This window comes from Uloborus diversus, chromosome 9 (genome assembly GCF_026930045.1).
Source record: "Uloborus diversus isolate 005 chromosome 9, Udiv.v.3.1, whole genome shotgun sequence".
Lineage (NCBI taxonomy): Eukaryota > Metazoa > Arthropoda > Arachnida > Araneae > Uloboridae > Uloborus > Uloborus diversus.
The window spans coordinates 75,289,613-75,361,701 of NC_072739.1; the positions used below are offsets into that span (position 1 = coordinate 75,289,613).

Here is a 72,089-nt window from a genome sequence, read left to right on the forward strand (position 1 = left end):
TAATTGCGCACTTTGTGCCATGACCCCCCCCCCCCCCAGGTGGCCACCCCTGTTGCCTGGAGCACCTCATACAGTTCAACTTAGAAAAAGGATTTGCAAAAGATATATACGATTAGAGGTCGCTACTCTGTCGAAGTAAAAATATACGTACCACTCCTTACTGGTCACTACTTCCCTCAATTACACCAGTGCTATAAATTCGTTTCTACTTGTGCATAGTGACCAGAAATGTTTCCCAGTAAAGGATCCTTCCCTATTATCGTATTTGTAGAAAGCTTATGTCTTTAAAGGCTATACATGAAGTACGGTGTATGGAAGTACGTTCACAAAATGACACATAGAATTGTTTTTAATTCTTCAAGAACTTGGAATCAACTAATTACCTTAGGCACATTTTTCCAAAGAAGCTTTTGAACCCTGCTGAGATATATGTCAAGGTGTAAATGCAAATGCATTGTGAAAATTCAAAGCAATAACATTAAATGTCAAAATCACAAATGAGGTTTTAAATTCAAAGCTTTTATTAATGAAATTCATTTGATTTTTCACAATGCTCACAAAAAAATTTTTGGTCCCTTGAAATTATTTGATAACTAAAAATTCCACACACTAAACAGTTAATAAATTTTGAATTAAATAGTGAAATAATAAACTTAATCTAGTAGACTTTTCTTGTTCTTGGACAAAAAAAAAGGACAGTAGCTTATATTAAAGCCTTACTTTAGTAGTGTAGAAAAACTTAACAAATGTCAGCTGAAATACTACCAGCTTCCATTTTAATAAATAATAATTACACAATATGGTGGTTTCACCAATAATACTTGCAATCTTTTCGTTTGGTAAATACAACTTGCATGGTACCACAAATATCAATTTATAATTATAATACTTGAGAAAAAAAAAAGCAAATAAAAACTGTACACAGTAATTGAATACATTAAGTTTTTTCAAGAGAATGACTAGAGATTTTGAATTCTTCAAAAGTTTTCTTTAGTAAGTTTTAAAATGGCAACACATGGCTTGAATAAACATATTGCATTGAAGTATCAATCACTTTGGTGTTAAATTATTTTTCTTTTCTTTATTTACTTGGTAGTTAATTAGATGTTACTTGGTTCAATCCATTTTCACAGGTGTGACATTATTACACTTATATTTGCACTTTAATTCTAAAACTTAAACTTTATTCGAATATAAGGAACCATTATGCATAGTAATATGGAGCAACTTTCTAAAGAAAATGTCTTACTTGAAAAATGATGATTTGCATGTCCTGTGTGTGCGATCGTATGGTTTCAAGCCCACAACATATACGAAACTTTTTTTAAAAAGCTGATATTGCCACTTATGATACATAATAGTCCCCCCCCCCTTCCCCCAAATGTATCACAATTGACAGCTAAAGTTTGAAAGTCCAGAAATGAAGTGCATATATAGGCATAAAAATGTTTGATTTGTGCATAAGAATTGAGCAATTGATATTTTTACTAAAATTTCAAACCTTGACCAATTAATTTCATGATTTGAAAAAATATAAAATAAAACAGATAAATTTAATTCATTGCAGAAGTAGGCAAATAGAAAAAAAAAACTTTAGGAAAACACTACAGACTTTAGTTCAATTCTTAGAACTAATATTTTGTAGGCATATTTTTAACAAAAAGTGCACCACACAAGTAACCAAATTAAACAGAAACCTGAGAAACCCAAGACAAATCGCAAGACTTCCAGCTACACGAAATCAACTTCATTCACTTGGCACCGATCTAAGGCTGCCCTCGGCAGGGCCAGCCAATGGCACGACGGTACTAAGCTCGACTAGCAACAAGCCACTGAAGACTCTAAAAGTGTCCTTTCTTCAAGAAAGTTTAACGATGGCACAGATTAGATAAGCACTTCAACCATTTCTCTGTCACCTGTTGACAAGGAATATCACTTCCAGCCAGCAAGGACAGCAGGTAACAAACCGTCTTGAATACTTAGCTGCACCCCAGCCTTTAGCAAAACTGATACGGACGGCATTTGGGTCGAAAGGCCCATCTTTTAGTAGCGAAGGGTCCAACAACCTTTGGTTATACCTGGCCCTTTCGTAGTCAAAGATTTTCACTGAGTAACCAGGTAATATCTTGTATACAGTTAATTTTGCTGTATTGGGCGGGTCCAGGGTAGGAGAATTCACAAAGACTGGGTGCTCTGAGCGATTGTAAACATAAACCTCCTCGTCTTCTCTGAAGATGGAAATTCCATGTCCGATCTTCGCCCTGGTTTGAGAGACCGAAGAGTTATCTGCGAGGCGTGACCTCGACAGTGTTTCAAGGCACAGTCCATCACCATGAGGTAGATTGGCAAACACATTAATAGTAGGTTGACAGACCGGAAGCAGGCGCCCCACTCTGTTTGACAGTTCCCAGTAAGCTATTTTGCACCAAGGACGAGATTCACTGCAACCTGCAAACAAAAAATAAATTATTAATCAAACATATAAATTGAAAAAATGAAAGTATACAACATTGGGGGGGGGGGATGCAAAATTAAGTTTGTCAATGGAGAAGCATGCATAATATTTGCGTCCCCCCCATCCAAAGGAAGGATGAAAGATTTTTTTTTCTCTTTAGATCAACCATATTATAGTAGCTTGTGGTAAAGCTCTAGATTAACGATCGCCAGTCGCCATTAAAAATGGCTACCAATATGGCTACTATTTCAGTAAAAATGGATACCAAAATATCAAAATTGAATGATTAATTAAAATCCTGAAGACCTCGATACGATACAGAATGTTTTACTTGTGTTAAACCTTTTTTTATCTTTTCTTCTATTGCAGAAAAGGGCTTGAAATTATAAAACATTCCATCAACTCTCAACTCAAGAAACGCAGATTACTTGAAAATTAACAACGAAATATTTGAAATAATTATTTGACAGAGACAAAAAAATATTATTCAAATAAATCTAATGGCAGTTAAAAAAAAATAGTGCTTTCCAAGAAGTCATATCTTAAACTTACAAATGTATCGCACATTAGTTCTGCTCAACATTAAGAAAAACATAAAGGAACTTTAATACATAGCAAAAAAAAAACCGCAACAAGATAATTAAAGAAAATTTTAATAAACCAAATATTTATTTTGTACCTTACCGAATATCATTTTTTTCGTTCACGCACCAATAGAGGGCGCTACGAGTGACAAGCCTACATAGACAGCAAGGGAACACGAGAGATAATCGGTTCTAGTATAGGAAAAATATGTCCAGGTAGGTAGAGAAGCTCTGGGCTCTGCGGCGTCAGTGGCTTTGGGTCAAGGACAGTAACTGGAATAGACAGTGGACTGACTGCAAAAACTGAAGTTTCCTTCCATTGGCGACGCTCAGACTGAACCTCTGTGTACGATTCATATATTTCGTTATTGATTCTCATAATATTCACTAGACGCATGCTTGAGGGTATATTTTCCTTTTTTTTTTTTTTTCACACTCGAACGCCACCTACTCTGCCAGCAAACAGATTTTTTTCAGTTCTTTCACTTTACTTATTGATATTTTTATGGTGTGCAATCAAGAGTGAAATAGTGCGAGCACTACATTTTCGGTACAATGGACGCCGGTTAATTGAATCGACCGCTTTAGTGAATCAAATCGTCAAAAACAGCTTTATTGAATCAGCCGCTTTATGGAATAGAAACTGTTTAGAACAAACTTGGTTCATATAAGCGGCGGCCACTGTATTTAAAAAAGGAAATCAGTGGTTTTTATGGGTATTTTATCAATACAGAATGCGGTATTTCACTTTAAAAAAAGCAAATGAAAAGTTTCAGAAACAAGTCCCGTTACGATACTAAAACAAAATAATTAAAACTGGTCTTTTCATTTTTAATTACGGCCAGGGGCGCAATCAAGGGTTGCGGGGGTCAATCCCTAGGAAACCTTGATTTTTAAGCATATTTCAAATCTAAAGTGGTATTTGAACAGGCAAGTACTGTTGACTCCTCTCCCCCCTCGGAAGTTACATTCTGGCTGTGCTATGAATACAGGCTTAGATATTAAGAGGGCTTAGTATCAGGTTTAGGCATTTCAAGTACAATGGGGATGAGGAGATATTGTTATTTAATACATAATCGGAAAATATTCTTCTATTGACTTCATAGAAACGGATCGTGGGTGTATTTTTTTTTAGTGGTTTATGCTATTCCAACCAAAGCCGTTTTTCAACAGGACGAATGTTCTCGGATAAAGCACCATTTTTCTCCTTAAAATTTGCTATTCTCTACTTGCTGATTTGGATTTGAAGACCATATTTGTAATCACAACTTCCATCGGAAGTTGAATTACAAATGCGATTGAAAAAAATTGCACGAAGTAAAACGGAAACCATACTAACGCCGGATAATAAAATTCAGTGCCTAACTCTTAATGACAATGCATGGATAATAGAAGAAGGCAAAAAAAAAAAAAAAAAAATTACGCCCTCCCTCACTGAACAGCTGCCACAAGTGCTATCTCACATGTTTATTGCTTTGAAAGTAGTTTAATTACAAACAAAAACTTTTCAAATAACAATATTTATTTCAATTTTATGAGTCACTTTAACCAATAAACAAACAATTTTTAATGAGCTAGGAGTGAAAGAGTCGGAAAAGGAAACACTCAGTAAAAACCTCTGTAAACTAAAGTTATAAAAAATAAACTAGCAAATCAACTCGACGCACAAGTCAAAACAACAGAAGCCTGCTCGCGAGATTTTTGAGGACATCGTGTTCTACTTTAGAAGTCAACGGACGAGCAAATCAGTTCATAAATAATTTCGACTTAGCAGCTTTCTTCGCCTTAATAAGCTACAATAAAAGGAGGGGGATGTGCAGCATCCTACAAACTTCCGCTTGCCCTTTAAGGTTAATAAAATAACTTTCCCCACCCAATAAGAACCTTTCTGTTATTCCCCCCTCCCCTAAAAGAAGAACGTCTAACACTTTATTATTTTTCTACATTACACTTCGTTAACTTTTTAACCAATTGGAACTTTTTTTTTAATGAATAAAGAAAAACGTTTATTTGATAGCACGAATGGATTGAATACAGTGAAACCTGTGTTTAACCATACTGTCTATAACGATAACCTGTCCATTACGATACTTTTTTTAGGTCCCAACAGTATCGTTGTAGACAGGTTTTACTGTATAATGTTCAACTGAAATGCGATAAGTTCCAAATTCAAAAATGGCAGAGCAGTAGCAAACATTTAGTTTCATCAAGCAACACCGACAAGCTGCCGTTTTTTTTTTTTTTTCTCTGAAAATGCTGCTGCGAATAAACAATGAAAAAAAAATAAAAAGTTGAATTGAAGAAATAAGGAATTTAATGGATCAGAACCATTCAACCCTTCTAATGCTGTCAAGGTAAGTTGGCAAAGTACAAAAAGAAAAGATTCCTCAAACTTAGAAGATTGAAGATCAAAAGTGTGACTGCTATTTCTTGGGGAGCACTTCGCAATTGTCTACAGCTAATGTCTGGCGACAATGAACCTCCTTCCCCTTCTCGAAAAGTATTGTTACAACAACCCCGACATTTGAGAGGGATACAAAGAGATTACCACCACAGATTAGATGTGAACTTCACTTCATTTACTCTTTTTCTTTCCTTTGAATAGGAGGAATCAAAGAACGGGAGAAAGAGAAATCTTGAATTCTTCTATAGAAAAAACCCAGTTCATAATTAACTATTCTAAAACATTGCAACCAAACCTAAATCAACTCGTATTAGTAATTCTTTTGAGGCAAAAATCTATCAAAAGATACAAACTCGAGAATCGTAGGTACGCTTCAAGAGCCTCAGGGAAGAACGAACTTCCAGGGGGTCGGAGAAAGCGGTCCCTCTTATTTTTTTTCTTTCTACCCCTGCAACATTCTACTAGTCAATTTTAGGTGGAATGCAACAAGAACTCTCCGAGAAGGGGAAAGGTGTAGACAGGGGTAAATGTTAACGGAGAGTGGATGAAAGATAGTTATAAGTACAATCGATCCTCAGATTTAATGAAGAGTATTTGGCAAAAGCAAACGAGTTCCTTTTTAGCCTACTTTCCCAGTAAAAGTCAGAAAAAGAAGAAAAAAGCGTGAATGGCTTAGTGCATCTTAAAAATATCGCAAAAAAAAGTCAAAAATAAATAAAATAATTAAATAAATATTGAAAAATTAAAATTTGGAAAGTAGGGTATTGAGATGGGGAAAAATGTCTGTCGGACTGTCTGTCTGTCTCCCCCTAATAACTTTTGAATGAATAGTCCGATTCGAACAAACTTTTTTTTGTTCGAAAGATCTCGGCAAGGACACCTCATTCCCATATTTCACTTTTTGATTTGAACTATTTTTTGTTCAATTTTGAACAGTTCAAAAAAATTTAACATTAGCGCCTACGGGGAAATTTAAGGCAATTCCGAACTGTGAGGCGAATTCGCTTCAAACAAACTTTGTAGGAAAAAGCTTTTGATGAAAAACTTGTATATAAAACGTCTTTTTGATTTGAACAATTTTCCGTTCAATTTTGAACAGTTCAAATCCCTTAACATTAGCGCCTACGGGGAAACTGAAAGTCAACGTAGATTCCGTACTTGAATTCGGATTTTTTTCAAACAAATTTTGTTGGAAATAGCTCTTGATGCCAAACTCCAGACTTCGACTCCGAGAATTTAGGGGCACTTGACTCCGACTCCTATGCCCGACAATTAATCGGACTCCGACTCCCCGACTTGACTCTGACTTCGTAGCTTTGGCAAAAATTTATACACGGAGGACAAATGACTGACTCCGATTCTTAGATATTCGACTCCGACTCCTTTACCCCAAAATGAGATTGACTCCGACTCCACAGCTATGGTTTTGACTGTGAAATAATTATTGTTGATTTGACTTGTTTTTATTTTTACGCTAAAGTTTTAATTTAGGTATTCAGTTTTCGGCGAATAAACTCGAAGTCATTTATGTTTCTACATAAAGATATGCTCAGACGATTTTTTTTGACAATGAAAATTATTTCTTTAAGTTGAAATTTTATTGTTTTTATTTATTTTGGTAAGTGCATTAATTCATTTAAAAAATTGTTTTTGGCAACAGGGGAAAAAGAAACGATTTTTTTTTTGATATGATGTATTTATTTTACTGAGCTTATTAATTTTAAATATTATTTTTTCGTTTTGAAAGCTGTTAAAGATTTTTTTAATGTAAAAAAGTGTATTAGCTGCTTTGTTTAAAAGTTGCTTTTTTTTTTTTTTTTTGAGCAATCACGATTGCTTATTGTTCTCACTTGACCGTTTTTGGCGTCCGTGCCTTTTTCAGATTGGACCAGGCCTGCAGCACCACCGTCCACCGGCGGCGGCGCGGCTGGTCCTTTTCTCCGCACGCACCCCACCTCTTAGCCGTGAGCACTGTCCCCCGAAATCCACTTTTGCTGGGCGGTGGCGTCCATGTCCCACACACACGAACGCCTACACACACACACGAACTCCTACACACACACACACACGAACTCCTACACACACACACACACACGAACACCTACACGCACGTACACAACACTCACTCACACACATGCATACACATACACTTACGCACCCAAGCACCCACACACATGCGCCTACACAAACACACACGCTCGTGATTGCGAAAAACATAATTTGAATTCAAGATGCCAAAAATTCAAATTAATTTTTTAATTTTTTTAGATGAGTGAGGAATATATTTTATTCCTAGAAATCAGCTTAAAGTATTTTAAAAATATGTTTGAAAAATTTGCGATTTTAGCTATTTTTGAGATTATTGATCAGGAACTAGAAAGTAGTATGGGTATACAGGAAAGTAGGCTCGTCTAGTTCCAGACAGAACTTCTTGTTTTAACTGTTATTCGAAAGAACAGATTTATTTATTGAAAGTGAAACATGTTTCTCCCCTTATTTTTTCTCAATAAAAAGTGTCCAAGGAATGCTATTGTAGGCAGCAGCGTAACTAGGGGTTGGAAGGAGTGGCTCTCGCCAGGGGCGCAGCAGCCAGGGAGGCGGCATTTCGAATGATTAAAAAAAAATTAAGAGATTTTTTTGATCACAGAATTTGAAAAATGCTTTAAAAAAATTAAAAAACCTCGCAAGAAAAAGAGCTAGAGAAACAGAGCTATTATTATTTTCAAAATGTTCCAAAATAATAATAATAATAATTATATATATATATATATATATATATATATATATATATATATATATATATATATATATATATATATATATATATATTTCGAGGTCATAATGACCTCCGGTGACTTTTAATGTGGGCGACCTTGGGGGAAGGGGTGCAATTTCTTAAGTTTGCCAGGGGCGATAGACCCCATGTTTACGCTACTGATTGTAGCAGAACAAAACTTTTCTAAAAGTATAAGTTCCATTAATTTCTGAAATATTCTGTAGATCGAACTGGATGTTTTCATGACATGACTTATTATATTCAAGTGCGCGCCTTATAGTCAAAGTAACTAAGCTATTTTTTTCCTAACCGATCCCTGTTTATTCTGCGAATTTTGAATAAAATTACGGTTTATTTAATTTATAAGACATAGTACTTTTCGATACACTGTTACATGATTCTTAAGATGAAGTGCAGGTTTTAAACCAGTAGCGAAATATGCTAAAAAAGAAAATAGAATGTAGATAGAAAGAAAATAGAAAGGCAATAAAAGCTTTCAGGAACAAAAGACAGCCGGACTGATAAATAATAATAAAGACGTTAAAAAGATGGGAGTCATAAAACTGACGGCCTGGTAGCCTTCCACGAGTTCAAACAAACACGAAATGGCGCCAAGTGAAATTCTTCGGTCGTTCTTCACTCATATTCGGGGTCGCAATATCTTTGCGACGAGAAGTTACGAGTTCCCGAAAATAAATGCCGCCAAACGTTGAAAATAAAACGAAAGAAAAAGAGAAGATCCATCAACAAAAAGTCGCCAGTGGGGCGACAGCTTCACGACTTGCAAAAATCAAGGACCATTGCGCAATTCACCAAGCTGCTAAAAGAGCTTTCTAAAAGTTTGACTTCGTTTTCTAGCCCACTTAGGAAGAAGCCTTAACTCCGATTTTACAATTAGAAAAGATTGTGTTTTACTTGTCACTATTATGAGGTCACTAGAAATGCAAAAATCTCTCTAGTCCCTCCTATAAAAAAAAGATCCTGTAAGTATGCTTCATAATAAATAAGGATTAACGGTATTCAAAACTATTTTTTCTAATCGAAAGTCAAACTAGACGAAATGGTGATTTCGAACGAATGGGGAAGATTGGAACTTCGTAAACCTAATTTCCCTTTTTCCTGCAGTTTTTGCACTAGAAATCTAAACAGCAAATATGGAACAATAAAAATTTCTTGCATCACAGGAAATAAATTATAGAACTGTAAAAATGCCCTTTTACAATAATACAAAATACTAGCTGAGCCGTGCTAAGCATTCGCGCTTGATAGTGACAATTTTGAGAAATAATATACATATGATTACGATGAACAATATCACAGGGATGCTAAAATTCTAAAGTGATACTTAATGATTTTCCATAAATCAATCAACAATACAAAACAAACGTTAAAAATAATTTCAAATGTAGATAAGTAGAATATTTCAATGTAGTGATGTTTGTGCGACTTTTAAAATAATTTTTTCGAATATCATTTTTGGTAGAAATGACGTGGAGGGGGAAAGTAAGACTTCTTTTTAGGGCTAAAGTTTTTTAGACAAAACTTTTCCATTTGGAGTACTTGCAGTTAAGTTTTATTCAATAATGCTAGTGTTTAATGGGATTGTTTCCTTCAGTCAAAAAAACTACTTTTAGTCACTGAAATTGATAGAATAAGCAAAAAATAAAAATAATAATATGGACCCAGAAAATTATTTCATATTCCCAACAGTTATTTTTTAATGTCCGATTTTTCAAACAAGGCGTGGTCTTTTTGATGTCACAAATGATGCTTTGGCGTATTTGTCTAACGTGTTTCCACGTTATGATAATCAAGAAGCTAATTAAATATTGTGCTACGCTTGCTATCAACCATATCGTTGCCAGTACACGTGAGTAAAGATGCGAATTAATTATTTTGGACCGTGAATGGCAACACTGAATGGCATTTCATCATTTGTGATGTCATCGGCAGAAGCGTTAAACGAGGAAAGAGCACCGAATTAAGTAATTTTTAAAAAATATTAAAACTTAGTCAAATTATATATTTTAAAGCAAGCTCTTTTAGAAAAAAATACTTTTAAATTTTTAGAAACGACCCCATTCTACACCTGTAGTAATTCGCTCATTAAAAACACATTGAAAGTTCCAACTTCTGGGTAGTAAAATTATTTTTCTAACAAAGATAAATTACGTCGTGTAAAGTCTTATGAATTCAATATTTCTGCCTTACAATAGCATTATTGCCATGTAAAAAAAAATAATACATTTACGAAGCGCGCCATTAAAAAAAATCACTTTCATCAAAACTATTTCTTTGATAAATTACGCTCTCGGCCTCCATTGAGAAGAAACGACTTATTTGGCGAAAACTTTCGGTGACAGTCTGCCAACCACTAAAACAGTACCGACTCCAGAGTGTCTAGGCTCCAGCAGAACGGGCGCCACCTCACCCCGCCCACCGAACTGTCTATCGCTCGCACCATCCCTTCGAAGCATTGTTTCTATTGCCGGCTCCAAACGATTCATAGATATGGAATGCGAGAAGAGAGTCACAACAATGGGTGTTTGAAAGTATGTCGCAATGCATTTGGGCTGGGATATTTTGCAATTAGAAAACGCGATTGATCGCAAACGATGATTAATAAAGTCCCTTACGACGTGAGATCTTTCTCCTAAAAATGAGAACACCTCTTTGACGGACACGCAATGTGAAAAGTCTCAGGCTGCAGGGTTTTAAATATTTAAGCTCATGTTAGCATTCGAGCTGAAAAACCCTGGGACAACTATTAGAAATGCGTTCGCAACTTTCCCTTGTCCAATTTTAATTTATTTATTTTATGTTTTTTTTTATATTGTTGTTATTTTTTATTTTTATATTATTGTTTTATTTTATTTTTAATATTTTTTTCCATTTTATTGTTATTATTAATTTTTATTTTATTGTTATTTATTTTTATTTTATCGTTATTGTCCATTTTTATCTTGTTAATTTTTACTTCCTTTTACAAAAAAGGAAGTATTGTATTCGCGAAAAAAATTTCACTCAAAAATCGCCCTTAATTTCCATTTTGCTCACCCCCAAATGAATGTTGAGTTTTTTTTTCGATTCGACCACATGCGGAAAAGTGCCTAAGAATGTATAGACACGCGAAATATCCATTTTGACCATCACCGAGGTAATTACAACGACTTTTCTCGTGACGTCTGTATGTATGTGCGTATGTGTGTATGTGCGTATGTATCTCGCATAACTCAAAAATGGTATGTCCTAGAAAGTTGAAATTTGGTACATAGACTCGTAGTGGGGTCTAGTTGTGCACCTCCCCTTTTGGTTGCTTTCGGATGTTCCTAAGGGGGTCTTTTGCACCTTTTTGGGGGGAAATCATTGTTAATTTCGATGTAAACTCAAGTGGCGTTATAATTTGTCGGACACTTGGCGATATATCGCCAGTCTTTTGGTCGCCAAGTTTTGTCGCCAACTTGGCGACAAATTTGGCGGAGTTTTTTTTTTTGGTTTCAATTTGGCCATTGTTGGTGATATTTAGAGAATAAATATTGAATCACATTAAAATAGCGAATAATGGGGAAATGACATTAAATTGGAGTAAAAGGAAGTCATGTGATGCACACATCAGCTCGTTATATTACTATTTTATCAACTTTTATTATAATACTATTTTATTCATTTTTATTATTATTTTATTTTTTACAGGAAGGAAAAGAGATTTAATGATTGATAAATAAACAAATTTAACTAATAAAAAAACCCAAATTATTATGGTGTAAAATTTAAATTAAATTTTAATTTAACACCAATATGAAATTATTGGAAAAAAAAAAAAGTCATATTTCAGCAAGTGTTGTTTGACGATCAGTGCGCGACTTTAGAGGTGGCAGGGGGAGACCAAGCAAGGGCCCTTGCCTCAGGCGGCCAATTCGGAGAGGGCGCTGGATATAAGTTGGAAATTTATCCACTTTTTGTCCCCGTTCGGAAAAATCGACGATTCGGCAAATTTGGAAACAGTAGTGCAGTTTTTAACGACGCCTAATGTATCTTCGCAATAAATGAAGCTACGCGTGCATATTCGTTTTTATCATTCGCTAATATTCGGAGTTTCTTTCAGTAAATTGAGACTTTCTCCCTTTCAAAAACGTTCGGGACGCCCCTGTTAACAACACATTTTTCGGTTGAAACGAAAGCATTTTTAATGACAATATATTTATGCAATACAGTGTGAAGACATATGAGGCAGTGAGAAGCAAAGGGATGTAAGTGGCAAAATTTAAAAAAATGGAGCTAACCAGTACAAAAGCACCCATATAGGGGGGCAAGGGGAGGGGCTCAAGCCCCCCTCCCTAGAAATTAAAACTTCCTTGCTTTTAGTACTTTTTTCTTTGCAAAAATGTAAAAGCATTTCTTTTTCTTTTCCAGCCATTAATGAATAATTAATTAAAAATTTCAAACTTTAATAACTCTAATCTGTACTGAAATTAGTTTCTATGGGGAAAATATTCTGCTACCAATGAAAACCTACCTAGGACGTTATCTTTAAACGCGTTTTATTCAAAACTTGAAAATGTCCACTTATCCCTTTGCTTCTCATTGCCTCATATAACAAGTGTGGGGGGGGGGGGGGGGCGTTGATTATGTTGAGAGAAAAAAAAAGACATCATGCACTGCCCTAAACGTTTTTTCGTGAACAATTCATACAAATGCATGCAACGGGTTTTGGAGGTATATCGACGATACATTACAGTGTTAGCCATATTCTGAAAAGAAATCAGTACATTAAATCCAACACGCTGAGCTGGATACTTCAAAAAAAAAAAAACTCATGCACCCTAAAATCACTCCTAGAAATTAAAGTCTATATGAACATTAAATTCCATGCATCGTGGAGGGTTGACCATAGGTATTCTGAGTCACGTGTTTTATTACGAAAGACAAGGCAACCCGCATTCCGGACATAGCGCGTTCCCCCATCAACTGCACCATTATTCTGCCCTTAGGGCTTTGTTCTCTGCCGCGGAATCATTCCTTCTTGTATACCGCTAACTGCCCTTAAAAAGCAGCTCTTTTCCCTCCATTTTTCTTTCTGCTTTTTTAGCTGACAAACCACTTTTAATGACGATTGCCGAGTGGTCGTTACTTCTTCAGTGGTTCACATGGAACTCTTTATTTTCTGCTAATATTTTTTCATGTAACACGATAATAATTTCAGGGTCAGCTGCCCGGAAATATGGTTGTCAACCTAACTTGGATATTACAATAAAATAGCATGGAACCTCAATAATTATCTCAAAGATTAAAGTGTTGCTATATACGTACGGTGACCACTTTTTTTTCAACTCAAAAAAAGAAGACATTTACAAATTTGACGTTTCTGCACGTGTATACTTTGAAAAAAGGAAGAAATAAAAGCGCCCCCCCCCCCCCTCCCGTCTTTTCTTTTAATTCATGAAAAACACAAACCGAATTGATGTAATTTTTTTAATGCTTAAGTTTGCTTCGCATTTAGTGCTGATTTTAAATAAGAATGAATACCTTGGCAAATTTTAATAACACCCTATATATATATATATATATATATATATATATATATATATATATATATATATATATATATATATATATATATATATATATATATATATATATATATATAGATATATATATATATATATATATACAGTAAAACCTGTAAAGTTGACCACCTTTGTAAGTTGACCACCTGTCTATGTTGACCGCTTTTGTCTGGAACGGAATTAGTCCTATCTTATATAATGAAGGAAAACCTCTGTAACTTGACCACCTCTCTATCTTGACCACTAATGAACACCAAATTTGGTTTGGAGTATTGTAAAAAACCCTTTGTAAGTTGACCACTTGGTTTATTTTTTAAAATTTTATTTAGCAAATTATTTTATTATTATTATTATTATAGCTTTCCAAGAATATTTTTGATGTCAGACTAGCATTTTACCAACTAAATGAAACAGCAGCATAACTAAACCTCCTTTTGAGTTTGAGTAGATCATCATGAGGTTATAAATGTATATGAGAAAAAAATAAAGCGAAAAATTTGTAATTTTTGATTAGCTATGAATTTTTAGGAACTATTAATATCAAATGAGTAACTTTTCATAAACAATAAGACTTTTTTTTTTTTTTGGATCAATTTATTGAAATTTTAATTTTGCATGACACGTTATGTGTCTTTCTGGGAAAATAATCTCTAAAAATATTTAAATAACATTTTAAATTATTGTTTCAAAGTAATGCTAAACAATGAAAGTGAGTTGAACAGAAAGAATAAGTGTCAATTAGTCAAAAAATGAATACATGGTGCAAGAAATGACAAGAAAAAAAAAATCATTACCCCCTTATAAGTTGACCCACCTGTCTAAGTTGACCACCAAAGTACTGCACCGCAAGTGGTCAACTTACACAGGTTTCACTGTATATATTTTTTACAAATCAACATTGCTTTAGGAACTGCAATTTACAACTGTGCATTATCATCGCTGGTAAACAAATCAGTCATAATGGAAAACCTTTCTGTGAGCGCATAGACCCGGAGAAACATAAAATACATTGAATAATTATGCATGATTTAATTCATCTGATTGAAAATGTTCCAACAGTTCCATTAAGAGACTTTTGTTTGAATCATTCAGTGTTCTGTTTAACCTCTTCAGAAAAAGGAATATTTCAGTATGTGGGGAGACAACGGGACGGGACATTTAATCGCCTTTTTTTTTCGAAAATTTGAATGAAAAAAAAAAAAAAAAGCAAAATTTGAAACTGCATAAAAAGGAACGAAGCAACTTATAACAGAGTACTCGAGTACCCATGGACACGAGGGGGGGGGGGGGGGGGGAATTCCATCCGGTTAACACATATCGCCAATCCTAATATGATAGATAGTTTCTGTACAGGTAACGTCAGTTATGCCCCCCCCCCCCATTTAATTCTTGTTATACACATGCGACACGCATGTACATATCACAATCATATCTGGGGTGAATTGGTGCCATAAACTCCTATGTCAGAAAACCTTACTGGTTGCTTCCTTGGGTAATACCTTTTTGCTTGAAATTTCCATATTTTCAGTGCCTTCGGCGTCAAAGAGAAATCATTAAACAATAGCCAGCCTGTAGTTCCTGGAACAGAGCATTCCAACGAACTAAGGTAAGAAGCTCCTCCCTTTGCTACTCCCTCCTCTCTAGTGGTTTTTCCTCCATTCCAAGTCGAATCGCAGGTAGGGGGGCTGACTGTGTGCTTCAATCGATTTTTCCGCCGCGAAAAGGTGTTTTCCCGACTCGCAGCAACAGTGGATGGGTCGATTAGATTGCAAGACTTTTTTTTTTATTTGTTCGGTTTCCCTGGTGTAGGTAGCACATGGCGACGAGCTTCCGCCTGTTCCACTGCCACCTTAACAGGTCGTCAACCCGACTTTTATCTTAAGAAGTTCGATATAATATGGAAATTTTAAGCAAGAAATTGAAAATAAAAATCAGGAAAGAACTAAGAAATCAGGGGACCAGGGGCCCCCCTGAACTCAAATTTTAGGGTGGACGGAAATTCTCAATTTCCCCAACGGAACTCCGAATTTCGCCGAACGATGGTAGTTCTGTCAAATAAAACTCCAAATTTTGCCGAATCGTCAGGCAGAATTGGCTCGCTGAAGAAAGAAATTTTTGAGTGTGAGCTCCCTCCCCCCTCTCTGACGCCCCTGAAACAGTCGAATTTCATTTTTCGGTTAACAATTTCTGATGAGGGTCGATAATATACAGACATACAACGCTAAAACTGAAACAGAAATGAAATACATGTGCTTTTCAAAAATGCTTTGGTTTTATCAGGACTTATAGTAAGACGGATTTGGTTATTTAAAGTATGAACATAAGTTCTGAAATCTATATTTTAGAGTTCCCATACTTTTTTTAACCAGTTGGATGGGACCGTGATGATATTTATGATTTTTTGATTCAGACCAGAAACCGAGCAATCCCTGGTTCAGCACCCGCCAGAGGTATCGTTTAACTAGGAAGACTTTGTGACCACGAGCATATTTACGTCCTCCCAGTCTCCATTAATGAAGACGGTGGATCTTCGACCAGGCTAGGATCGAACCCGAGGTCCTCCAATCACTAGTCCGATGCCTTACCGATCAGACCACCACGGTCCAGCATGTAAGTTCTGCATGTCTCCCTCCACTCCATGAGAAGACAATATTCTAAGAGGATTTATTTACATTTGCCGTTAATTTCTTGCAAGTTAAAATAAAACGCTGTTAGCAATCAATTTACTAAACACTTTATGTGGCCTGCAAACGTATCCAGCAAATTTAAATAAAAGTTCATCAAAAAGTAATAATAATCAGAAAAAAGGAAATTTTTCTTTGAAGAATGAAGCCTTCATTTAAATCGATGAAGAAATAAATCACCGATTGGTCAAGATAAACCACAAACAAAAAAAATCTTCAAAAAAAAAAAAAAAAAACTCTCCAAAGTAAATTTATAACTTCCTGGCAAAAAGGTTGGCCACTAAACTCGGCGAATGCCAAATATTCGGCTTCCCAGAAGTCGAGTTACAAATATAAAAAAAATTTGCATGAGTTGTTGGCATCGCTAGAGAGGTTGCCAACATTCGGCATCAACAGCAGAGATGTTTTCTTTGTTCCCGCCAACCCGTGAGATACATCTTTCTTTTTCATCAAAGATTTAGAGGTATGAGCAAGTGCTGCTGATAAGAGGACAATGGATTAGCTGTTTCATCCAGGTTTTTCTTTCTGTTTTTCCACTAGGAGCTTCCCAATGAGCCCGAGAGACACGGAAAGGAGATTATGGTGTTGCTAGAATTATGCATATTCGCGAGTTGGAAAGAAGGCTAGGGCTTATAACGACTTAAGTTTGAAGTTTAGATGGCACCAACATTGCCAGATTTGACAAAGGATACTACTGCTTCAGGACACAGATTTCGAAAGAGCAGTACACGCATATCTTGAGCTTTTCGAAGCACAAATAGTTAAGTCCATTAATGGCTTAAGCTTTTTGACTGTTGTGAGCAATAAAGTTTCTCAAAATCAAAGTTACGGATTTACACCATTCTGGCTCCAAAAGGCAAAATGAAGATTGTCAAAAGCGTTTTATTTTACCCATATAAAAATCCTAATAATTGTCACATAACAGAAAGAAAAAAAAAAGGTTAATAATCTCAATTAGAAACTTGCAAATTCGCCTTAGTTTTTTCAAATATACAGTGAAAATTTTCAGACAAGGTCAGGGCTTAATTTTTGACTAAAGTGTGGGAGCTCTCTAGTCTTCTGATCCCATTATAGTACGTAAAGTGTCAGAATTCCCATCAAAAAAGTAATAATTCACCTAAATTTGAAATGAAGTGCGTGCTCATAACAAATTAATAGAGCAAAGTAAAGAGCACACGGTTTTGAAGGAGCCTAAGATCCCATTCCACATTAAAAATGAGAAAATTGTCACATTGGTGTCTAGTTTTAAAAAAAAAAGTCATGGGGGAAAACGTCTAAGGAACAGTCTAAGGAAAAAGGTGACTCTCCCTCCCCACACGCTGTTACTTTTTCTTTTTCTCCTCCCCATTTTTCACGTACGATTCCGCCTTTCGAAACATTTACAAGGTCTGAAAACACGACGGTTTTGTAGTCAAGATTAACCTGCGGTCGGCTATGTAACCACTTACAGGAAAATCCCCAAGATGGGGGGAAGAAACAATAAAAAGCACCAAGAAGTTTCGCAAAAAAGTTATATTTACATGAGGGTTTTGGAAAAAACGATTTATGGCTGATACAAGTAGCACACGACTCTTCAAAAATATGAAAAACCCACAAGTGGTTTCCCACAGAATCTCTTCGCGTGGCACAAACACGCACAAGAGGCCCGCCCCGCCAAACTTCTTGAATGCTGACCTTGTTTGAAGCGGGCCGTCGCCTCAAGTGGATTGACTCTCTGCCACGACAACCACCCTCTTCTCCACCCCGGTGGCTATTCCCTTCTATCCTCTTCGTGCAGCCACTCGAGAATCGATTCAGAAAAATGCAGCAGTTCCTTGTTATGGCATAAGAGCAGCAAACAAGGATGGCGGCACAGTGAGTTGTACAACAACAGACGGGGAGAAAATACGTATGCCCTCGAATAATGAATAATGTGCAGTTGACGACCACTAATCCGTCATTCAATGTCGGATTAGAAACATCTGACCGAAGGAAAATTCGTCTCATCATCCAATGGGGAACCAGATTTGGGATAGCAGATTTTCCTTTACCTTGTTTCATAAGACAAGGGTTCCCAAAGTGAGTGCCACAAGAATGGGGTTGTTTCCTTCAGTCAGAAGAATAACTTTTAGTCACTGAAATAGAAAGAATAAGCAAAAAAGAACATGCAGCCAGAAAAACTTATTTTCTCAATATATATATTTTTTTAAATGTCCGATTTTGGAAATAAGGTGTTGTCTTTATGACGTCACAAATGATGTACTGCCGAGCTAAATGTTTACGCTTTGCTGTCAACCGTGCTGCCAGGTTATGATAACTTGCGCCGTGCGCTAATGGCATCAGCGAATGGCATTTCATCACTTGTAATGTCATGTGCAGAAGCGTAAAAAATGAATTTTAATCTGCGCACTGATTGAAATAATTGCTAAAAAATATTTAACTTCGTCAAATTGATTAAAGAATACTTAAATCCTACGTCTTTAAGCATGCTCTTTCAGAAAAAAATAAAATTTCGGAAGCAACCCAATTGAAGAGGAGTGCTGTGAAGTGTCCACTGTATAATATATTGTATACGTGCGCATGGGTGTGAAGATGTAATCATATATTGTAAATGAAATGGGGTGTAATGAGAAAATTTACATTTTTCAAAGGGTGCCGCACATCGGAAAAGTTTGGGAACCTCTGATATAAGATGGGAAACTCATGATTTACTAAACCCCTGATTTTTTGATCCAGACCAGGAGCCGAGCTATTACCTCTGGTTTAGGCTCATAATTAGTAATCATTTATTCATAGCATTCAAAATGAACTAACCTTTAAAACACTCAAAAACCGAACCAGGGGTATGTACCCTTCTGAATTCTCGCTACGCTAGCGTAGTGGGGGATAATTCCGGTGTACCGGCTGAATATTTTAAGAAATCTGGCAATCCTATCTATAACCATTGTGTGGCGTGATTTATTTACCTTTTGATTTCTATATTACTTTTTTACAGCATCTTTCAAAGAAAGCGGGGAGGCGGGGTGAGACTCAACAACTCAACACTATTTTGCACTGCTATTAAAGTAAAATAGATAAACAGAGAGGGAAATGTACACAAGTAGCGTTTGTTTACTTAATAACTCAGTTTCATAAATACCGAGGATCAGTACTTAGAGTATTATAACGTTCGTGAATAATTAAACTAAAATTTAAAAAAGAAAAGAGCACACGATTCATACGTCTCGCATTTAAGGGGTCTAAGGACCCTTAACCTTCAAAATTTTCGACTTTCTGGAAAAAATATATGTTATGCACAGTTTAATTCTGAACAATTTGATACCTTATTTTTTACCATACGCCAAAAACTTTTCAAGTTATCGTAAAAATGCGTAAACTTTCCCCATAGAGATTTATGTTATTAGCAGCTGTTTAAGCCTCTTTTTCTCAGGTACCGGTTTCTTTGGTTTTCTTGTTTTGCGTGCATGATATCTCAGAAAGTTTCTTATATATTTCCGTAAAACTTTTTATACATGTTTGTCTGGTATATATTTATGATTTGAACATAAATTTTAACTAAAAATGTAAGGTAATGTTAAAAAATATATATATTTTTGCCCAAAGTTTTGGAAATTTTTGATTATGACTTGTAAAATTTCAAAAAATAAATAAGTAATTTTAAAAAAATTAAACAAATTTAGGTTCAGGCCATAAATATAAACCAGATAAACAAGTATGAAAATTTTTACGGAAATATATCAGAAACTTTCTGAGATATTATGCGCGCAAAACGAGAAAACCGAAGAAACCGGCACCTGAGAAAAAGAGGCTTAAACAGCTGCTGTTAACATTAATCTCTACGGGGAAAGTTTACGCATTTTTACAATAACTCGAAAAGTTTTTGGTGTATGTTAATAAATAAGGTATCAAATTGTTCAGAATTAAAATATGCATAACATATATTTTTTCCAGAAAGTCGAAAATTTTGAAGGTTGAGGGTCCTTAGACCCCTTAAATTATTTCATCTACACTTCCTAAAACCAGAAATGCCCATTTCAACTAACAGCGGCACCTCCCAAAAAGAGATAAAAGCACCAACACCTCCAAAATGTTCATATACGCAATCTGCATCTCCCCCCTCCCCTCCCGTATATGACTGACTTATACAGCGTCGTTGTCATCTTTTGTGAACCGATCATTTCACTTGTTTCTCGCTTATGGGGCATTCCAAGGTATTTTTGACATTTATATAGAGTCCGTAACGTGACCTTTTTTGCCATAACTTTTTAATTTACTGTTTGATTAGCAAAATTTTTTATTTTGATCTTTTCCTACCAACACACCAGCTAATATTAAAATAATTTGCAAATCAAACGGTAAATTAAAAAGTTATGGCAAAAAAAGGTCACGTTACGGACTCTACATAATGTCAAAAATACCGTGGAATGCCTCTTATTCGTCTTCAATTATACGATTCTCATATGAGTTCATAGTTACTGAAACATGCATTAAATTCTTTCAACACCTTCACTTATTTGCAGTGTTCCAGTACACAATCATCCAGCCGAAGAAAGAACGCGACTATAGCCCAAAATATGCAACACTCAAAAAAAAAAAAAAAAAAAAGCAAGGAAGTGAAAAGAGTACCCACCAAAACCGTCTGACGGCGGCGTCTTTGAGAACTCTCTTTTGGCGAAGCGGAAAGGGGAGAGGAAAAAAAAGAAAAAGAAAACTTTAGGCCACTTGAAGAAGTGGATGGGAGAAAATTAAGGAATAATAAATAAAGAAAAAGACAGGGTTGGAGAAATAAATACATAAACAAATAAAAAATCTCTCCACAAAAAAAGAGGGTGACCTCTCGATAGAAAGTTGCTGGGCGTGAGTCGAAGCACGTAGTTAGCGCTTGCCTTCACGCCATTTTCTCTCTTGCTGCTGCTTCCTTGTTCGATCGCGTTTCGAGGTACTTACATGAACACTGGCAAAAATTGGAAAGTTTCGCGTAATAAACTTTTATTTCCGTTTTTTAAAATAACTTTTTGGTGATTGCAAAGGCAAACATTTCCGTCACTACTTATGACTATTAGGTTTGCCAGACGTCCCGGTTTTCAGACAATATCCCGATGTTCCGACCGTTTTACTTCACGTCCCGGAAACTGATAAATTTGACCACAGATGACGGAAAAAGTCCTAAAACAATTAACTGTGAAGGATTATTTAAAATAATAACTTCACTCTGTAAATCAGAGTCAGACTGACCAGACCCCAAAACTGCAATTTTCTGCTTATTACTGCATTGTAGGTATAATCCTAGTTCATATCGAGCCATGCAAATGTAATTCTTTAAAAAAAAAATAAGAAAATCTTATCCTTTGCATGCGCCAGACACACAAATGATTTTCCTTTCTCCTGTCAAGTCGAGATTATGGACTTACGGTTAGTCTAGTTCTGAGGTACAGAGAGATTTGTAACATTGAACTGCAAAATTAATATCGGATTCGCTTGTCAGGGTTTTTACAACAGTAAAAACAAAAAAGCTTTTTTAAAAAAGTCCTGGCCAATGCAAAAAACACGTAAATATTGTTCAAATTTATATTCCTCATTCAAAGTTTTCCTCTTTTCCTACAGTAACTTGTTTACGCTCATAATTAGTAACCATTTATTCACAGCATTGAGAACGAACAACCCTCTAAAAAACCAACCCCTTTTGAATACTTGCTACGCTGGGGGGGGGGGGGGGGGGAGTATGCCACAGCAGGACATAGATATTTTCTTAAAAGTTGGATGTGTAGATAGCAAGGCCGCCAAGGCGGGCCCTTTGTCAAATTGGTCGCTTGGACCCCCCCCCCCCTCCCAGCATAAAACTTGTGAAATATATGCTACTCAAATTCCGAGCAGGGGCTCCCCATGAGATAGGTCCCTAGTTTCTGACTAGGCTGACATTGCCTTTCGAGATCAAGAGTAATCCACCTCAAAAAACATTAAATTAATTTTAAACAACTATTTGTTTGGCTAAATTTGATTAACTTATTATGCTCTGTTTTTATAAAAAGCTTTTACTCATTGGAAAATTATTATCGTTGTCAACTTCGGATTTCATCCCAAAATAAAGGGACAATGGGTATGTTCAAATAGTGCAGCCGGTTAATCCGGGCGCACCGGTTACTGACCAGTAACCAGGAGCGTTCTAAGCACCGGTTAAGCGACTGCATATGAAACCATTCCATGGACACTCGCCGCACTAACCAATGACGTCATCAAACGTCATGAAATCAATCGTTCGGACCTCATGTCTAACAGCACTTGAAAATAATAATAGTAAGAAATAAATAAATAGTCTTGGTATTTTTTACAAAAAAAAAAATATTTTTTTAGTATCGCGCAAAAAACGATATATATATATAGTTACAACTCTGTATTTTCAACAAAAAAATATTTCAATAGGAAACGACTACGCAAACACACATTTTTAGAATATCCAACGTTCACTGCTCCTCCAGATAAACGAGAATAAAACTGAACAATAAATAGCCATAACAAAGACTTCAAACACAAATCCACAACAATCAGGAAAAAAAAGAAGAAAAAACTCAAACTATTTTTAGCATGCGAAAAAGTTCCGAGCTTGGCGAATCGGCTTGGCAGACTTGGCGAGCGAAAAGTTTTGAAAGTGTGACAACCCTAAGGGGCCGGTCCGGCACCGAGAATCCTAAGTGCTCCCTCTCTCCCCCTCATTCACAAGCCTTGTTTACCAGCAAGAACGGCGCCATGAAGCTTCTGAAAGGGATAGTGGGTAGCAGAGAACGCGCTAACTTTTGACACACTTCCTAACGTTCTTCAACTCATAGATTCATTTATTTATTTCTGAGGAATTAATATAGGCGGCAGACACATTTTTTGCTTTTACTTCGTGCCAACAACAGTGAGCGGCTATTCCAAACTAATTTGAGTTATTGTCCTTGATATAAAATTGTCGTTTGAAGTCCCTTTTTTCTGCTGTGGTAAAAAATTTCTTGCACGTATAAATGTAGTTCATTGCTCCGGCAATGAAGTTGTTTCCTTCAATCAAAAGAACTATTTTTAGTTACTGAAATTGATAGAATAAGCCAAAAAAAAAAAAAAAAAAGGACCCAAAAAATATTTTCTCAACAGTTATTTTTTAATTAATTTTTTAAAATGTCCGTTTTTTGCAAACAAGGCGTGGTCTTGATGACGTCACAAATGATGCACTTTGCCGCATCTTTCTACTGCGTTTCCTACGTTATGATAATCAAGAAGGGAATTAAATACGCATTGTGCGCTCCAACCATATCGTTGCCAATACACGTGAGTAAAGATGTGAATTAAATATTTTGCTCTGTGAATGGCAACACTGAATGGCATTTCATCATTTGTGATGTCATCGGCAGAAGCCTAAACAATGAAAGCGCGCCGATTTAAGTAATTTTTTAAGAATATTAAACTTAAACAAATTATTTAAAAAATGGTCAGATCCTGTGTTTTTAAGCATGCTCTTTCAGAATGAAAACACTTTTTAAAATTTTGGAAACGACCCCATTCCATTCATACCTACAACTACGAAACATAACAGAATAAAAGATTACTAAGCTTTTTTACACGGACATCATCCATGCCCCCTCCCCCCTTCGATATAAAATTTGCGAATCGAATGAGAATCTACAAATTTCGTCAAGCAGAATATCCCAACGGGCTGTCTTGGAGAGAGGGGGGATGGGTCTACCACAGGAAAATATAACAAAACAATCCACCGAAGTTGATTAAAAAGAGTGGACTGTTGGGTTACTTACTGACAACTAACCCAACTATTTCTTTTATAATCGGAAATTTTATTTTCTAACTTCTTAACTTCATTCTGTATTTATTTTTACAGAGTCTAGATCTAGAGTGTTACCAGTTAAAAGAGATGGGAGTTTTTTTTTTTTTTTTTTTTTTTTAAGGGGGGGGGGGGGGGTATTTAAACGCCCATTAAATTATTTCTTGACACTGGGAAATAAATACAAAATTTATACACATGTAAGATAACAATTTTCAGATTTATCAATTTTAAGTAGTTTGTTTTTTATTCTATTGTTATTAATTTAAGTCACGGGTTCCCAAATCGGGTGACGTAAGGAGAGGACGCGAAGGGCCCATACGTAGACAAATGTAATAGAATATTTTCACGGAAATTCAGTCTCTAGTTCTTCAAAGGGTGCCGCGAATCTGAAAAGTTTTAGGAGTCGCATGATGCAAATGTTTAAAGAACTTAATACACTATGTCATTGATGACATTTAAAAAATGTGGACTTCGTCGGCTAGTATTGAAAAATAGTAAAAGTGGCTTAGTTTTCTTTAAATTGCTAATTCAATTAGCTTTTTCTTACTTGACGTGGCTGACATTGGCTCTATTATTGACAAAAATAGAAGCAAATCGCATGATCCATTGTGATAGCGAGACAAATTTATAGAAAAAAAAGTTTCTAACTCCAGTAATAAATATTTTTGTCTGGTTTTTTAACACACATTAAAAAAAAGTGCTTAAGTTCATCCCCTCCCCCCTTCCTTTGGATTGGATATTTTATGCTTCTTTTTTTTTTTTTAATGTTTCGATTTTTATTATTATTTTTTTTTTTTTTTCAATACTTGCTAGAGAAAAATTCAATTTTATTTTTATTTATTTATTTTGCATTGGAAAACTTAAGCCTTTTTTCAATGCGTATTAGAGTACTTATTACCTTGGTTCCCCTCCTCCCTCCCTGACTTCATGAATTGTATATTTTAACTGATCTCATTTCATATACAGTAAACTCCCGGTTATCGGCGGTCGGTTTATCCGCGGGTCTTTTCACTTTTTTTTTTTTTTAACAATCATTAAATGTTTTTTAAACTTATGATTGTGTTATTGTTCGTTTTTAGCTTTTACATACGTATATTTTTTGCATTCAATGTTAGTAGATGGAATGTAGCAATGTTTTTAACAAAAATTTAAATGTATGTGTGAATGTTATTCATACTTTTTAGCTATTGTATACAGTAGTATCGTTTTTTAACTATTATTCGGATTATCCGCGGATAATCGGGAGTTTACTGTATATAGGAACACGTCCCCCCCCCCTTTTTTTTAATTACCGTAGAGTAAAACATTAAAATTCATGTCCTGCAAAAATCGCTACCGCCTTCAAATTTAGAAGCAAAAATTCATTCGGCACAACGTAAGACTCACACTACGTAAAATAAAGGAAGAATGATCTATTTAATGTACAATACTACTCAATAACTATTTACGTAGGCACAACTTACAAGTCGAAAGGAAAGAACAGCATATGTGTGGGGAGGGAAGCATTAGGTTGGGCGGGAAAGAAAGTTGAACCCCTTGTTGGGGTCACCTTTAATGATGTTCCTTGAAGAAAAGCTCTCCAGAGAAGTTTTTTTTTTCGTTCCTTCTGTCGCTCGCTCTTTCTTTCGCTCACTTCACACATAGGCGAGTCCATTTCGAAATCGGAGGGAAGAGAAGAGAATGTTTGGAACGGAAAGTAATTTACCTGTCGAAATGGAACGAATCGGGAAGATAACACGGGAAGGCTTTCAACCTGAAGAAAGAGCCTTACTATATTTACCGTGAGTTGTATCGAAAGGTTTTCGTTCTTTTTACGGGTGACTTGACTTGGTACTTAAAATTAAAACTATTTAATGTCATTATACGTGAGTAAGAACAAAGCATATTTTCGTATGTATATTTCTCAGTTCTTTCAGGGGTGGAGGAAATTTTTCTTTTAAGCAAGGGCACTAAAACGAAGAAGTATTTATTGCGAGTCTGTAGTTATACTTGCATCTCAAAAAAAAAAAATTTAAAACATTATAAAAGGTAATCTTTGACAAATGAATTCAATTTTATTGTAACTAAAAAAGAATAAAACTAACAAGCAAAATGCAAAACATTTGAAAAAGAAAATTGTCTGAAACAATCAATAGGGAGTTAGATGCTTTTAGCTTAGGGCTTTTCCACAAATGACGGTCAAGCTGTGAGGGGAGGGGCGTGAAATAGTGAGTTTGTGACAAGGGGGAGAGGGGGAAGGAGTGAGAAGTATGACATAACGCATTTCTTTAATAATAATATGATTATGAAAAATAACCTGCGACAAAGGGAGGAGGGGGTCAGGTGAAGTGTGACACTTAGTGACAAAGGGAGGGGGTGTCAGAAATATGGAAAAAAAGTGTGACATCATTTATGAAAAGCTCCTTACAATGGTTTTCAGTATCCAATCTCGTCACAAAAATAAAGCATGATAAAAAAATTATGTTACGAAACGCAACTGGTGTAAGTAAGCAGCAAAAAAATTCGTCTCTCAAATACCATTGCCAATATCAGTGCTGCAGTTTTGATTGTTTTATCATTGTAAAATTGATGCAAATGTAACTCTTAACGAAATCTTTCATGAACCATTAATTAAAAAATAAATTACAATAAAATGCACGAACATACATAATTAAGTCGTATTCAACGTAATGTAAAACAAATCAAGTTTTAAAATAACAACAACCTGGCGCTATCATGTACGCATCTTATATTTGATTGATTGCTTTTAGAGGAAAAAAAACCCATCAGATTGCAGAGAAAATTTCACCCTGAAGTGACTAATCAGATCAGGATAAAAACCGTCGCAAACAAGGGTCACTTGCAATATATTTGATTAGCTGAAACTATGCTATTCCTCGAATTAGAATTTCTATCTCTACTTGCTGGCAGAAAGTTAAAAAAGATGGCGTAAAGAGATGGCGAATGGCAAATTTTGGACTACATCACCTGTCAAAACTCCCTTCACTCTGGAATGGAACTGAACTTTGATAAAAAGTTCAATAGAATATACCAAGTTTTATAAAAAGTTTCCGTACCATTTACAATAAATATTCGTGTTTCTCCGTTTTAAAATGTTATGTTGTTGCCAGAACCTATCCAAAGATCTTCATACAATTTTTTACTGTATTTACAGTATACCCGAACAAACCATGCGCAAATAAAGCCTGCGGGGGAAAGGTGTTAACAAGATGCAAAAAAAAACAAAAAAAAAAAAAAAAACCGTCCGCGCATATCTTTATATAAAAACATAAATGACTTCGAGTTTATTCGCCGAAAACTGAATACCTAAATTAAAACTTTAGCGTAAAATAAAAACAAGTCAGATCAACAACAATTATTTCACAGTCAAAAACATAGCTGCGGAGTCGGAGTCGAATATCTAAGAATCGGAGTCAATAAATTTTTGCCAAAGTTCCGAAGTCAGAGTCGAAGTCCGATTAATTGTCGGGCATAGGGGTCGGAGTCGGGGTCAAGTGCCCCTAAATTCTCGGAGTCGAAGTCTGGAGTTTGGCATCAAGAGCTATTTCGAACAAAATTTGTTTGAAAAAAATCCGCCTTCAACTACGGAATCTACATTGACTTTCAGTGTCCCCGTAGGCGCTAATGTTAAAGGATTTGAACTGTTCAAAATTGAACGGAAAATTGTTCAAATCAAAAAGATATTTTATATACAAGTTTTTCATCAAAAGCTTTTTCCTACAAAGTTTGTTTGAAGCAAATTCGCCTCACAGTTCGGAATTGCCTTGAATTTCCCCGTAGGCGCTAATGTTAAGTTTTTTTGAACTGTTCAAAATTGAACAAAAAAATAGTTCAAATCAAAAAGTGAAATATGGGAATGAGGTGTCCTCGCCGAGATCTTTCGAACAAAAAAAAGTTTGTTTGAATCGGACTATTCATTCAACAGTTATTAGGGGGAGACAGACAGACAAGACAGTCCGACAGACATTTTTCCCCATCTCAATACCCTACTTTCCAATTTTTAATTTTTCAATATTTATTTAATTATTTTATCTATTTTTGATTTTTTTTTGTTTTTTTTGCGATATTTTTAAGATGCATTAAGCCTTCTTTCATGCTTTTTTCTTCTTTTTCTGACTTTTACTGGGAAAGTAGGTTAAAAAAAGAAAGAAAATAAGTAATACGATTTTTCGCAAGCCAAAAAGAAAATGAGATGCGAAAAAATTTATCGTTTGAAAAAAAGAAATAAATTTAAAGAAAAAAAGGAAAGTAATACGATGAGAAAAAATTGTGACCTAGAAAATAAAAAAAAATACAATCAAATTTTAAAAATCCAAGTGCAATTGATTAATGATTACGTGACTCGCTATCTGTCAACGGTATAACAACATCAACGGACCTAAAGTCCACTCACCTACTCGCCACATAAAGCAATAGATCACTTAACTCGTTATCCTCCAACCCCAACCCGAAAACAATAGAATGAGAAATCTTAAGCCCCGGTAAAGTGAAATCAAAAACCAATCTTAAACGATTGCCCAAAGAGGGGGGAGAGGGCGTCCTATTTATGTTAAATAACACAGCATTTGTGTATTTTCCGCATCCTATAAAGAGCATTACGGGTTCGAACAGTACCTATACTCCTATGCTTTTGGGAAAATTAAGGCTATAGGGCAGAAACATGAGCAGAGATAGCAAAATATAATGCTTCAAAAGTTCTGCTGAAAGGGCCGTACAACAAGGGAAGGGGGGGGGGGGACAAACGGACCTATAGCCCAGACGTGAGAGTGTCGTGGATATCATAACTTTATAAAATGTTTTTATAAGGTGTTAACGCATTAAAAATATGAATAATAGATTCATGTATTGTCTTTTAAATGATGCGGGCTGAATTTAGCTGAAAGTGGCACCACACTGATTTGAAATTTTCTCCCTCTTTCCTTCCTTAAAAAAAACCAAACCTTTTCTGAAAACCGTACTAAATCCTCTGAATGGAGTGCTAAGAAATTTAAAAATCTACTTTTGTTGTCAACAACTTTTCTGGGGGGAGGGGGCAGTACATTCGCCCCGGGTACAGTACAACATGCAAATAGAAAATGAACGTATTTAAAAGCCAATGTCGGAACTTCAATTTACATAAAAACCCTCTGTGCATCATTTACTAAACGCAGCGAACAACATGAACAACAACAAGTTTCCATAGACGAACAACCGAGATAGACTTTCCAGAACAATTATAATAAACCCAAAAGAAAGTAGAGGTAGTCCGGTCCTGTTGCGAATGCAACCGCACATAAATCAGCCGCGTCCAAGGATTCTGTTTTCGCGGAGCGCTTCTCTTTAAAAGCACCGCGCGTCATTTCACATATTACAGTTGCCCCGTGGGGGTGCCCCCGCTGATTGGAGAGCCATGATCAGCGGAGAGAGAGGAAAATGAACTTTACCTCCACGTGCACCGCTTCTTCTTCGCGCTATTGCGTAATCTGTCGATTCCGCTTGCCGGCTTCGCATACACTTCGAGTAACTTTGAACCACTTCATTTTTTATTGTTATTAATTTTATTTTCTTAGCGGGGTTTTCAAACATGCAGTTAAAAAAAATGTCGGACTCAAAAGTGCACTACTATTTATAAAATCATTTATTTCACATCATATTTCTCGCATGGTTTAAACTTAAGGTATCCAACTGTGTTCGAAGACATTTTTTGAAAAATAACTTGGACAGTTTTTTAAATCTTATTTTTTTACTACATATGTTTCAAAACTATGAAGAAAATTTAAAAACAAGCTTTCAAAATATTATTATTTTTTAAATAGACAAATTAGAAGAAAAATAGCGAAAATACGTATCTTACGCTAACAGCTATGGACGAAATTTGGTTCTAATCACACATAAATCCTTGTAGTAATACATTTGTATGACATTAACGTGTGTTTTACTCTAAAAGTTCCTATACTGGTATTTTTTCGTAAACAAACACCTCTGTTAAAACTTATCCGCATTAAAATAGTACTTAATTTTGAAATTCAGCTAAGCTTTTAGAGGAAAACATCAATCATATTACATAGAACTATCTCGGAAAATTTCACATTAATACTCGAATAACTTTTTGAAATATCATTGTTACAGTAGACAGCTTTCTTCAAAAATATCGTCCTTCAGAAAACGCGTTTAAATGCAACTTCTTGTCTGGATTTCAGTGTACGAGTCTAATAATACAGCTATAGCTCCAGTTGTAATCCCCCCCCCCCCCCTAGATTTAAAACTAAGACAGTTTTATAAAGCTAATGAATCAGATTAGAAAACGAAATCATAAAAACAATTACCAATATTTCATTGAAAATGTCGATTTTAACGCAGTCGGCAGGGGTGCCCATCTCCCCCCCCCCCAAGTTCAATGGCGCAAATCCCCCCCCCCCTAATTTTTCTCAATCCTCTTCCCCTTTTTTTACTTTTATCTCTTTTCTTATTTATTTTTTAAAAATATTTTTATTTATTTATTTTTTTGAAATATTATTTATTTATTTGTTTTTAATTACTATTTTATTAGAAAAGTTCTGTGCTACACCAATGATAAACACACACACAAACTAAATAAATAAAAAATAAAATGTAAATAGAATAAAATAAATAATTGAAATTTAAAATTAGTTAATAAATAAATAAAAATAAACAAATTAAAAAAAATTGAAAACTGCCCTTCTGACTGTCAGTAATACAAATTCGGCCAAGGGGATACGCTTCCAACCCCCGAATACGCACATTATATGGGCTGTGAATAGTCACTTCTTGATATAGAATGTTAGAATAATCATAATACAACACATAATGGGGTCGTTTCCAAAATTTTAAAAGTATATATTTTTTTCGCGAAAGAGCATGCTTAAAAACATAGGATCTGGCCATTTTTTAAATAATTTGACTGAGTTGAATGTTTTTGAAACATTACTTTAATCGATGCGCTTTCATTGTTTACGCTTCTGCCGATGACATCACAAATGATAAAATGCCATTCATTGTTGCCGTTCACAGATCACAATATTTAATTTGCATCTTTACTCACGTGTACTGGGAACGTTATGTTTGACGGCAAGCGTAGAGCCCAAAATTTAATTCGCTTCTTGATTATCATAACGTAGAAATGCGGAAAACAGATGCGAAAAGAAAATCATTTGTCACGTCATAAACACCACGCCTCGTTTGAAAAATCGGACATTTAAAAAAATTAATTAAAAAATAACTGTTGGGAAAATGAAAGAATTTTCTGGGTCCATGTTTTTTTTTCTTTTTCTTTGCTCATTCTATCAATTTCAGTGACTAAAAGTAGCACTTTTGTCTGAAGGAAACAACCCCATTTTTTAAATGTTTGTATTAAGTTTCATAAAAAGTTCAATGTAAAAGGTATTTCAGCTGTGCGTTGCGTGAGCTTTGAGCTAAAACCGAATTTTTAACGTGGTGGGGGGGGGGGGATAATAATAAATAAAGAATATATTAGTCCTCTTGGTTTAAAAATGTTAAAGAAAATTGCGGTATTATTTTCTTTGTACAGGTAATAGTCCCTAATCAGCCAAATCAATTCAGCAGATGCTCACACATCAGGGGTTCATTGCTCCCCCTCCAGTTTGAAAACAAATTGTTCATTATTTCTATAATTACTAAGGAGAAATGTGTGGCAGCTCCTGTTATTTTTTACTGTCTCAGCACTTTTTCTTTGACATCCATATTTTTCTTTTGTATCATTGAGATTTTTCTATATTGTTTAGCATCATACTTATAACCAAATTTAAACAGCATACACTAAAAAAAATCTAGAGGACAAAAAAAGCATCATCGCGACCAAGGTAAATCGCCGTATCGAACAACGTCAAACTGACGGTTTAACTATATAATTCGACAATAAATTCGCCAGCACTAAAATAGAAAGATCAAAACAAGCATACACCCCTCCTCCCATAAAAATAAACAAGCACTCCACAGTTGAAAACACAATTTCGTTTTGGAGGAGTCGCTTTTGAAGTCTCCGAAACGACAGAGAAGAAAATGGCAATAAATAATGCCTACGAGAAAACGAGGGGCAAACGCACAGGGAGGGGCCAACTTTCAAGAACAAAATCAAAGGTGGAGGGAGAACCCCACCTTCGATGGAGAAGGGATAGGTCACATATTGCAGCACACACACACACACACACACACACAGCACACTAGAAGTGTGGCCTTGGAATATTTTTCCTTCCATTATTTTCAGAAATGATAAAATTTAAGGAGAGTTTCCACCTCATTTGAATAATTTGACTGACTGATCCGCGCATTTGGGGGGACCCGTCGCAATGCATTTTTAGACCCCCTTAGTAAAACTATCATTTTTTCATGTGACGTTTTGTATTCGCAGTGGCGTCAGTACGGGGTGCGGTCCGCCCCGGATGTCACCCAGCTGGGGGGGGGGGGGGGTAACACCCTAAAGTAGAATTGCAAATTTTTGAAAATTATGACTAAAATGCATTTTTAAGGCTACAAATTTGAAAGTTTTCCAGGGGGTAAACCCCCGGACCTCCCACTGTTATCTATTTTTTGTACATTAGCCTAATTAAAATTTCGTTATAACACAAATTAGTTTCTGAATTGCATGAATTTCTTATTTACCTATGTATATTTTTTTTTCTTTTGCGTTTGTGAGTGTGGGAGGGGACATCACAAATTACGGCCCCGGGTTTCACCCATGCTAGGTACGCCACTGCTTTAGAGGACAATGTCGTGGGCCCGCCGTGGTAAACCTGCCGCTGCATTAAAGTCTGCAATTACTGAAAATAATGAAATAAAACTAAACAAAAGTTAGCAATATTGTTACATTCTTCTGAATGAATGAAAAGGATCGATTATGGGATTTGTTTCAATTTCATCGAATTGGAGCCTTCTTTTGGAAACAACCTGTTTCTTTTGTATAGAGTTAAATTTTTACGAAAGGAAATGCAAGAGCTCAAATGCTGTAGTTGAGAAGAGTGGAGGGGAGGTCTTCGTCTTCCACCCGAACTATTTGGTTTTTTTTATTTCAAAAATAGTGTAAATGTAATGTAACTTGGTTTCAAACCACCTTTTCTTTTTTCGAGTCACATGAAAAAAGGTTTCCGCAAATATGTTTTTCCAACTACAGCAATGTCTATAGTCTTCGATTTTACGCGTAAATAGTCTGAATTACATCTAAGATATAAAAATCACATCAAACAAACTCCCTTGAGCACCCTGTACTTATAAATTACATATCAACAGGAGGAGCATATTCAAAAAAAAAAAGGTTGGAAACTTTGTTTTTTTGCCCAATGTTTCCATTTTACAAAAAAGTCAGTAAAATTATGGGTTTGAGGCCAGCAAGACCACACTGACCTACATTCGGAAATCAGCACTATCCTGCCGGCCCCCCAAGCAGATGTTTCTGTCATCCGCAGTTATTTCGGCAGCGTGCACGGAGAGAAAAGTAGAGGGTAGAAAATTGCAGTACTGGGGGAAAACCCCTCGCGCGTTTTCGCTATTTTGGAACTACATACCAACACTCATCGCCCAAAGAGATGAAGAAGTTGTCCGCCAAAAACATTGAAGTTTTTGAACACGGGAAGAATCGCAGAACGAAGAAAAGTTTGTTTTTAGAGTTGAATAAACTGGGTAAGTTCTCAATGGACTAAAATAAAAGGGACCCCTCATTATTGAAAACAAACAATATTTTGATCCAAAACACATCGTCATTTCGAATTTTTCCAGAAAGGCAGAAGAGGGGGGGGGGGGAAGGGCAAAAAGAGATACTCAATGCAAATTTTATCGGAAATCAACAAAAATCACGCCCACTTATATGTACAAACATAATTTTCCCAAAGCCGGGGGGGGGGGGGAGGTAACTGACCCTCCTAAATCATGGGCCTGTAATGACATTTATTACGAAAGGATTTTCAAATAAAAATAAATAAAACAAGAACTTACTAGAAATATGTGTAGAAAACCTAGTCTCTTGTGATATTTCATCGCTTTCTGTAAACTCTGTAAATAAGTTTTAAAATTAGTGTGTTTTGAATTAATCGACAATTTAATGCAATGAACAGAGGATATTTTAACCATATAATAAAAGAGAAAGCGAATGATATCAAGAGCTCTTAAAGTAAGTGCATAAAAAATCGCGAACCTATAGTAATTAATAAACAAATGTCAAAAAATGAAGTAACAACAATACTATGATAAAGCAAAAACCAAAAAGAAAGGTTGGTACTTATTTTCAAAATACTCATAACAGCAATTAGTTTAAAGGAAGTTTGTTTCTGTAGACGTTTCATAGTTTGTGTTTAGACATTCTAAAATTATTAATTGGGGAATTAAAACTTTAAATTATTTAAAAAAAACTCCTACCAGTAGAATAGGTGAAATGTAAATAAAGTTGTGCAGCGAGGGGTTCAACTCCCCCCCCCCCCCAAGCCTTTGGTTTCAACACACACCTTAATCCAAAAGTTAGGGGTGCCCCTGCTACAAGGAAATCTTAATTTGGTTCCTCCGAATTAACTATAAACAGGCACGGCGCGACTGTGAATGCATGGACTCTTAAGACCCCCCCCCCCCTCCCCGACCTCCCGGAAGGTAAATTCTGGTTGTATTAGTAAATAAAACACATTATTAAAAAGAAGTAAGAGGTGTATATCACTGACTTAGGAATGAGTCAATAAAAAATTTAACGAGTATAAAACAACTATGTATTTAGCCTGGTTTGGCATATTAATTACTATTGAAATTAGGTTAAATAAAAAACATTTTCTCACCTTTTTAAAATAGTACTCTAAATTTACTGTATTGACTATATATATATATATATATATATATATATATATATATATATATATATATATATATATATATATATATATATATATATGCCAGTCTCTAGTTTCAAACATTTTTCATGAACTAGTTATGACTATAAATCGGACAGGATAAAATGTCGAGATTTCTCAATCTCATATTTTAAAAATAAAATGCTGCTGTTAAGTCTTCTGCCGGACTTCATGGATTTTTAAGACTCAAATAATTTTCTGTGTCATAAATAACCGTATAATAAAGCAAAGGACTAAAAGTAAGGCAATTTTATTTAAAAAAAAAAAACCTTCAAATTAATATTAGGTCAAGAAACTTTTTCAAAATTCTATAACTAAAAAGTCTTTAAAGAAATCATATTTGAAAAATATACTAATATAATGCGTTTGTTCTATTATTACATGCTGAAGTAAGAAACATTGAAAAGTAACGTACCAGAAAAATAATCGATGTCTTCAGCTATTTCCTGAGGACGCCTGCAATATGGCGGGGGTGGCGTATCTAGAAATAAGAAGGCAAATTCAGATAAGCAAAATAAAATTGAAAGGTACTATAAAATATTAAACCACTAACAATTCATGCATTTACAACTTCTAAAACAATAATTAATAATCAACTGAACGCTTTTAACGACTGAAGGTTTACAGAAATTTGTTAAAGCAAGATTCATAGTGTGGGCGTAAACCCTAACGCTACAGCGAGGACGTTTTGCTAATTGTTTTTTTTTTTCTTTCGTGTATCTGTCTGTGACACTTTAGCGCCTAAACGACCGATTTTGAAAGAAAAAAAAAATCCGAAAGGAGAGTTGATCGAGTGTTCTAGCTAGGTTGCGTTTTTGGATGACGATAATTAACGAAGATATTAATTAAAAACCTTTAAAAGCATTTTCGCAATTTTTGCAGTGAAAATATATTTAAAAATTTAGTACCAAAATAAAGAGTAATTTTTTTTGCATCGATAGAATGAGTTTAGAACTTCCATGTTATATAGAATTCGAATTTTAAACTTTTTTTTTTTTTTTTACAGCAGATTTTAAATATGGCTAAGCCTTTATTCACGCGATTGGTAACCGAATTCATTGTTGGCCGACAAGAAAATTAAAACGCAATGATTGAAAATTTCTATCTGCTGCCAGTTTCTATTTGTCAACAAAATACAGGTAATTGATTTTTAATAGTACAAGGCTTTTGAAAGGATTTTCAATTTTTCCTTTTGACTCTACATTAATGACCCAGTCAGGGTTTTTTTAAAATTTTTAATTTTAGTTACTATGTATCAAGCCTTCTTTCTTGTTATTTATTATTATTATTTTTTTTTTGTTCAAAATGTGGTATCAGCTGTGTGAGCTCTCAACAATATTTCTGTCTTTTTAGGGCAGCGTTTCTCAAATCTTTTGACCCGCACACTGGCGAAAGCTACTGAGAAAATTTTGCCGACCGGTGATGTTTCTCCCATATTTTCATAAAAAATTAAAAAAGGTTTGAAAATTTTGATTTCTTCCCCGAGGATTTTTTTTATTCCTTTTATGACTCGAAATCCGTTGAAAACTTGTGAAAAAGATTTGCCGGCGGCTGAGGTTTTTTTTTTCTTTATAAAAAAAATTAATAATAAATTAATGAAGAAATACATAAATCAAACTTTACTTGTATTAAAAAGCTATAACGAAAAATGTTTAAATGTTAAATTAATTACAGTAATAATTATAGATTATGAATACTGGTAAAAGAAGTTTAGCAAATTGTGAAAATTAATCGCAAAATTTTGTGTTAAAATGTCGCAATGAATGTTTGTGAACATAGGGTTATCCGGGGCGATTCGATTCTCAACCATACCGATTAATATTGAGTCTACAGTTCGACAAGTACCCCACCGCACCAGAAATATTGCTCGGGTTTTTCTCAAGGTGTAAAATTATTCCTTGACAATTTTTATAGACGTGCGGAAGGGGGTTCATGGAATTGTCAGTTTGTGACAAGGGTGAGGGAGGAGGGTAACAAGAATGTGACAGCACATGTTTTGCAATATGATAGTGGAAAACAGCTTCACGTGTGACGGGAGGTAGGGGTCAAGTGAAGTGTGACACTTTGACAAAAAAAAGGGGGGGGGGGGATGTTTTTACGAAAGTGAGACAGTATTTATGGACAGCTCCTAATGTTTATGTTGATGAAATGAATAAAAAAAAAAAAAAAAAAGGAGTACATAGTTACAAGCGATCGATTCCATAAAACAAATTTGAAAAATGAATTTTTTTTTAGGATGAAATGGTATAAGCAGTGAAAGAAGATATGTGTATAATTTTGATCTTTCGCATTCGGAATGTTCGACACTTTGTATTGATAAAATAATGTAACAATCAAATGTAATATTTACAAATTTCCAATACTTATTTATTTCATTTTTTCTCCGATGCCAAATTTTAATGGGGTCTTTTTCAAAATTTTAAAAAAGTATTTTTTTCTGAGAGAGCATGCTTAAAAACATAGGATCTGACCATTTTTTAAATAATTTGTTTAAGTTTAATATTTTTAAAAAATTACTTAAATTGGTGATCTTTCATTGTTTACATTTCTTGCCGATGACATCACAAATGATGAAATGCCATTCACAGTGCAAAATATTTAATTCGCATCTTTTCTCACGTGTATCGGCAACGATATGATTGATAGCAAGCATAGAGACCAATTTTAATTCGCTGCTTGATTATCATAACGTGGAAACGTAGTAGAAAGATGCGGCAAAGAGCATCATTTGTGACGACATGAAGACCACGCCTTGTTTGAAAAATCGGACATTTAAAAAAAAAACTGTTGGGAAAATGAAAGTATTTTCTGGTTCCATGTTTTTTTTTTGCTCATTCTATCCATTTCAATGACTAAAAGTAGTACTTTGACTGAAGGAAACTAACCCATTCTAAATACAATAAATACTCTTGACAAGCCTTTTCATTCTCATTTCCGATTTTCAATTAAAAAAAATACCTCTGTACGAAACCATGTTTAAACAAAAAAGTATCGAATTAAAAACTGAAAATCAAATTTACATTAAAAAATAGTAAAAATTTAATTTATTAGCATGGGAAAGAGATAAAAGATGCCGAATTCAAGGCCCGCGTGTGAGCATGTCTCCCGCTTTTTTATAAAACGATAAGAAGCTACTTATGAAAGTTTTTAAAAGAAAAAGCAGCATGACTACTCGCAGCTAAAGCTCACAGTAATTGTCGGCCGACGTCACCTGATAAGGCCGAGCTCGCGACTGGCGCCATCGCTTAATTGTGTCCCTTTTTGAAGCGGCGCTGGCGCCCACTGGCGACACTTTGTCCCGTCACGTGGCCATACAGCCAGGTACGCACTTCACGGCTGGCAGCCGACTCAGCCGCTAGCGCCGTGAAAAAGAACACAGAAATAGAACTCCAACCTTCTGTCTTCGGCGCTACGGTATGACAAAAAACATAGCACTTCCCTGACGAGACTTCATTTTACGACAATTTTTCCACTCCCTGGCGCTGGCGCCTCGCGTACTTTATGTCGACTTTTTACACAAGCTGTTGCAAATTTTTATCTATCAATTATTCTTACCTAAAAATTTTTTTACCCAGGGTTCGCTAATTCTTTCGGTATTACGTTATCTTTGCACCTGTGGTACATTTTTATACCGGCGCCAGACAAAAATTATTCTGCCCCTTTCAAATTTTCTAATGATCTGATTTCATAATGTTTTTCTTAGTAATACAATTCACAATGGGTTAAAAAACGATACTATAGAAAATTACAAAGTAGTTAAAATGCACCAGAACACAGTTATTCATCATTTTCTTATGACTATTGATCATTCTATTACATTTAACAAAACGTACATAATTGCAGAAAAATGAATGTATTAGAACACTGGTAGTAAAACATTTCTCAGGGTGGCGACAGGAACTGCGAAAAAAAGTTCCCTGATTTTCCTGATTAAGTTCACCAAATTTCCCTGATTTACGTTACCAATGATAATGGTATTCTACTTGAAATCCATTGTATGTTTGTATAAAATGCAGTATTTTAAACGTTTAAAATTGTGTAAAGTTGTTGAACTAAAGATATATTTTAAAAAGATGCTACTTTTTAATAAAATGGTTTTAAAAAAAAAGACATTTTTTTTTTGGGGGGGGGGGGGGGACCTACAAAACAGTATATTAAATTTTTATGTATGGAAAGATTATAGAAAATTTTAAAAAAAAATAATAATTTATTCCAGAAACCACGTAGCATAAGAATTTTAAGAAACTATTAAAATTATAATCTTAAAAACATATGTGTATTTATGATAGAACTAAAAGGTAATTGAAATTATTTTGAAATAAGTTTTCAAACTAATAATTGTTGAAAGAATAACAAGTAATAGTGGAAGAATAGAAATAATATAGTTATTCTTATATAACTAATTGATATATTTATGCAAAACAGATGAAACCATTTGACATCCATTCATAGGGAGCTTTTCTCTAATCAAGAACATAGGTTTTCATGAATGGATACAGAATTTCAACAATAAAAAAAATAAAGATATTTACTTAAGTACACAAGTTAACTCTATTTCAAATGATTTCAGTATGTAACGAAAAAAAATCTTAGATTGCTTTTGTAACACACAACTTTGAAATGCAAGGAAAAAAAAACAATTAGTTAATTTCAAAATATATAAAAGAAGAATACAACTTGGTTATAAAATTAAAGAATCACTTAAGTCTGAAGAAAAGAAAGCCTTTTTAATCTGCGATGACAACTAATAGTATAAAGGCGTTTTTTTTATTGAAAGTTCAATTTTAGCAATTAAATTAAAAACGTAAAGAAGTAATAAGTTTTAAGCTTTTATAGTATTAATTCAAAAACCAAAGATTTCTTCTTGAAATCGTGATTACAGTACGTTAATTATTTCGAGACAATGGAATAAAGGCAAAGGAGCTAAGGCATTAATGAAGGCTTCCTCTTTGCCTGTATGGTTGTTTATTTTACATAGCATTGAAAGCGTAAAAGGAAATTTCAAGCTAGGTAAAATAAACAACCTAACAGACACAGAAACAATCTTAGGAAGTTCATCCTGTGATTAATAAGTAAGATTCAATACTTGGACGTTGAGGAAAAAAGATGCACAAATATGCGGCAGTGTATATAATCGCACCTCATTAATTTTACTTTTTTTTTTGAACAGATAATTGGTGGAAAACGCATAGGGAATTAGAGTATTTAATTCTGTAAAGCAAAAAAAAAAAAAATCTTGATAAAATCAATTTTCCCTCATTTTTTATTTTTTCAAAATTTCCTGATATTTCCCTGATTAATAAAGTTCCATGACTTTTCCCTGATCTCCCTGATCTGTCGCCACCCTGTTTCTGCAATATTAATACAATGGGCGCTTGCTTTTGACTATTCGAGTGCAATTTTTTTCAAAAGACTAGAGTCATTAAAAATACATGTATGTATATATGTTCTTCATGGGGGGGGGGGGGGGCTAAAACATGAATTCCATTGTTTTACTGTTCTTATTCTCCAACACTAATTTGACATTTTTTTGAAAAAAATATTTTGGTAACAACAGTTAAATGACCCCGCCTCCTTTTTTTTATATATAATTACATGGCTCCTTGAGGAGGCATACCTTACAGCTTAATAAACGTCCTTGATGGTGACCGTTTTATATCAGTACAGATACACATATAAAAGCAATGCACACATTTAAAATAAAAATAATTATTCGTAAACAAACTATGCAATCTGAGAATTAGAACAAGCTAAAAACTATAAGTTTTTAGCTTCTTGTTATTTTATTGTATAAGCCTTAATAGATTTGGGAGGGGTGGGGAGGTAACTGCCCAGCTCTCTCTAGGGTTAATAAATTTATTTTATTCTTAATTTAAGAACCAAACTAAAAATTATAAAGAACAACAGAAATGTCAATATTTTCAGAAGGTTATTTGTTTTACTGCGTATATCTACGTACGAAACATTATTTAGCACTAGCAATGATAACTTTTCGTTTTATATTTGTTTAATGAAGCTATTAATATGTGTTGTGACATCTCAAAATACTTTGGGATAAATAATGCAAGTATAATTCATGTCTGTGTACAAAATTCATCAAAATCTTGTGTTGAGTGAAACAATGTGAGTTAAGTTATTAGTTATTTCCACTTACTCTCAAAACAGTCCCATGGCTTTTAGCAGCCTGTCTTTTTTTTTTTTGGCCTCTCACTTATGAGCAACCAGTGCAGTTAAATTTAAAGCAGCACATAAAAAATACAAAATTAATTTTAGAATAAAATCAACTGATTTTGTTGAAAAAAATCACTTGATTTAAATCGTGATTTAAATCAACGAACCCCGAGACTAAGATACATATTCTGAGAATTCATGAAAGATCTTTTAAATATTTCATATTCATACCGTACGATAATTATCACTTGATTTTAAAAACAATTAGGGAACACAGTATGTGCAAGGCCATAGGTAGAAATTATTCTCAAGGATCATCTTAACATTTCTACCCTTCGCAAATTTTCTGCAGGCTATTTTCCATCGTTTAATTGCATAAAATGAGTGAAAAATCCGTAAATTTACCCTAATACACAATGTAAGTAACAAAGAAGATGTACATGACGTTACAACTTTAAGCAATCCTATTTTGCGTTAGGTTGTCAAATGTTTCTGCTATATTGTCGAATAGTCATTTTTCCTTCTACCATAGCAGGAAACCTACTTTAGATTTAACAGAAATTTTGCAATTACACAGCATGCCCACATGGGGGTCTATGTTACAGACTGCCTACGACATTTTTAGAAAGTTGTAGTAAGATGTTATTTTTCTGGGGGGGGGGGGGGGGCTTTGCTTTTGGGAGGGATACTACATAGCATTTGGGGTGGGTGCCATCACTCTTGGGGGGGGGGGGGATACACACCTGAGTTACACTACAAAATTTTGAAAAGAGGAGCATTAGGGCAGTTCAGAAAAACACGCAATAAAAAAAAGTTTCTCCTAGATAACAGGCCACCCCTTAATATTTTTGTACTTGTGGATAGTAATATACTGCAAGATTTTTAGCTTCCTATTTTAACTGAAAGAGGGTGCTCGCTCAAGCGCCTCCCTGAAACTTATACATATGGGGAGGGGGAGGGGGCGCTAGAAAAACAATGACATACATTGTGATATACACTTAGCAATATGCATATACATTGCAATTAAGTAATTATTAGCAAAAAAACAGCTGGGGAAACTAAATGTTTCTAAACTTGTGGCATTTTCTATATTACCGCTAATGTTAAATTAAGGGATCAATGAGCACCCTCTTAAAATTTCAGTAAGAAGCTAAAACTTTTACAGCATAATACTGTTAGGAAAGTCTAAAAATAAATAAATAAATAAAAAAGGGGGTAGCCTGGACTTTTAGCTCAAAAAAATTTTTTTTGAACCACCCCAAGGAGAATACTTTATATCATGAATACGGTTGGAAAACAATCAGGACTTTTTTTAAAATATCAAAAAAACATTGGATTTATTTGGTTTGAATCAGATTTTTTAAATTTTAATCGGATTTATTTGATTTTTTCTATTGTATTTATACATTTTTTTAAGAATATCTATGGAACAGTTTATGGACACAAAATATTCTGCTTAAAATTAAATATCATTTCTATATTTTAACCTAAAGGTATGCTATATTTTTGTAATTGGATACTATAAACTAAATAAATGGTAAATTTAAAGAGCAAATCAAAAAATTTAATTAAGCTATTTATTAAAAAGAATAAAATCACAATGCATTCAATATTTTTTAAGAAAACGCAACTCGATGGATTTATTAGTTCCAATGAAAACATTACTTTTGATGCTTAATTGCATGCTCCTAAATTCTTATGAAGGTTGGAATGAACAATACCAAAAGAAGAAAACTTTTTCTACTCCAGCAGATGAAGCTATGGCTGTTGTTATTTGGTATATAAACTGGATTTGTAAGTATTTTTCTGTGATGCTCACTTTACTTTCCACTACATGAAAAAAATTCCACTAGTCATGTAATCGTTGTATCTATAACAATTTAATCAATCAAGCCTGATTTTTGAAACAAGCCTTTTTTTTTTTTTTTTGGAAATTGTGCACAATGATGACAAGACTTGGACATGGACACATTTCTACAAGTAATCCCAAGCCTTTTTTTTTAAAACTAATTAAGCCCTGATTTAAAAAAATGATTAAATCAAGGGGTTTTTTTTTCAAAAAAATCAACTGGTTTAAATTATACCAACCCTGATCATGGATGTAAAAAATTGAAGGTGTAGGGGAGGGGGGGGAGTTGAACACTAAACCGAAAATAAACAATAAAAATAAAATATCGCGAAATTCAAACTTTCCTACAATTTATGCATACTAAAAATTATTGTTGAACTTATGGCAACATAGAAATTAAAACTTTTCATCTAACTCTAATTTATAATTAAGCAATTTATGTAAAGTATTAAAAATCCTACAAATACCAGCTCATAAATACATTGAGATTGAAACAAAAGAAACTAAGGGGTTGCTTTTAACCACAACATAAGAAAGTATACCAAGTTTCATCAAAATCTGAGATGGTAGGTGTTAAAATCCCATTTTCGTGGTTGTGTGATTGGACATATTTTAAACTATTTCAAATAAAATAGAAGCTTAAATATTTTTTTTTTTAATTTGAGAGTTCCATATTCAACACACTGTATATTTGAATTTTGTCATAATTGCTGACAATTCTGTTTTTAAGAATATGGAAGAGATTGTATGATGTTTTACGCTTTTTTTTTTCAGAATGTGGGGGGGGGGGGGGGGCAGAATTCCTTGGAAGTCACCTAATGTTTTTCATTGGATAAGTTAGAGTACATATTCATGATCATTTTTTTAAAAAATCATGGTTTTTAAAGCAGACTCTTGTTGAAATTCAGAATTTTGCCAACACCTTTTTTTGAAAAAAAAAAAAAAAAAAACTCAAAATTTTCAATTTTCTAATTTAAAAAAAAAAAATGTGAAAACTAAGATTATTAAGATATTTTTTATCACCATGTTCAAAGTCGTGCTATTTTGTGTAAAATTTTTGGAAAGATTATAGCATTAGTTACCAAGAAATAATTTTTTTCATAAACATCATCTCAGTTTGAGTGTCTCGAAAATGACAAAAAATGTAAAATTGCCAAATTTCAAATGGCTATAAAATCAAAACGCATTGATACTGAAAGAAAAAAAAATTGGGCAGTTGCTTGTAACTAGAGACGTACCGAGTACTCGGTAACTACTCGGTACTCGGCATACTCGGCCAATTTGCCGAGTACTCGGTACTCGGCCAAATTTTGATCAGATACTCGGCCAATACCGAGTAGTTGCAAAAAATTGAATATTGTCCAAGACAGATATTAAAATTTATAAAAAAGCGCAAGCATATTTAATATTCTGCAATCATTTACAAGTCAAGTTTAAATTTTGAGAATAATGAAGTTTTTAATGCTTTAATGGAATAAATCTTGATTTTAATGTCCCCCAAAGTTAATGAAACTTATTTATTAAAAATTGTGCAAAAAAGGTAAGTATAGAAAATATGGAATTTTTACATAAACAATAGATTTTTGCTACAAACAAAAATTAGTTATAAGAAATATAAAAAATCTTTTGCTTAAAAAAAGGGAAATAAAACAACGTTAAAAGCATAGTGCAGGAACACTGCAGACACATGTTTTGGCGTTACAGGAAATTCCTTTTTCAATGCACAAAATGTGAGCTTGTAGATTTAAAGGCATCCGACAAAAGTCAGATTTTTTTGGCGAATGTCTTTACATTCTTTAGCTCACATTTTATGCACTCATAAAGACGTTCCTTTGTAGCGCAGAAACACCTGTGTGCAGTGTTCCTGCACATTTGCTTTATTTGCTTTTAAAAATTATTTATGTTTGGCGGACTAGAACTAAAATAGATTGGTATAGTTTGTCTTAATTCCAACTTGATCAATCATACCTTTTATTTATTTATTTTTAATTTTAAAAATAATTTTTTTGTAAACTTTTTGATGTAAACAAAATTTTTTAAATAATGTGAAATTAAATTTCAGCAGGAATTTAGTTTTAAAAACTTTTATATGGACAAAGAGGTCTATACTACTATTCCAATAAGCTCAAAATTGATCACATGCGTGTCAGTGGTTCTTCTTAAAACATAATTGGTACTTGTTAACTCGGCCGAGTAGTGAAATGCCGAGTACTCGGTAACTCGGTACTCGGCCGAGTAGTGAAAGGCCGAGTACTCGGTACTCGGCTACTCGGCCTAAGTGCTACTCGGTACGTCTCTACTTGTAACCATAAAGGAATGAAGCATACCAAGTTTGGTCAAATTCCGAGATGGTGGGTGTTAAAATCCCATTTTTGTGGTGATTTGACGTGGAATGACCGTTTATTATTTTGCACCAATCCCCTATTCACAAAATTTCCAAGAAAAGGGATGAAAAACGTTAAGTAATTGTCACTGGAACTGGTTTTACTACAAAAACTGCCAAAGAAAAACGACAGTTAAAACTTGGTTCTGTGCAAAAATTTCAACACATCCAAGGGTTTCGAAAAATGAATTTCAAGAAAACAATGTAAAATACATTGATGATTTTATAGAAAATGCTGCAGATTTTTTTTTTTTTTTTTTGAGACATCAAGAGTTGCGATATAAGGAGGTTCGGGATATCAAGGTTTGACTGTATATTCAATTCACCCAAATACTAGATCATTCAGCAAACGGATAGTAAACAAATTTGAATATTCTAGAATTTTTAAACTAACATTTTTTATAAATATGAAAAGTATAGTATCATAGTATAAAATTAATTTGAATTGTCAACTTATTACAATTATTGCTTTCGAAGTAATGTTTAAATGTAAAAGAAAACACTCAAATGTTAACCTTTAATTTTGTTGCCTTTCAATTTCTTGAAATCATATGACATGCTTTATTTACAACTATTATTAATTCATTGAAGTGTAAAACAGTAAAAAAAAAAAAAAACCAAAGGAGAAGCAATAAGTGTACATAAATATGTAAATTCAATTAACTTATAATTTTTGCAAGCAAAATATGCAGGTAAAAAAAGTATTCTAATATTTAAAAATGTGAAAAAATATTTTTTTAAGGGTCCCCCATTTTGAAATAAAAGAATGACAAATAATTATAACTGAATAGCACAAAATATTGCATATATCGTTTGAAGCACCCATTGGTTTTTTAACCGACTTCAAAAAGGAGGCGGTTATCAATTCATACCGTATGTATTAGAGACGTACCGAGTAGCACTTTGGCCGAGTAGCCGAGTACCGAGTACTCGGCCTTTTACTACTCGGCCGAGTACCGAGTTACCGAGCAACTCGGCCTTTCACTACTCGGCCGAGTTTCCCAGTACTAATTATGTTGAAAGAAGGACCACCGACACACACCGATGAATTTTGAACTTATTGAAATAGTAGTATAGACCTCCTTGTCCATATAATAGTATTTAAACTAAATTCCTGCTGAAATTTAACTACAAAATTTTGCAAAAATAATATTTTTTAAACTAAAAATGAATAAATAAAAAGTATGACTTATCAAGTTAGAATTAAAACAAATTATACAAATTTATTCATTATAGGTCTAGTTCGCTAAACATAAATAATTTTTAAAAGCAAAAAAACAAATATGCAGGAACACTGCAGACACGTTTTTCTGTGTTACAGGGATCATCTTTTCAGTGCATAACATGTGAACTAAAGAATGTAAAGGCATACGACAAAAAATTCGACTTTTGCTGGTTGCCTTTAAATCAACAAGCTCGCATTTTGTGCATTGAAAAAGAAATTCCTCGTAACGCCAAAACACGTGTCTGCAGTGATCCTGCACTGTGCTTCTAACATTGTTTTATTTCCTTTTATTTTTAAAGCTAAGGTATTTTTATATATCTTATAACTAATTTTAGTTTGTAGCAAAAATTCCATATTTGCACAATTTTTAACAAAAAAGTTTTATTAACTTTCGAGACATTCGAGCCAAGATTTACTCCATTGAAGTATTTCAAACTTCATTATTCTCAAAATTTAAATTTGAATAGTAAATGGTTGAAGAAAATTATATATTCTTGAGCTTTTTTGTAAATTTTAATACATTCAATTTTTTGCAACTACTCGGTATTGGCCGAGTATCTGATCAAAATTTGGCCGAGTACCGAGTACTCGGCATATTGGCCGAGTAGGCCGACTACCGAGTAGTTACCGAGTACTCGGTACGTCTCTAGTATGTATGTTTTTTTTTGTTTGTCCACTCATAGCGTCTCACCTAGTGAACCGATTTTGATGATTCTTTTTTTAATGGATAGGGGATGGCTCAACTTAGGTCCCATTACTTTGTTTGACCATATTTGTTCTTTAGAAAAAAGGTTATGGGCAAAAAACAGTAAATTTTATGCAATTTCCCTATTAAATAATTAAAATAGCGAAGTTCGCACTTTTCATCCGTGGATAACGGTAGCTCAGTGGTAGAATTCTCGCCTCCCACACGAGCGACCCGGGTTCAAATCCCGACTAAGACTAAGTGAATTTTACTAAAATTTCGTTTCTACTGTTTCTTGTATTCTCTCGAATCTTCTATTAATTTCTGTATCTTTCCAAGTCTGGAAAGTTCCAGCACTTTCTGAAGTTGTATATAAGGAGATGTAACGTTCATTCGTGGTTCTGAATAAAGATCTCGAGTTGAGACTAACGAGTATTCGCTTCATTTGGCTTTCACATTGTCTTCGCTATCTTCGTCTACGCGACAATATGAAACTCATTGTTATAAAAGTTTGGTGCCATATAACAGTAACATTAATTGTAATGATAATTTTGAATGAAGGCTTCTCTGAAGCAAGCATCAAATTTCTTCAAGGGACATTTCGATAATGGGGAATCTGGCGCTGTCGTCTCATTTTTGGCGTAAATAATTTTATTTTAGTAGCCCTGCTGATTTATAGTAACCCTAAGTGAATTATCAAAATCTTCCTTTCTTCAGTGCTATTGCTTCATAGTAGGGGTAAACCTAACCTGGAAGCGAGGTGATGCAGTGATTAGGATCTGCTTAGCCTTCACAATGCTACCATTAGGTTTGACTCAACTACTCTGTAGTATTTTTATCGTTATCATCTATGCCGATAACAGATGATCGGGGCTAAGTAAGAAAATACAGGATTGCATCATGAGCAACTTAGATGCTGTGGAATGTAAATTAGTTAGGAAAAACGTAATACTTAAACGGTTATAATTAAATTAACTACGCATGATTTCCAAAGAGGAACAAAAATAAGTTTTTAGTGCCAATCGCTTAAAGTTTAACGCGTGTCAATAGTTTTTTTAGTATGGAGCAATTTTAAGAAAAAAATGTGAAGTTTCGTGATGGTAACTTCTTATTATTTCTGAAATACCTACATTTACACTAAAAAGAATGAAATAAAAAAATTTTGAAAAAAAAAATTAGAACCGACTTCAAAATTGCTCTAAGAAGTGAAAAATAATTTTATTCTTTAAACACCATCGATAATGCTTTTAAACATAATTTTTGAAGTTGGCGCAAAAACGATAGATAAAATCATTCACAGCCATAACTCAAATACAACTATAAATTTAACCAGGCCCAGTTTCTTCACTATCACATACATTATGCATTGATGACTATATTTGAATAGCGATATAAATGTTTCGTTCGTAACTTTGGATGCTTTTCGGAAAAAAAATATGAACGAAGCATGGTTACACTGGATTTTACGTTTTGTTTTTGCGCCAACTTCAAAAATTATGTTTAAAAGCATTATCGATGGTGTTTAAAGAATAAAATTATTTTTCACTTCTTAGAGCAATTTTGAAGTCGGTTCTAATTTTTTTTTTCAAAATTTTTTATTAAACAAAATTGGTTTTGTTTCTACTTTATTTCATTTGTATGGTTTAGGCATAAAAATAAGCTTGTTTAAAAATTTTGTTTTTTCAATTAGAAATAGAATTAAAAGTTAGCATCATCTTGAGCCAATGAGTTATTCCAGATCTCTCATTACGCAGAATTTCTCAACCACTGTTTGACTTGAGAAGCAATACTCTTTTTTAAGTTTTTTCAAACAGAAAAAATCTTTCACGCTTGAAAAAGCTGGTTACATAAGTTCGTTAAAAAAAATTTATTGAGTTTGACTCAAAATAAAATGAATGACATTTAATAAATTTAAATGACAAGATAAAGATCATTAGAATTATTACTCACGTATAAACGAACTTAAGAAAAAGAATCTCGGAAAATAATTAAAAAATAGTGAAAAAAAATTCGCATAAAGAGTCGAAACATTTACTTTCATTTGGGTACTTTTTTTTTTCAATTACTTATTTATTCTATTGAGAGGGAGAATTAATTTTTAATACTAGGTAAAATCTATGAGGAACAGTCACTTTTTAATTCTTCCATGGCCCTTGGGCTAACAAACAATTAGTTGGGTTGACCACTAGTTGAGAATAGAATCACTACCATTAGAGGATCAAACTGATAGGGAGAGGGTTCAAATGGTATACCATTTATACGACAATATTCATATAAAACGTAGGAATATATAGTGAGGCTTTATTTTGGTCGAAAACTGTTTTCCACATTTTTGAACTGACAATGCTTTAGTTTTATTTCCTATGATTTCATTTAAAATTTTATTTTTCTTTGTCAAAGTTACTGTTTTTTTGGAAAAACTTTCATAAAGTTAAGGGGAGTATTTTCAAGAATATATCGTCACTAAAAGGACGAATGGCATAGCTCACTTTTAAGCATTTTGCAGAAAACCGAATTAAAGATTTCCAGTTTTCTCAATCGCTTGAAAGCCGCCACCAATGTGAGGGACTAACTTTTTTACTATTTATTGTAAATAGGTAGGTAATATAATAAAAATGACTTTGGACATTGGTAATATAATAAAATTGACTTTGGACACTATAACTCATTTTTCAATTTTTTTGAGATACACTCATTCATCTTTTAAGCAACAATGTATAGAAATTTATACATTATTCCTCTATCTAAGCTATGAGCCTTGACTCGACATGGAGATTCAAAAACATTCATACAAAATGAGTTATTCTGAACAACTTTTTTAAAACATAGCACAGCAAGCAGAATTTAAATATAACTGCTGGGTCATTCCATGCGAAATGAGCAAATCAGCTGTGGCTGACATGACACAGATTTCAATGAAAATTTTTATTTAGGTAAACCATGCATATCTATGAGGCCTAATGCTAAGGCCTATCTATGCTAAGCCTAAATTTCCAGAGTTCATTGCTGCCAGTTTGTGACTCAATAACCCCATAAGTTATAAACGTACACTTAAAAAATAAATATTTCCGCATTCTATAAACAAATCTCTGTTGAGAAAGGGCAAAGTAAAATTTACTCGGATCTTTTTTTGAATCTGAGATATTAAAAAAGATTGAAATTTTGCCAATTTACTTCAGATTTTAAATCACTCTTCTAGCTCTTTCAATGAAAAAATAACAGTAAAAATGTATCAGATTGAAAAACCATCTATAAGTAATTATCTGCTCTAATTTAGTAACTGTTTATGAATTTCTTGATGACGAAATTGTACTTAAAAAATCGAAAATTTCCAAAAATTTCATTTTTCCTCTATTTCAGATGTTTTTTTGAAAATGAGGGAAAGCTCTAAATTTGCTCAATTTTTTTTACATAATATATCGAAGTGTCTTTTAGATGCTACTAAATTTTAATCATTGGTATCAGCGTATTATTGTTACTAGAGTAACTTGAACTAAGGTAAAATTTCATTAGTTACTTCTTTTTATTTTGTAAGTTTAGCAAAACTAACCATTTTTTTCGTGTTTCATTTTCTCAAAAGCATGTTTATGAAGTACATGCTGAAATGTACATTTTTTTAATTGAAATAAATGTCAATTTTACTTGCTTTTGTATCATTTAGTCATTTATCAAGTTCCTTGAATTCTCGTTATTTCACATAAGAGTCAATCCATACAGGTTCCACACAGTATAAACTTCTCATTCATGTCCAAATATTTCTAAGTCATCAAATTAAAATAATTATTTTGAAAATTACAATATGTTTTTTCAGTATAATGTATTATATAGGGCACAATATACGTAATTTAAGAAGGTACCATGAAGTTTTTACTTTTTATTTCTGTTTTAGTGTGTGAATTGACTAGCGAAATTGCTTAATTTCAAAGACCTGCATCTTTTTTACAAACCAAATAAAAAAAAACAATATGTATAACATGTATAGTACTTGAATGGAATATTCAATTGACCAGGAAATTTTATTTTTAATTCAATCCTCTTTTGGTTTATAGGGGTCTAAAAATGTCATTTTTCCGAATTTTGAGTGGGCTGTAATCTATAAAGGGTACACAAACACACAGCAACAGTTACATACTCTTTTTAGCATGGTTCCAGTGATTAGTTTTTGCCGTATTTCATTTTGTGTTTCCGTCCCCTACGTGAGTTATCTCCCATTGAAATGAGTAAAATTTTTACATTTGGTCTTGAACTAACCTGTTGCCATTATTTTAATTATTAACGTACAGCTACGTAACTCAGCATGTAAGACTATCAAATTATGCACTTCAACATCAAAGCGTTAAATTAACTGTCATAAATGTAATTCAAATAGATTTTGGCCAAAATGCAAAGGTCTAAAAAGTCCCATTTTTGACTACGAAAATCACTTTTGATGACCTGCAAAAAATCAAAGTTGAGAGAAAAAATAAAAGAGGTTTTAAACATCTTTCATATGCAGCTTTTAGGGATATGAATTTCAAAAAAATTAAAAATGGTCGAGCGCAACCATCCGTCGAACCTGTATGGACTGACCCATAAAACAGAAAGAAAATGTTATTTTTCTGAATTTTATTTTACGTTTGGAAATAAAAAACCAATTTCGAGTTTCTTCAAGCAAATAGTAGAAACACAGCTCTATATTCTTGAAAAATTTTAAAGTTGTCTGAATTTTTCCTCATTTGAATTTATGTGTGTAGGTGAAGGGAAAATCATCATTTTACAAAATGTCACTATGTTTAAAACTGATTTTGAAGACAAATGAGTTAAAATACAACTTCAAAAGTAAGGTATTTCTTTTATGATATTTAGCACATTATTGGGTATTAATTTCATCAAAGCTAATGCATTCCTTAAAGATTGAGATTAAAAAATAAAATGCTTAATTATGAGAAAATTGAAATATTTTCAGTTTTTGAGACTCGGTTAAAAGTTAACTATAATAACTTTGAAAATTTTACTGATATCAGATTGATTACCCTACTCCATGGATTGCAAAAACATATAACTTTTATGCTTTCATTAAATAGTTAACAAGATACAGCCTTCAAAAGTGCAACATTTAGCATTTATGAGAATGCTGTTCAATTTGACCAATTTTCAATCGCATGTAACTATTTAAATAAAAAATTTTAAGCAAAAATATTTTAGATATTTTTATATAGGCATAAAAAGAACCTGTATACCAAATTTCCTAAAAATCTGTTGGCCACCACTTTTTTGCGAATTTTGCATGGAATGACCCTGCTATCAATCTGAATAAAGCTGGCCTTAAATTTTTAATAATTAATACTTAATCAGCCAATTAAGATACATTCCACAAGTCCCTACATCATGGATAATATTGCATTAATTAATGGACTTTTTCATAACTAATAGATTAAATATCGTTAACACTTTTACAAGCAGTATTTTTACCTAATACTGTGCTTATTCTTACAACTAAATAAAAAAGTAACAATTTTTAAATTTAACATGTTTGAAGTTTGAACATCTTAGACTAGTGGTTTTTTGATCTATGGGGCACACCACTCTGAGAAAACATGTGTCCATACAGTTGTTATCAAAATATCAGTATTAGAAAATAAGAATCAATAATATGAATCGAAAAAAATCAACAAAGCAGGAATCGGTGATATCTTTTCAATGCAATGATACCACGGTCACATCAACCAACTGTAGAAAACCTAATTAGTATTTTCGTTTGTTGTATTTTAAGCATCTATTTTACTAAAATTATATTCAATTTTTTAAAAGTATCAATAGATACTCATATTACTTTTCTAGCCCATTAAATGATAAATTATAGCACCAGGATAGTATTAGGGAAATCAGATAGAGAGATTAATAGGGGTATATTTTTTTTTTCACTTTTGGGGGGAAGGCCCTCCTTCTTAGGGTGTCTTCACTGGTGGAGGGGAATGCACCATTGCTTCTGAGAGTGAAGGACCCACCCCTGGATACCCTACACCTTTCGTAACAATAAAAAATGGTGAGACTTTTACAATTAAAAAACACATAACACAATTCAGAACACTTTTTCCAATCCTAACACTTAAGTCCCACATTTTGCTAAACTTTTCAAAGTGAGTACTACATTATTGAAATAAATTATTTTCGATACTGACAGATTTCGAAAACGAAAACAACAAGGAAATCAAACAGAGAATGTTATTCATGTAGCAAAATTCAACCTTACACATTATTAATTTCCAGTTCAAAGGGTTGCCAATCAGAAAAATGAATGCAATATTCTATTATTGTCAAATTTGCTAATGTCCTTAGCTTTCAAATACAGGCGGCAGGCTTGTCATTTCAAAATTTTCAAACGGGGGGAAAGGGGGTAGACTTAGTGCATATTATAGGAAATTCACAACAAAATCTTTGCATTGTTGTTGTTTTTTTTTTTTTCAAATCCAGGGGGGGGGGGGGGGGTTGCGCAAATGACAGTCCGGCCTGAATACAATGAAAAGATGTACTAACCTGGTTTATACAATCTACTCCAATGGTAAGGATTGACACAAATGTACGTAAGGTCTGCTTGTGTTTTACACATGGGTAGTTGGTGTAGTTCATAGGAAGAAGCATCTGCCCACCTAAACATTTGACAGAAAAGATGGGGCGAGAGAGGTGGTGAGCGGCCCAGCCGCTGCGGGTCTCCCGCGGCCAGGAGGACACAGGGGGTATCCTCCGCACCGTAACTGTCAATGGATACCGCCAGGGCTTGTAGTTGGTTCAAGTCCAGCCGCTTCAATAATGTCTCTTTTCTACGCGCCGTTGTCCCATCAGGTCCTAATTTAGACAGGCGTTTAATCAAAGCGCCCCGTCTAGAACTCATCAAAGAACCGCAACATATTGTGCGGTCCGTGGTTGCAGCGGCTTCACGGCTGCGGAGAGTTGCACAAACAGCACCAATTGTTGTGGTAGTAGTATCCGGAACCAGGTTTAACACGCCACATTGCCCGACCTTCCCCACACATACACTGAACTCGGAATGAACTCCGGCCGCCACTGTTCCTAGTCTTGGCGTCCACACGCTTCCAGGGTTGTCGCTTTGATAACAAGTGTACTCGCGCCAAGTTTATCGCCAAGAAAATAAAAGTTATTTTGGTTGTTCTGGACCATAATTGCTGCGCTTTTAATGTACCCAGGCGCGAATCGGGGGGGGGGGGGGGGGGGGGGGGGGGTAGGAAACGTGGCCCATGCAGTTGATTTTTTTTCTTTTTTTGCAAAATTGGGCTGTATTACTGGTTTTTAATATTATTTATTAAATAACTGCGACGGTATAACGATGGAGATGCAGAGCCTGATTACCACACAGGACAACTAGGCCTGATCCTGGGGCCTCATCTTCCAAAGAGGCCCCAAATTACTCCAAAAAATATGCATAGCATTGCAGCTGTACAAAAACTGCATGGTTTTTAAAAGTAACAATAAAAAAAAATGACTTTTAGTCAGGGACGTAACTAGAGGGGGGCAGACGGGGCTCACGCCCCGGGCGCCAGCTTTTGGGGGCGCTAAACTGACTAAATAAACGCTTAAATTTATTTTTTTTTAAAAAGGGGAAGTTATTAGAAGCCCCCCCCCCCCCCAAAAAAAAAAAAAAAAACACGCAGTGAAGGCGCTGGCAGAAAGTTTGCATGGTTTAATGTGGATAAAGAGTGGGAAAAATAGACAGAGAGAGAGTAGGAGGGCGCAGTAAATAGCATGAATGTGTTTTCCTAGAGTGACCAGTACTTGTTATATCTTATCTAAAAATCTCCCTCTCGGAGGAGAAATATAGGAGCAAAGCTGATGGAAGTACACACCATTACAAAACAGCAGAAATGCTCAAATGTCCTTTTTTTTTTACAATTAAACGTCATAAAGTTGTCAACATGATGTTTTCCTCTCAGCTTTTACAATAACGAGAATTTGTCTACCCCACTTCAAGGACCTAAGGGAAAATCGTTGCACTGTTCCCTTGGTCGTAGCCCATGGCTTAGGAATTGGAGCCACTATCTTTATCCAACAGAATCATTCTCTAAAGAGTATCTTCTCTAGCTCGTATATCACTTACTTTTTTTCTGCTTTTTTTTTTCCGTTCTCAGGATATGTTTTGCTCATCTCGTATAGTTTTAAATCAATTTTTAGATATGTCGAAAATACTATCCGAAGCTGAATTTAGAAAACGAGCGAAAGACCACGAAACAGAGCCTCTAACAATCTTCATCTTATTAATCATCGTGGTTAAACGCTAAAGACGTTAGGAGAATAGAAAGGCATTGTTTGTATAATTTGAATGATGTAATACAAATTTGTTGAATTTCACAATTTTTCTCATTCTTGGAAAAAAAATCTCGCACCATAATAATGGAGATTCAATTTAAAGTTCGGGAGGCAGCCAATTTTCTTCTCATAAAATTATTAAAATAAATGTTTAAATAAGATAATCTGTCCTTTAGAATTATAGTAACATGTCAGCTTAAAGTCAGGATAAGCCAAGTATAGTAATATTCAGTTAATTTCAAGTAAGAAACAAAAACAAATAACATACTAAATTTTTTATCGGGGATTTAAAATTATTTCACGCATTATTGCGATATGTTGCTCTTTTGTAGTTGAATACTGTTATTTTTCTTGTAGTAGTATTCTTGCAGTAAGTATATTAAAATACCTAAAATAAATAATTGAAAATATTTCTGTTTTATTGAAGTTATAATTTTAAATTTATTTTTTAAAAGAGATAATGCAACAAGTTGTTAATTACTTTTGTGGAAATACAAAAATAATTTTCCTTGAATAATTCGTATGTAAAATAATAAATAAAATACTGTAACGGATTCGGTGCGACTTCCACTTTCTTGAAATGAAGACACAGTTCTTGATAAAAACACAGGAAATTTATTTACACTATGTACAGGAAAGATCTTCAACAACTGCTAAATTATTCATCAGCAATTAAGCAATTATCACACAACACCGTAAACTCAACGTTTACACACGTATTTACTTCCAAATACGAAAACAACACAGCGAAATGCCTCGCTATAAACAGAGCAAATACACACTCTCAGTTCGAAATCCTCAATCGAAACTCCCTGTTTATCCATCGCTAACGGCTTATATACACCGAAAAGAATTTTCCACAACATTCTTACCTCTTCGCGAAATGCGTAGACCGTTATCAAATTTTATCGATGAAAAGAAAAGAAATAGGGGTCGTATACTTTAGCCATATGAAAAGGGGTTGTATATTCATTACGGGAAACTATTTACAGGTTACGTTCCTACAATAATTACTATTTACAGGATTTGTAACATTGCCCCCTTCCTAAGGACTGCACGTCCCGGGCAGTACAATCCCCAGAAAGGGTGCCAAACTTCTATCACAAGTTTACAAATATACACATTAATTAATAACTAACAGATACAGAAAACACAATAATAACAAGAAATATTACTAAACATTAAAAGCAAAAATTATCTACAACTTTTATGTTATCAACCATGGTTGTTTACGTAATACTCATGAACTATGGCCATAGTATGGGGCTAACCGATCATAATGTACAACCCTAGGTTTTGCATTAGGTGATTTTTGGATCCTCACTACGACGTCATTTAGTCGGTTAAGGACTTTGTAGGGTCCATCCCAATGCGACTGCAATTTGGGTGAAAGACCTTTCCGTCGGATGGGATTCCATAACCAAACCTTGTCGCCTTCGTTGAATTCATGTCCAGTAGACCTTGTGTCGTATCTGGTCTTCATCTTCTCCGCCGCGATGTTGATTCGCTCTCATGCGAAGTTATGAACGTCTTCCAACCGGGCCTGGAGATCCTGGATGTACTCCTCAGGCGATGAAGGCGCATCCGGAGGACGACCGAAGACGAGATCACAAGGTAGCCGAAGCTCTCGTCCGAAGAGCATCTGAGATGGGGCATATCCGGTAGTCTCGTGGACAGCACTGCGGTAGGCCAGCAGGAACAAAGGTAGCTTCTTGTCCCAATCCTGTTGATTTCTGGATACCATAAGCGAGAGATTATTTAGGATTGTGCGGTTAAATCTCTCCACCATGCCGTCCGATTGTGGGTGTAGTGGTGTTGTCCTAGTTTTCTCAATTCCGAGAATTTGACATAGGCCCTTAAACACAGCAGAGATGAAATTCCTCCCTTGATCGGAATGAATCTGCAAAGGTGTTCCGTATCTCGAGATCCAATGTTGGACTAGAGTCTCTGCTACGGTGGTAGCCTCTTGATCTGGAATGGGATATGCTTCCGGCCATTTGGTGAAGTAGTCGATGGAAACAAGAATGTATTTGTTCCCATCAGCAGTTCTTGGTAGAGGACCCAAGATGTCGATCCCAATTCGTTCGAAAGGAGCTCCAACGTTGTACAGATGTAGCTTCCCTCTGCTTCTCTTCTTCGGTCCTTTACGAGCAGCACAGGCGTCACAAGAATGGCACCACTTCTCCACGTCATCCTTCGCCTTGCTCCAGAAGAAGCGCTCCCGAACTTTATTGAGGGTTTTCAAGACACCAAAATGTCCTCCAGTCGCACTACTATGTATTTCTTTCAGAACATCTGAAATCCTTGATCGGGGAAGTAGTAACTGCCACCTAGATGTTTTGCCGTCATCAGATTCCCATTTTCGGTACAGCACGCCGTTCCGTAAATGGAGCGAGTTCCATAAAGCCCAATATCTTTTTGTTGCAGGACCATAGGCGGATTTAGGACTGAGTTCCTGGGGGGGGGGGGGGCAGGATTTTTTTTTTTTTTTTTTGATCAACATTTTTATTGCCCCCCCCCCCCCCATGTTTTTGTCTGTTTCCTGTGATACATAAATCCATGCTTTACTTCTTTGTGTGTCGTTTTCATTAATGTGCGTTTTCATGCTGTCCTTTTTGAATTGACCTTAAGAGAGGGAGCTGGTATCGAGAGTGACGCAGAGCTCCCTTTTAAGTGGGAAATAGAATATCTCCAATTTTAGGGGGCGGGGGGTTTCGCTCTCGAAGGAAATTTTGTAAAATGGATATAAAATTCTGCATTTTGAAGCCTTATAAAGGTTAATTGGATAGACATAGAAATTAATAACTAGATTATACAGTTGTACAGTATTGTTAAAAACTTTGTAAGAAACAGCCATTTTAAGTTTGAAAGAAAAAGTAAATTTTAGATTTCTCGTTACAACAACCTTTTTTTAATTATAAGTAGTGCAGAAAAGGAATAGAGGTAGTGTATAATTTTTTTTCCTGGCTAAACAGATTAACTACATGGTGTAGAAGTAATTGGAGCCCACTTTGCTTAGGATTTTCAAAGACTTATCTAATTATTTTCAAGGACTCTAGAATAAATAAAATTATTTAACACACTTCATTTGTACTTTCCAGTCTGATATTTTAGTACTTGATTGTAAATTTTTACAGTCCTCTTCTAACTTTGTAAGGAATAGCTATTTTAAATTTAAAAGAAAAAAGAAACCATAGATTTCTCATGACAACAACTTTTCTTCAGTTGCAAGTGGGGCAGAAAACGAAAAGAAATAGAAGTAGTGTGTATTTTTTCCCGTGCAGATAGACAATATGCAGAAGTAAGATAAAAGCAATCAATACAAAAAAATTTCCAAAATACTGCATTCGGGATTGAATAAATAGCAAAATATGAAACATGTGCGTCACAAAAATTTATTTCAAATAATATGTTACAAACGTGAGAACCATGCTTTTTACATTTTTAATACAGGATGTGACAAGGAGCTGAATTTAACATATTTTGTCATTCCTCCCCCTCTACCATTTGTTAGAAAATTTAAAATTTAAGGTTTGTAGCCACACGTTTCAAATATTCAAGGTTTTCAAGCACTTAAAAATGAAATTAGTTTTTTTCAAGCAATTTCCATTTTTTAAGGAACGAATCATGAATTTTTTTTTGGGAGTTAGGGACCCACTTCAAAGAAAGGGCCCTAAGCAATAGTTTCTTTATCTTATAGGCAAATTCGGCCCTGTTTGTAATTCACTCTTACCTGCACATTTTTGCTTGATTTTTTGTAATTTTTACGAAAATTCGTCAGTTTTTACGGTTAAAGGATTTTTACGATTTTACAAATCTTTGTTAGGTTTTTATAGACTTTTATAAAATTTCACTAAATTTTTCCAAAACTTTTGGTGACTCAATTATTTAGTTTTCAATAATGACAAGGACTGACTCACTTAGACTAAGATGATTATGACTTACCTTACTTTTTAAACAGTATTTATAAAGTAAGTAAAATTGTACGCTCCCTCTAAGTAAAAAGATTCATTTAATCAGAACACTTACATAACTGAAATTTATTCAGTTTGCGATAGTATTTATTTTCTCTCTCTCTCTCTCTCTTTAAAAAGAGAGAGAGAGAGAAGGAAAAAAACTATGTTTTTTAGAATTTCTCAAAAGGCCAATTAATCTACTAAGAACATAAACATTATGCACAAATAATACTTTAAATGTGGACACAAATCATAACGAGTAGATCGTTCTGTTAGAGCGAATGGAGGGGGGGGAGTTTCCCCCCCCCCTTTGCTTTAGGTTCTAATTTGTTAAAATAATCGTCAATTATTATAAGTGTTGCAGCTTAATGTATAGCTCGTTTAGCCTATATTTTCATTCATATACTTGCCCAAATGGTTTTCAGTCCAAAATAGTGAATTTAGACACATTCTCAGCACCCCAGTGACAGCTCTACTGGGTTGTACTATTTGTATTTAATGTTCGTTTTTTTCCCCTTTTCTTTTCTCCCATCAGAAAACGACATTCACTTTTCTCTTCATTTCCATTGAACTATTCAAAAAAGAAAAAGTCATGATTTTTTTGTTTTAAGATTTAGGAAGATGTGTTGTTACTACATAAAGTCGTCCCAAAACTGGGGAGCACTGCCCCTTATGCCCCCCCCCCTATAAATCCACCCATGCCATTCTGAACTATTGAAAAAAGAAAAAATAATAACTTTTTTTTTAAATTTTTGGAAGATATATTGTTACTACATAGTCTTCCCAAAACTGGGGGGGGGGGCATTGCCCCCCTCTGCCCCCCATAAATCCGCCCATGTGCAGGACTGAAGATGGAAACGTCCTGCCAGCTAGGTCGCCGACTGTCACTTTCCATGAACTCCAAAATTGGTTTTATGTCGGGGTCTTCAAGTTGATCTTTTCGAACTTGGTCGTCACTCCATGGATCAGGTTCTGATGATATTGGAGTCACTGTCACCTGATAGGCGGTAGGGCTAGTCGTTCCATACTGTTTCTCGATTCGGGAACAATAGTGGCAGTTCTCAGCAGGGCCGGATTTAGCTTTTGAACCACTCCGTGCAAAAGGGAAAAATTGCGCCCCTTTTGAACTGCATGTATAAAGAGCCACCCCCCCCCCCCCCACCCTCCAACAAATGAAAAAAACACATGATCTTTTTTACATTTTTTGGCAAACACATAAAATGTGTCAAAGTAACTTGGCAATTAATGTGAATTGTAAATAACAATTTTCAAATCGGTTGACAGATTTGATTCTGGTGATTTCAAATTCTCCATTCATAAGACAGCGATCTGAGAGAGAGAGAGTAGATTTAACGTCTGGCTTAAGTGGGAGTAAAAAAGCCAAACCCTGCGGCACGACAGCCCATGAGGGCCGAGGCCTACTGTGCCCAACTCAGTTTTCCTGACCAGGGGCTCTGGTCGTCAAGGCATACGACCCGGTTAGGTGGTCAGCCTAACGCGGAACCCCCAGTGTTTGGTTCCCAAGTGCACTTGGTACACATTTTATCGACCCACTAAAGGGATGAACGGCTGAGTTCAGCCATGCTCCAATCGGGAATAGAAATCCGGGCCTGTGGCGTGGGGGTGCGAAGCGCTACCACTGAGCCACTGGGCTTCTTAAGTAGAAGTCCTTACTACAATATGAGCTCACAAATTAGGGGACTTGTGTTATCTATGTGGAATCTAGAATTAGTAGAATTATGCTTATGTGTTACATGCATATTACTAATCCTTTTTCTATGTGCAAATAAATAAATAAAACAGTTTGAATTTTGAGATTTTGAAATCAGATTATGTTTTCTGCAATCACGAATTGCGATAGGACTCTACTCCTTGGGTTCTACTAACGGCTCTTATCGCAACAAAAATTGAAATTTAAAACTTTAAAATTCAAATGAATGCCAGAGGCTGGTTGTTATGTGCTGAATGCTGTGTGCTGAATACTTGTTTCGCGAAAAAAAGATTGTGTACAAGTACAATCGAAGGTCGTTTCTAAATAATTCGATTCCGAGCCAAGTGGACGACTGCATTATAATAGAAAAATAAAATCAAGGGACAGGACGTCGTTCAACGGTCAAGTGAAAACAATAAGCAATTCGTGATTGCTGAAAAAAAAAAGCAATGTGAACATTGCGTCATGGGTAAATTTTGCGCCTAAATAGGGGGTCTAGGGGTTACACCCTGGAAAGTTTTCTGAATAGTAGCTCTGAAAACGCTATTTTAGACAATCTTTGATGATTTGATGATGGAAGAGAAGGTATGTTAAGGGGACCTTAGTTTGGAATTTTTCGAACTTGAGACTCAAAACAAAATTTTAAACGATTCGAAATTTTAATTCTGTACACAAAATTTGAAAAAGAGAAGGGAAGAAGAGGTTGTCAAAGCGTCTAGAGAGGAAAATTTTCCAAAAAAAAAAAAAAATGCAGTTGTTAGCAATCCTTGTCTTTTTTTATTTATTTCTAATGGGACTGTGTTAGAGGCTTTACTTTTGTAGATCTAGTGCGATCTCCCGATGTAGCATCCGTATCAGATGGAGGTACCTGGGTTCTTACAATGCGAAACTGAGCTGGGAATTTAATTTTCCCGAGAGTACTTCAAGTCAAACGAATAATCGAAGGATCTTTCACATGCAGCAAAATCATACGACCCGGGCGCTGTCTATTTTATTCATCTTGAACATCCAGCGATTAAAGCCAGGTTTGAACCTGTGTCTTCAGGCGTAAGATGCCAACGCCTAACCATTACACCACTCGGTCGGTAGGCAACACTTGTTAAAGTAAGGGAACGGAATGGGATCTGGGATCATCCCCCATACATTTTTCGTCCAAAATACGTAATTGTAAGTAATTGTAAGAGAAAGAATGGGATTGGAGAAATCTTCATTAGTAAATTATCTGAAGTTTTAATTTCCAAAATCGCAGTTTTAGACGATCTTCGGGATGTTAGGATGAGGAGAGTTTAGTGCCACTCCCCTCGGAATTTTTCGAAATTGAAATCGTTTAAACAAAAGTTGACCTTTGAAGGTGGAAAGGGAAGGTTGGAAAAACTTCCGCGAAAACTTTTCAAAATTGAAATTATAATTACGCAAATTGTAAGCAATCTTTGATGACGTTAGGGTAGGGGGTAAGATTTGAGGAGACTTCCTCGGAAATTTTTCAAAATTAAAGTTTTGAAAACAACTTTAGACAATCTTTGATGATGTTATAGGGATCAGGTTTTAGGGTTCTAGGGTTTCACCTAACCCTGGGAACTCTTTCAAAATTACAGTCCTAAAACCGCAAATATTAAAACTTTTAATTTTCACCCTTACCTTACATTTTAACTTGTTTGAATTCAAACGCTTACAGCCCCAGAAGTATATTTTATTGATTTGGACGGAGGTATATTTATTTATTTATTATTTTATTTTATTTTTGACTTTTGTGTGATAACTATGGTGATTTTTCTACTATGTTTCATTTTAAATATCGTGTCTCATTAATCTCCTGCAGAATTCTTGTTTTAACCTTCGTTTTTTCCCTTCAACCATTTAACAACTTCTAGTGCGACTTTTCATATCAATCGTTTAAATCTCACTTCTCTCTATCTCTCTCTACTTTGATTTATCTGTATGAACCATATTTTAACGGCATATACATTTTTCAGCATTTAGCTTTGAGATTTTCATGGTAAGAAAAAAATGAAAGTAAGAAAAACAGAAACAGGAAAACATCAACACCCCAGACGCTATCTTGTTTATTTATAAATTTATACGTTTTTTAGTCTAAAGCGTGCCATGAATTTCCAAATTGCACTGAATACTGTAAGAGCATTTTTTTCGCGAGGCTTTAATTTTCGCAACCCCGTCATAATAAAAATTTTTAAGCCTTGTAAAAAATCTTTTTACGTCAGATTTTTCAATTTTCGTTTCTGTTTACAAAAAAAAAAAAAAAATCGCGAAATTTTGTTTTCCGATGGGAAGTCACTCATCTTCCAAAAATTTCATAATTCGGGAAATTTTGCCTGACGATTCTGAAAATTTGCAGACATAATCTTGACCAATAATAAAGCTGAAAGTCTCTCTGTCTGGATGTCCGGAGGATGTCTGGATGTCTGGATCTCTGTGACGCGCATAGCGCCTAGACCATTCGGTCGATTTTCATGAAATTTGACACAAAGTTAGTTTGTAGCATGGAGGTGTACTCCTCAAAGCGATTTTTCGAAAAATCGATGTGGTTCTTTTTCTATTCCAATATTAAGAACAAAAATATCATAAGATGGACGTGTAAATTACGAAATTATCATGGGCGCAAGCCAATTGGCGAGATACTCAATTATCATAACGTGGAACCGTAACGGGTACAAGCCAAGTGGCGAGAAAATTCATCATACACTATTTGTAGATATACAGGCGAACCAAAAGACCTTTTAATTTTTCTATTACTGTCAAAGCCGTGTGGGTACCACTAGTTGAAATAATAAAATGCCTAAATATAATTATTTGCTAAAGATGTAAGTACATGTGTGAATAGCCATAATTTATCATTCGGCAAAGTTTAGAGCTCCGTTCGGCAGAAAAGTTCTCTCTTCTTAAAAATTTAAGTTCGAGGCGCCCCTGCTGGTGTTGATCCTACTTATGATAAAATGATTTTAAAGTCTCTGTAATTAGTATAAAAGAACTAACACCTTTTACTTCAAACTTGTGCAGACTACGGTTATAGAATAGATAAAGGGATATCGCGATGCGCCCTCTTCATTTGTAGATGGTGCCAGTATTTTTTCTAGAGAACTTAGTTTTTTTTTTTTTTTTTTCAGCAGCTCAGTTGCAAATACTTTTAAAATTTTGATTTGGCAATTTTGCGCCCCTCAAAAATCTTTGCTCCGTGCCGGGGCACGGACTGACGGAGTAGTAGTCCGGCCCTGTTCTCAGGACAGGGTCTCCTTGATAAAGCGTCAGCATTACCGTGAGATAACCCTTTTCGATGCTTGATCTCCATGTCATATTCCTGGAGCCGCTGTATCCATCTGGCTATCTGGCCTTCCGGATTTTTGAAGTTCAAAAGCCAAGTTAATGAAGCATGATCTGTCCGAAGCAGAAATTTTCGGCCGTAGAGGTAATGATGGAAGTGTTCTACAGCTTTCACTATGGCCAGTAACTCCTTTCTGGTGACGCAGTAATTTCGCTCCGACTTTGATAAGCATTTGCTCCAGTAAGCGATGACATGTTCATTTCCGTCAATTTCTTGGGATAAAACAGCTCCGATGCCCTCGTTGCTCGCATCAGTGTCCAGGATGAAGGATGTTTCAGGCTGAGGATAGGCGAGGATAGGCGTTGATGTTAAAGCCTCCTTCAGTCGTAGAAATGCATCTTCGCATTCTTTGGACCATTCAAACTTTTGCTTGCTCTCCGTCAGCTTAGGCAAAGGTCGTGCAATGTTGGAAAAACCCTTCACAAACTTCCTGTAGTACGTGCAGAGCCCCAGGAAACTTCGCAGCTGATGGATGTTTTCGGGACGGCTCCAACCCTTGACCGCAGATACCTTCTCTGGATCGGTTTGTACACCCTCAGAAGAGATGATGTGACCAAGGTAGTTCACTTCCCGGCGGAACAAATTACATTTGGACGGGCTTAACTTCAGATTGGCTTCCTTAAGCTTTTGCAGTACCTTCCTAAGATTTGCCAGATGTTCTTCGAAGCTGCGTCCCACGATGATGATATCGTCTAAGTAGACCAGACAGGATTCGTAAGAAAGTCCTCTTAACACTGTCTCCATAAGACGCTCGAACGTAGCTGGTGCATTGCAGAGGCCGAAGGGCATCACTTTAAATTGCCATAAGCCTTGTCCAGTTGTAAACGCTGTCTTCTCTCGGTCATCAGGGTGTATCTCAACCTGCCAGTAGCCGCTCTTCAAGTCCAGGGTCGAAAACCACTTGTGTCCGGACAGAGTGTCCAAGGTGTCGTCTATCCGTGGAAGAGGGTAGCTGTCTTTCTTGGTGATTTCATTCAGCCGTCGGTAATCGACACAAAATCTGGTGGAGCCATCTTTCTTTCGGACCAAGACGATGGGAGAGGCCCAAGGACTGGATGAAGGTTCGATTACATCATTCTCCTTCATCTCTTTCAGGAGGGTCTCAACCTCTTCCTTCTTGGCGAACGGTAGTCGTCTTGGATGCTGTTTAATAGGTGGGTGTTCTCCAGTGTAGATCCTATGCTGCGTTAAATTCGTACGGCCAACATCCTCTGATGTAGATGAAAACAGATGCTTAAAGTCATCCACCAATTGTTCCGCAGCAGTTCTTTGATCTTTCGATAAGGGTGCACTCCCAATTAACTTCGATGTCAAGGACTCAGAAGACACAGTTTCGGGGGAATTGATTCTTCTAATGATGCAGTTTACTGGAGTACAAGTTGGTAACACTTCACCTTTCCGAATATTCCTTGGCCTTTCACTCACGTTGGCGACTCTTACAGGAATTACATCCTTGGAAAGGTCCACAAGCGTAGATGCTACCAGCACTCCTTTTAGGTTATTGCTTAGGTTAGGGTATTCAATGAGTCCAAATCGAAAACTGTTGCTTTCTTCAAGGGAGCCAGGTATTAATGATTCTGACCTTGAGGGAATCGATAAATCTGTTTGGGCTATTATCTGATAAGCGGATTTTACATCACTTTCTGCAGGGAAAACGGCTATGTCTTCTCTCATTGAGTGCAGCTCATTAGTCTTGAAGTCGAGAGTAAAGTCATATTTCTTCAAAAAGTCCAATCCGAGAATGAAGGGGTCCGTGATATTAGCGACGAATGCCGTATGATGGTAGGTGGCATTCCCAAACACTATTTCCAGGTCCACTTTACCGTCAATCTCGATCTTGTCACCTGTCACAGTCTGGAGACTTACGCGTGGCGATGTCCACAGCAGTTTCAATCCAAATTCACGAGCCACATCTGTCCTAATGATTGTCACATTGGCTCCAGTGTCGACAATCAGTCTGCAGGGGTTCCCATTTACATGTGCGTAAATGAAAAGTCCATCACTGCCACTACTAGAAGAGGAAATCTGCAGAGCTCTAGTGGTGGTGATTTCCTTCCCTCGCGTAGCTTGGCGAGCCGGACAACTCCTTCGCAGGTGTCCTTCACTACCGCATTTCCAGCACTTCTGCTCTTGTTTCTTTTGGGCTGTTATGCTGCTCAGATGTCTTGTCAAGTCACCGAGTTGTCTCTCAAGTTCAGCGAGATGGGACGACCTGGAATCAGACTCATCAGCTTCCTGAGTCCGGATTAGATGGCGATCCACACGGGTTGCTTCTTGGGCGGCCTCGTATCTCATCGCATACACAACAGCAGAATTCAGGTCTTTGACATCCGCCATCCGTAGAGCTTTCTGGATTTCCGGATCTCGAACCCCGTCGATGTAGTAGTTGAGTGCCAGGTTGTCTCGAACATCCGCAGGGCAGTCGTAAAAAGCAAGATGAGACAGTCTCTCGATGTCCGCCGCAAGCTCTTTCAGGGTTTCCCCAGTTTTCTGGAAACGGGACTTCAACTGGAGTCGGCTGAAATCTTTCTGGCACTTCTCACCGAAGCGAAGCTCCAACGCAGCTGTGAGGGCGGCGAAATCCAGGCGCTGGCCGTCCGGAAGGGTCTGAAGAATGTCCGCTGCGTCACCTCTCAGGGATGCTGCAAGATGGCAGGCCTTGGTAGCAGAGTCCCATCCGTTCGCTTCCGCCACTATCATGAACTGAGTTTTGTAAACCTGCCACGAAGTTTTCCCATCAAATGTGGCAAGTTTAATGGACGGTCGAGCAACCGATGTGGGAGAGCCAAACTGTACAGAGCTGCTTTCCGCGGTCGCCAATCTCCTTTCCAGGTCTTTAAAGATGTCTTCTTTAAGTTGATGAAATTTTCTATCTTCTTCTTCCAGTTTATTTTCTACAGCATTGCATCGGCCTTCAACGGAACTTAATTTTTCTTCAAATTTCTCTTCGATTTTATTTTCCACTGCGATGAATCGGCCTTCAACTGCCTCAAACTTTCCTTCAATAGCATCAACTCGATGCTCTATCTCATTAAATTTATTTTCCATCACAGTCTTTACCGAAGTAAGATCGTTTTTAATTTCCTCTTGGTTAGAAACTAGGTCATTTTTCAGCACCGTTAAATCACTTTTCAATTGGTTTTGATTAGCCGCCATATCATTTTTTAATTGTTCTTGATTAGCTGCCATATCATTTTTTAATTGTTCTTGATTAGCTGCCATATCATTTTTTAATTGTTCTTGATTAGCTGCCATATCATTTTTTAATTGTTCTTGATTAGCCGCCAAACTTTCGGTCAAGTCACTTTTCACAGCATTAATTGCTTCCAGAAGTTGTTTTAATTGGTCATCCATTGCGCGAGTAATCACCATAAAAACAAAGTCTATAAATTCAAACAGTCTTTTTGAAAAAAATGTCCAAAGTCACACTTACTCCAAGAAAGTCCAGAAGAAGCCCCACGTTGGGCGCCAAATTGTAACGGATTCGGTGCGACTTCCACTTTCTTGAAATGAAGACACAGTTCTTGATAAAAACACAGGAAATTTATTTACACTATGTACAGGAAAGATCTTCAACAACTGCTAAATTATTCATCAGCAATTAAGCAATTATCACACAACACCGTAAACTCAACGTTTACACACGTATTTACTTCCAAATACGAAAACAACACAGCGAAATGCCTCGCTATAAACAGAGCAAATACACACTCTCAGTTCGAAATCCTCAATCGAAACTCCCTGTTTATCCATCGCTAACGGCTTATATACACCGAAAAGAATTTTCCACAACATTCTTACCTCTTCGCGAAATGCGTAGACCGTTATCAAATTTTATCAATGAAAAGAAAAGAAATAGGGGTCGTATACTTTAGCCATATGAAAAGGGGTTGTATATTCATTACGGGAAACTATTTACAGGTTACGTTCCTACAATAATTACTATTTACAGGATTTGTAACAATACTTAATGATATTTACCCACTATCGCTATTTTTAAAAATGCAATACAGTGATAATGCCTAATTTAAATGTGGCTTGCGGTGGTGAAACGGTTCAAAAATGATACCAAATGTAATGTTATTTATCATTTTGGTTTACTGGTTAAAGAGCACTCCGTCACGGTGTAACGAAACGTTACATTACAAGATATGTTTAAGTTGCAAATGCATTTTGTGTAAAATTCGTCCTTGGTTCATATGTAACCGTCTTCTCCGTGATTGTGCTCCATTCGCGTTGAAATTTGATAGTTACTCTCCAACCACGGATTGCATGGAATTTTCAAACGTCCAGATAAGACGAATCTATGTGAATAAGGGGGGAAAGAAAAAAATTTGATGTACGTATTCCGCTCATTTGAAAGAGACTCTGCTTCTGCAAATGCTGACATCGGTAAAAAATAATAGATTCGTCCATTTCCGGCTGTAAAACGGATGTTTGTCTTTCCATACAATCCTTGGTCAGACAGTAGAATAAAATTTAAGATTTATTTAAGATATTAATTTTAGGTTTAAGTTCTTGTTTATAGTATATAGTTTACCATGTGGTGCGTTTAGTCCAATATGTTTTTCTGTATTACATATACTGGAGCTTAAACACTTTCTTTTTAGTTTGTAGTTTAAATTTTTGGTCTTTCGACCATATTTATTGAATCCTCCACGGTTGATGAGCTCTGGATTCAATCTTTCAACTTTTTCTTTTAATTGCGGCTTATATTTTTCTTTTTCTCATCATTATTATTCTTAACAAGAAGTTCTTTCTAGAACTAGATGAGCCTACTTTCCCGTATACCCATACTACTTTCTAGTACCTGATCAATATTCTCAAAAATAGCTAAAATCGCAAATTTTTTCAAACATATTTTAAAAATACTTCAAGCTGATTTCTAGGAATAAAATAATCCCCACTCATTTAAAAAAAATTTTATGCGTAAAAAAAAAAAAAAAAAAAAAAAAAAAAAAAAAAAAAAAAAAAAAAAAAAAAAAAAGCAGCAGCAACTTTTAAACAAAGCAGCTAATACACTTTTTTCCATTAAAAAAAATCTTCAACAGCTTTCAAAACGAGAAAATAATAATTAAAATTAATCAGCTCATTAAAATAAATACATCATATCAAAAAAAAAAATCGTTTCTTTTCCCCTGTTGCCAAAAAACATTTTTTTAATGAATTAATGCACTTACCAAAACAACAACAACAACAACAAAAAAAAAAAAACAATAAAATGTCAACTTAAAGAAATAATTTTCTTTGTCAAAAAAAAAAAAAAATCGTCTGCGCATATCTTTATGTAGAAACATAAATGACTTCGAGTTTATTCGCCAAAAACTGAGTACCTAAATTGAAACTTTAGCGTAAAAATAAAAACAAGTCATATCAACAATAATTATTTCACAGTTAAAACCAAAGCTGCGGAGTCGGAGTCAATCTCATTTTGAGATAAAGGAGTCGGAGTCGAATATTTAAGAATCGGAGTCAGTCATTTGTCCACCGTGTGTAAATTTTTGCCAAAACTACGAAGTCAGAGTCAAAGTCGGGGAGTCGGAGTCCGATTAATTGTCGGGCACAGGAGTCGGAGTCGGAGTCAAGTGCCCCTAAATTCTCGGAGTCGAAGTCTGGAGTTTGACGTCAAGAGTTATTTCCAACAAAATTTGTTTGAAGTAAATCCGCCTTCAAGTACGGAATCTTCATTGACTTTCAGTTTCCTCGTAGGCACTATTGTTAAGGGATTTGAACTGTTCAAAATTAAACGGAAAATTGTTCAAATCAAAAAGATATTTTATATACAAGTTTTTCATCAAAAACTTTTTCCTACAAAGCTTGTTTGAAGCAAATTCGCCTCACAGTTCGGAATTGCTTTGAATTTCCCCGTAGGCGCTAATGTTAAGTTTTTTTGAACTGTTCAAAATTGAACAAAAAATAGTTCAAATCAAAAAGTGAAATATGGGAATGAGGTGTCCTCGCCGAGATCTTTCGAACAAAAAAAAGTTTGTTTGAATCGGACTATTCATTCAAAAGTTATTAGGGGGGGACAGACAGACAGACCGACAGACAGACCGACAGACAGACAGACCGACAGACAGACAGACCGACAGACATTTTTCCCCATCTCAATACCCTACTTTCCAATTTTTAATTTTTCAATATTTATTTAATTATTTTATTTATTTTTGACTTTTTTTTGTTTTTCACGATATTTTAAAGATGCATTAAGCCTTCTTTCATGCTTTTTTCTTCTTTTTCTGACTTTTACTGGGAAAGTAGGCTAAAAACTGTTTAAAACTTGTTATTTGGCTTGTATATTTTATATATTTACTTGGCTTTTTAGTTTTGCTGCGTTGCGCACCTATGGGCCTTTGATTTGATCTTTTCAATGTTCTTCACTTATATAATTATTATTATTATTGTATATTATTGAGAGCGAGTATTTTGTTGATTTTCTCCGTAGTGTACGTTGAGGAGCCCTGGTGTTGACGTTATAAAGTTTCTCGGAGTTTTTTTTTTTTTTTTTTGTATAGGGGGGGGGGGGGCGCCGAAACGAGGTCTTGCCACTGCTCGAAAATAACCTAGTTACGTCCCTGCTTTTAGTAGGAAATAACTTCTTCAAAAGAGAATTTTTATTCTTTCCGCGAGTAGCGAATTTACCATGTCACAATTATGTGCTGCCCTGAAAAGGATTCATGAATTCAATTCATGAAACAATCCGGCCGAGCTATAGAGTCTTCAGGGGGCCTAGAAATAGAACCTGAGTTTTGCAGATGGACACCGTAGGCTTCCCCTTTCCATTCAAAAATTCCATTCTTGTGAAAAAAGTTAGAAAACAATATTTATTTGATTTTTTTTTCGTGAAATAAATTAAGCTACCATACAAAATTTATTTTTCAATGGATCATTATTTTTTAACTCTGAAAAGTGAAGGAGCAAAGCCCTTTTACTTTTTAGAAGAGAAGAGGAAGTTACCCCTCATGGCCCTCGCACGAGCCGCCTATTCAAAGGGGCATGACCCCCCCCCCTCCCCTTTAAATGACCAAAGATGTCTTGAAGCTGCGTTTAAAGGAAAATATATTTCGAAAAAATTCGTCCCAGACCTGCTGTGTATTTTCAAAAGTTACACTTATAACTTGAAATATGACAATAATTGATCACTTATTGGCTGCGCAATGCAAGCAAATATTGAAAATTACCGACTTTTCGTGTCCTTACTGCTTTTTTTTTTTTTGAGCAATCACGATTGCTTATTGTTCAAGTGAGAACAGTCAGTTCTCACTCGACTGTTTTGGATGTCTTTTGATTTTTCCCACCGCCACCCTCCGCACCATCACCGTCGACGGGCTCCTCACGATGCTGCTCCAGGTTGCATCCATGTCCTAC

General features: G+C 35.1%; 1 protein-coding gene across 1 annotated transcript; it reads right to left on the minus strand.

The window, feature by feature from the left end:
- Positions 1–1,912: 1,912 nt before the first annotated feature.
- On the minus strand, positions 1,913–54,406 carry LOC129229231 (mothers against decapentaplegic homolog 6-like). The gene is made up of 4 exons (XM_054863494.1): positions 53,933–54,406; positions 35,519–35,584; positions 34,208–34,264; positions 1,913–2,448 (listed from the first exon to the last, which is right to left on the minus strand). Exons 1-4 carry the CDS (start codon positions 54,285–54,287, stop codon positions 1,913–1,915), a joined length of 1,014 nt encoding a protein of 337 aa, XP_054719469.1. The 5' UTR covers positions 54,288–54,406.
- Positions 54,407–72,089: the final 17,683 nt, after the last annotated feature.

What these genes read in the sequence shown, in the direction of transcription:
- LOC129229231 (XM_054863494.1), bottom strand. Translation starts at nt 54,287, where the DNA reads ATGAGTTCTAGACGGGGCGCTTTGATTAAACGCCTGTCTAAATTAGGA. An exon ending in GAGTAGATTGTATAAACCAG is followed by an intron (nt 35,585 to 53,932) that starts GTTAGTACATCT and finishes TCTTATTTCTAG; the next exon opens with ATACGCCACCCCCGCCATAT. An exon ending in AGACATCGATTATTTTTCTG is followed by an intron (nt 34,265 to 35,518) that starts GTACGTTACTTT and finishes ACTTATTTACAG; the next exon opens with AGTTTACAGAAAGCGATGAA.